This window comes from Rana temporaria, chromosome 4, assembly GCF_905171775.1.
Source record: "Rana temporaria chromosome 4, aRanTem1.1, whole genome shotgun sequence".
NCBI classification, from domain to species: Eukaryota; Metazoa; Chordata; class Amphibia; order Anura; family Ranidae; genus Rana; species Rana temporaria.
In genome coordinates, this window is record NC_053492.1 from 13659101 (window position 1) to 13728465 (window position 69365).

Sequence of the window (69365 nt, forward strand, 5' to 3'; positions counted from 1 at the left end):
GAATGGCAGTTGCGGAGATTCTTCCCCTGAAGCCACCATAGAAGAGATCCTCTCATAGATTGAGTGATCGTGATGCGCTGACTCTTCCTGGAGGAGACCCATTGTTGGAGAAATCCTTTCTGGAATGGACGAGTATGCCACTGGGCCCATTTCACCATTGGAATTGTGGCTGACATGGTACCGATTAACTTCAGACAATGAAGGGCAGATAGCTGAGGAGCAGCGAATGCTCTGCGGATCCTGCCTCTGATCGTGGTAACTTTTTCCTCTGGTAATGAGATGGTGCCTATTGATGTGTTGAAGAGGGCACCCAAAAACACTAGGGTCTGTGATGGGACTAGATGACTTTTCTCCACATTTATTAGCCATCCAAACTCTTGCAGAGTGGTAATTACTAGATCTCTCTGTTCTATCAGTTGATTTCTGTCTTGGGCTAGTAGCAATAGATCGTCTAAATAATGATGAAGACGAACTCCTTTCACCCGCAGAAGGGCTACGACAGCTAGCAGGACCTTGGAGAACACCCGGGGTGAGGTCGTGAGGCCAAAGGGTAGGCAGGTGAACTGTAGGTGCTGGTCGCCTACCGATAAGCGGAGGTATTTTTGAAAACCTATTGCCACCGGAACATGAAAATAAGCATCTTTCAAATCTATTGACACTAACCAATCCCCTGGATGGATCGACTGTTGGATGGTTAACAGAGATTCCATCTTGAATTTTTCTTTCCGAATAAACCGGTTGAGATGAGTTAGGTCTATTACTGGTCTCCAAGTACCGTTCTTTTTCTGCACTAGAAATAAAGGGGAATACATGCCTTCGCCTCGTTCTGTTCTTGGTACACTGACAGCTGCGCCTTGAATTAATAAAGAGTTCACGTAGGCCAAAAGGATTTGTCTTTTCTCTTCTGTGCCTGGAAGGTTCGTGGGAACAAACCTGAGCCTGGGGACGCTGTTGAAGATCCAAGTGTGGCCCGACGAGACCGTCTTGATGGTCCAGAAGTCCTGAATAGAGGCCGCCCAAACATGCCGAAAGTGGGAAAGGCGAGCCCCCACCTGAAATGCTTGGGCGGGCCCAACCTCAAAAAGACTTCGTAGATTCCTGGCTGTTAGAAGTAGTGCCTTTAGTTTGCTTCTTAAAGGGAGGTTGTCTGGACCTCCATGGTCTAGAGAATTCACGACCGGGTCTATAGTTGCGTGCATCCCTCCAGCGATCTGTATTCTGTGGTCTGAAGAAGGTGCGTTTTTGATTCTGTAAACGCCTGTCTTGAGGGAGAAACCCTGACTTACCTCCCGTGGCCCGAGAGATGGCACTATCGAGTTTATTGCCAAAGAGGGACCCGCCCTCAAAGGGAATACGGCACCAAGCCTGCTTTGAGGCTGCATCCGCAGACCATGGACGGAGCCACAAAGCACGGCGGGCAGTGACTGCCGACAACATCACCCTGGCCACTAGGCGAGTAATATCAATAGAGGCCTCCCCCAAGAAAGCGGACGCTAGCCTAATTTCCTGGATAGGAGAGTTCTTAGCTGTGTCCTCAGAAATGCTTCTCAAGGAATCATTAACACTGTCAGACCAGGCTTCTAAGGCTTTTGAGGCAGCTGCTATAGCCAGAATGGGTTTACAAGCGGACCCTGCTGTCAAGTAGATTCTCTTTAGGTCCGAATCGATCCGTCTTTCCAAAGGATCTTTAAAAGAAACTGTATCTTCCAAGGGAAGGGTCACATACTTCACCAAACGCATCAACGCTGCGTCCACTGACGGGGCAGCTTCAAGATGGGTCACGTCTTCTTGTTTGAAGGGATATAATTTTGTTATCTTCGACTGCATAGAGCCTTTTTTATCAGGTTTACTCCACTCATTGGAAATAATGGCGCCTATCTCCGTAATAAACGGGAAATAATGTCGCTCCTTGTTGAGCTGTTTAAAGAGTTTTCTCTGTTTAGGGGGGGAAGTAGCTGGATCCTCCAAATTCAGGGTTTCCTTAATAGCTTTCACTAAGGCAGGGACTAAGGCATAATCAAAGCCTATTACTGTATCCTCCAATTCTGAACCACTTTCTGAAGGAGAAGCAGCCGACTGGCTGGCCTGAGTGGCTGCGAAGACCTCATGTAAATGTCCCTGATCCAATAAGGGAATCATTGGGTCTATAGGAGAGTCCTGCTGTATTATAGTATCTCTCTCCTGCAGGGATTTATCCACGACCCTTTTGACAAGAGCTTCCAGGTGCTTATCTACACCTCCCCTTTCATTGGCTACTTTAGAGAAACAATGATCACAAAGGGATTTGTTAATAGATAACGAAGCCTTGCACCCCCAGCAAGAATTTTCCAATCTTTCATCATGGGGGGAGAGATGAGGAGTACTCCTACTAGCATGACCCGTTCTGGATGAACTATGGTGTCTGGAGGATGAGTGCCGGTGATGTGACCTAGAAGACCTGCTGTGACCGTGGGACTCATTATGCTGCTGGTCAGACCTAGAAGGGCTGAGATAAAGAGAAGAAGAAACACAAATAGTCACACTATGTCCCTATACTCCACTCTCTTCCCCCCCAGCAGGTGCAGAAAAACATAGTTTTCCCCTTAGCCATACCTGTTGAGGGAGGGCTGGCCACTGAGAGGCAAAGAGATGTCCATGTAGCCTTGGATAGACACTGTAACAGGAAAGTGACAAGTTGTCAAGTAGAAACATGAGGAAGGTTTTTAGCCCAAAACCGCACCAGAACACTTACCTAGATGTGGACAGGACAGTACACCGGGAACCGCCGTACGAACGCACGCCCCCGGTGTACACATGTCTCTCGCTCTGTTTTAAAGGCTGGGCGTATGACGCCATGACCGCGTCAGCCGTAACCAGTGCGCATGCGCGAGTCGAGTCTCGCGCATGCGCTAGCCAGGCCTCGCTCGCGTGTGAGCCAGGCCTCGCTTTCAGTCCTGGTCTGTCTGTGTAGAACGCAGACAGAACCCGGAAGTCAGAGGGAGCGGCGGCTGGAACGCAAGGGAACCAGACGCTCACAGGGCAAGTAAGACTTTAACAAACAAGGAAAAACAAACCACAAACATAAACACTGCTGCCATGAAAAAAAAAAGAAACGATACTGCTCACCATCACCACCATGATCCGTTCGGCCAGGGACACACACCGGTCTTTAGATAAAAGAAGGCTACCTGCACCGCTAGGCATACCACTCTTGCGCAATAGACTCCATAACTTCAGCGCTATTCCATGCATTCCATACCCTGCTTAACAGACAAGGCTTATTGGAGAATTCATTGGCCGAGCTTGATCAAGGGATGAGTTGTGTATATGTTATATATATTTTTTTTTTTTTTTTTTTTGGGTAGAAGAACCAAACACATGGTCCTACGGAGGAGGACAAAAAAGGAACAAGGCTGAGAGCCCACAGCTAAGATTTATAGGGGAGGGGTCCTATTGGGTAGTTATGGAGGCGGGGCTAACCCACACGTATGCTGCCATGGAGCCAGTCAGGAAAGTTTTTTTCTAAATTCCAGCTCCCCTATGTTCCAATAGAGCTTCCATCTACTTTTTTTGCAAAAACATCAAAGCTTTCCATAAAATTTACAGACACGTACCTTACTGTTAGGGTTGTCCCGATACCACTTTTTTAGGTCCAAGTACAAGTACCAATACTTTTTTTCATGTACTCGCCGATACCGATTACCGATACCTTTTTTTTAAATGTGTCCCCAAATGCAGCCATGTGTCCCCAAATGCAGCCTTGTGTAGGTCTTCAGTGGCAAAGAGAAATCCCCCCTCCGCCGCCGTCTAGTTGATCAGCGCGGGGAACACAACAGCTTTCATTTGAATAGCTGTGTGTTCCCCGCCGCGCGTCGTCATATATAGCCCCACCCCCTTGTCCGGGCACTTTGATAGACAGATCACCCGGACGGGTGATCTGTCTATCAAAGTGCCCGGACAAGGGGGAGGGGCTATATATGATGACGCGCGGCGGGGCACACAGCTGTTCAAATGAAAGCTGTTGTGTTCCCCACGCGCTGATCAATTAGACGGCGGCAGCAGCTCTCCTCTCCTCCATTGACATGTTTTACATACCCGAGGACTGCTCTGCTCTACGCCCCCTCTCAGTCCACTCTCAGCCTGCTCTCGGGTGAAAAAAAAGTATCGGGTGAAGCATCGGGAGCATTTGCGTGAGTACAAGTACTCGCGCAAATGCTCAGTATCGGTACAACCCTACTTACTGTCCTCCATCCAATTTTCCAAATGTATCCATTAGTAATGTCTTACTTCCTTATGTTATGACACAGGAAGGAGTTGACCAGCTCACCTCATTAGCAAACACTCTGCACCATCCACCCACCCACTCCCAGCTGCACGTTTTTTAAATGAAATGCAATCAGTGATCACCCTTCTCACTAAATACACAAAGCTTCGATATTTTTGCAAAAAAAGTACATGAATGCTATATTGGTAAATAGGGGAGCTGGAATTTAGGAAAAAAAGGTGAACTTATCCTTTTATCAATGCTAAAACTATTATGTAACTCTATCAGCCAAATGATTAGGCCAACAGCAATGATGCCTTGGTGTTTACTGAGTGAACTCAGGGTAAACTGACGATTGCAGACAGAATGATAGGAAGGTATGCAATAGTGCTGAACACAGAATAACAGTCAATGGAGCTATAGAGGTAACAGGGATGCCTAGGAATAGTCTCCTCCCCTTCACCACTAGGTGGCAGCCCAATACAGTATAAGAAACGTTCACACACAAAATAGACATTTCGGCAAAGATCAGAACAAATATAGTTACTAGCAGCTACCTATAAATGGGTTGTATAACACCTTTCTCACTAGGAAGCAGATTTAAGCTGTTAGTTCATGTAGTGGTTTGCAGGGATCCCCATGCAGGCCCCCCCCTTTTTTCCCACAATGGTAAAGCTGGAGGAGTCTTTGGTCTGGAGGCTCAGGTGGCTGACGGTAATGCCACAACATTGAAAGGCAGTATTCTAAAGCCAGTCGACACAGCCTGTTGGCAGGTGCGCTAAACAAGTCTGCCACTAGGTGGCTCTGTTCCTGAATAGTGTCTGGTCACAGATGACAGTGTCATCAGGTGCTAGGCACCTTTTAGTAAGAGCCCTCCTGTGGTGATGTCATTGAGGAGTCAGGCTGGATTTACACCTATGCATTTTTAGTGCTTTTTACATTTTGCACTACAGAACGTGTTCCATAAGAAACCATGTTAAATGGAGTGTAGTGCAAATATGCAAAAAGCACTAAAACTGCAATGGTGTGAATCCAGCCCAAGTGCCCAGATCTAAGCCAGGTTTGGGAGGAGGCCTAGTGGGCCATGGTAGACAAACACCCCACACCAATACAGATGTAGCCAGCATTTGGAGGCCCTGAACAGGGCTGTTGGCCGAGGAGGAGTAGACCTAAGTGCTGTTGACTTCTTGCCCTTACAAAAGGCCTTTTAGGCTTGGCCAATAACTCCCTAAAGTAAGGCTATTGCCCTATTGATCCTAAGAGAGGGTGCAGAGATATTGCTAGGACAGGGTTCGACGAAATCCAGGCGCCAGGTCGCAAATGGCAACTAGAATTAGCGACCTGGCGCCTGGGGAAGGAAGCATAGGCCTGCAGAAGGCCGCGGCCTCAATTACCGGCCAGCATGGCCCGACGCGATCGCCGGCAATTGAGGCCGCGGCTTTGCAGCCTTCTGCTTCCTTCTGTGATCTGGCACCATCTTGTGGTGGCCGTTGACATGACAAGAAAACCAGCAATGCTAATGTTTTCACTGCCATCTCCTTCCCCCTAATTGGAACCCCCAAACATATATATTTTTTATTCTAACACCCTATAGAATAAAATGGCGGTCGTTGCAATACTTTCTGTCACACTGTATTTGCGCTGCGGTTTTACAAGCACACTTTTTTGGGAAAAAATACACTTTTTTTAATAAAAAAAATAAGACAACAGTAAAGTTAGTCCAATTTTTTTTATATTGTGAAAGATGAAGTTACGCCGAGTAAATTGATACCCAACATGTCACGCTTCAAAATTGCGCCCACTCGTGGAATGGCGACAAATTTTTACCCTTTAAAATCTCCATAGGCGACGTTTAAAAAATTCTACAGGTTGCATGTTTTGAGTTACAGAGGAGGTCTAGGGCTAGAATTATTGCTCTCGCTCTACCAATCGCGGCAATACCTCACATGTGTGGTTTGAACACCGTTTTGATATGCGGGCGCTTCTCACGTATGCGTTCGCTTCTGCGCTCGAGCTCAGCGGGACGGAGTGCGTTTCTGGCTCTTAATTTTTTTAGCTGGTTCCTAGATTCCAAGCAAATTTGTCAAACCCTGTGCTAGGAGATGGCTGCTTACAATGCTGCATGATGCTTTCACGTGCGACTGCTGCAGATTGTCCATTAAATGTGATTGACTGTCAAGTGACCTTGGAACGTATGTCCATTAAGGATGAGCTCTGGCGTGTTCGCATAGTACACGTGCAGAGCCCGCCTTTAAGTGTGCACAGCGCTGCGCTAATCACAGCCAGGGAGACATTGTCCCGATGCTCGGCTGCAGAGATCGGGAAATGCTCCGGCGTGTTCGCACACCCAAGTGCAGAGCCCGCCAGGAAGTCGGCACTGTGCTGCGCTAATCACAGCCGCACATCGGGACGTCTCACTGCCTGTGATTAGCGCAGCGCCGTGCCGACTTAACGCAGGCTCTGCACGTGGGCTGTGCGAACACGCCGGAGCTCATCCTTAGTCAACAGCCATGAATGACATGTGGATAGGGATGAGATCCGGCGTGTTCGCATTGAACACGTGCGGAGCCCGCCAGGAAGTCGGCACCCGCGCTGCGCTAATCACAGCCAGGCAGACATTTCCCGATCTCTGCAGCCGAGCATCGGGAAATGTCTGCCTGGCTGTGATTAGCGCAGCGCGGGTGCCGACTTCCTGGCGGGCTCCGCACGTGTTCAATGCGAACACGCCGGAGCTCATCCTTACATGTGGAGGTATGGAGTGGGGCACAAGATGGTGGAGGGTTGGGCCTCAGCAGTGGGACAGTGTCCTATCAAAGACAGGAGTGGGGCAGGGACTTGTGCTTTTGGTGCCAACATCCAGCCAATCGCAAAGCTCCTGTCTTACAATTGTCCACCGTGACTGGAACTTATAGAGAAGCCGCAAGCGGTATAAAATTCATTTTTGGTATTTATTTAATGGTGCCCTTGCAATCATTTTGAGGTTGGGTGCCGTATAAGGCTGCATTCACACTACATCGCGCTCAGTTACAAAATGTGGAATAAAACCCGTGCCACGCACCCAATTGCGCCTTTCTTCGCAAAGGTTTGTAATTCAGATTAAAATGAGGGACAATTGAGGAGAGTAGAAAAGGACAGTCCTCCCGCTTCCCTCTCTCTGAATTCGGTGGTACTTACCTCTGTACATGTAGAAGAGGACATAAGGGGTATAATGCAGAAGGTGCATAAAATATCTTATTACCTCCTCTGCTGCCAGTTTCAACAATGTCTCCTCTTCACTTCCTCCCAACTCACCTCTCACCCGGAACTTCCTCTCTATACCTGACATTACTTCCTGTTTTCCATAGAGACTTCCTGTCTGGGTATAACTGAGATCACCACCTTGTGGAGCTCAAACTGCACCCCCTAAAAATGTCTCATAGCGTGAATTCTTCTTATGATAATTATTACCATTTTAAAGGCTTTAAATAGCGCCAACAGGTTGTGCATCGCTTTACAATATAAAAGGGAGACAGTACAGTTACAATAAAATTCAATACAGAAAGAATTGAATTGAGGGTCCTGCTTGTGGAGCTTACAATTAAGGATGGGCTCAGGCGTGTTCGCAACAGCACGTGCAAAGCTCGCCAGGAAGTCGGCACTGCACAGCGCTAATCGGAGGCAGTGAGAAATTTCCCGATCTCTACAGCCACGGATCGGGAAAACGTCTCACTGCTTGTGATAAACGCTCCGCAGTACCGACTTTCTGGCGGGCTCTGCAGGCTGCACGTGCGGTTGCGAACACGCCTAAGCTCATCCTTTCAATCTAAGCCAGTGTTTCCCAACTCCAGTCCTCAAGGCACACCAACAGGTCATGTTTTCAGGCTTTCCATTATTTTGCACAGGTGATTTGATCAGTTTCACTGCCTTAGTAATTACCACAGCCGTTTCATCTGAGGGAAATCCTGAAAACATGACCTGTTGGGGGGCCCTGAGGACTGGAGTTGAAAAACACTGATCTAAGCTACACGAGGCAGGACAGAAGGTAAAAGCTGTGGGTGGGGTTGTCACCTCATCCCTTTAAACCCAAACACCTTTGAATTACACAGGTTTTGAGGCTAATTAAATGCAGATAAGGCACCAAGTGAGTTTAATTATGACCTTAATCAGCCACAGAACCTGTGTAATTAATATGTGTTTGGGTTTAAAGGGGGGGGGGGTCACCTGTTGGAGGTGGTCGATGTACTGTTTTTGGTTGGAGGTGGCATTGGCTTCCCTCAATAAATGAGTTTTCAGGGATCACCTAAATGTGGAAAGATTGGGGTAGTAAGTGCCAGAGGATGGGAGAGGTTCTGGAGAAGTCCAGATGATTAGCATGGGAGGAGATGAGGGAGCCAGAGAACAGGATGTCTCGGGAGGAATGGTGTGGGCAATATGCTAAGATGAGGTCGGTGATGTAACCGTGGGCAGTGTCATGGTGGAGGCAGCCTTATCATTATTGCCAAGTGTCCCAGATGCTGCAAGACAGTCCCAGGATTAAGTATAGTGTCCTCAAAACCACAGGTTCCAGGCAGGCCCGAGCATTCCAGACCGAGCAACCAATTCCTCCAGGGATTGAGGGGGTGGGGGGGGGGGGGGCCGGACGCAAACCCACAGAGTGGATCCCCTGCACTGCAAGGAAATGGGACACTGTGACACAAAGGAGACCGCACTGCAAAGAGGAACAGCAATGATTACAGTAACACCCCACAGTGCAGCCCCCCCACACCTGTTTCCCCCCCGCAATCACAGCCCCCCACCAAAGTGCCCACGCCCCCACAACACAGCCCCCCCAGCAATCACAACCCCCACCACAGTACCCCCCCACAGCCGTGCACCCCCTTTCTTCAACCACAGTGCCACCCTCCACCTCCCTTTCACAGTTCCATCTCCAGCAGGGCAGGCAGGGCTCAGCCTGCGTTCTCCGCTCTCCATTCTGATCTCCAGCTGCTCCTGCCCCCCGATGACAGAATGACACCGCTGGCAGGGAGGTAGATCCGGGAGAGGAGACACAGGCATGGCTGCACAGTGGGAGGTAAGCAGTAACCACGGTCCGTGTCAGCCCTGACTAGGGTGACCACATTTCCAAACTACCATTCAGGGACACCCTCCCTTCCCAAAAACCAGCTTGTACTGTAACGAATCACAGCACAGTGATTGGACACAAGAGGCGGGATTTATGATTTCCCCAATCACAAGAAGAGGGCAGGATTGTGCTCCTCCAGGCATTCCTGCCCAGGACAAGTACTGTCAGTGAGAAAAGCGGTGATGTGGCGGCCTTTTTTGGGGGCATCCGATTGGCCTGGGGGTGTCTGTGTCAGTTTCATTCCGGGACACTGTATTGTCCTGGAATGAATGTGCCCGGGACAGACCTGCAAAATGCGGGACTGTCCCGGGCAATCCGGGACACGTGGTCACCCTAGCCCTGACCACCCTCCTGCCACCTCATCCCTTTAAACCCAAACACATCTTAATTACACATGTTCTGCGGCTGATTAAGGTGATAATTAAACTCACTTGGTGCCTTATCTGCATTAAATTAGCCTCAGAACCTGTGTAATCAATAAGTGTTCGGGTTTAAAGGGATAAGGGGGCAACCATACCTGCCACCCAGCCCGGTAACCAACAGGCCACTCCTGCCAGGACATGTGGCCAGGCGGCCCCAGCCCACTGGACAAATGCCCCGTGTGCCCTATGGCCAGTCTGGTCCTGGTTCCACTGTACAAAGTGTCAGTGAGGTGATGACTGGTGGAACACTCTCTGGGTTCCATCACCGGGCACTGCATTTATATCAGACTGCCAGAAGCAGTGATCTCCTTTCTGACAGTGAAAGAATAACTCCGACAACAGAGAGGCATTGCTAGGATTGCAAAAGACTTGGGCACTCCAAGGAGTGTAATAATGCAGCACGCCATGACAGACAGGGGGTGTGGCCAAACTGCAATAACAGTGGGAAGTAGGGTTGCCACCTCATCCCTTTAAAACAGAACACATATTAATTACACAGGTTCTGTGGCTGATTAAGGAGGTAATTAAACTCACTTGGTGCCTTATTTGCATTAAATTAGCCTCAGAACCTGTGTAATTAATATGTGTTCTGTTTTAAAGGGATGAGGTGGCAACCCTAGGAAGGGCACTCAAACAACTGAGCTTCCTTGTACCTATAAAATATGCTTTTGGTTGCTGCGCCACAAGCAAAAGTCTTGCAGACACAGCCTGCAATACCGCTGGCCACCACTGGAGGGAGACTCAGCCACATTTAGCTGGCTGGACACACACAGACAGATGAAAATCTTGCATACAGTCTGATGCAATCTAAAGGCAGTGGATGGATCTGCCCAGTGATTCCCACAGGCCACATGGTGTGTCGTTTAACCCCTTCTATGCTAAGGACTCCCTCTTGTTAATGGTTTCATTGCTGCCATGCCCTGGTGAGTCCGGGGCCAGAGACCATGGGATACTATAGAAAAAAGTCAGAGGACATTAAGGAATTCTACAGTTTATGAGGTTGAAAAAAAGACACAGGTCCATCCAATATAACGTGTGTGTGTGTGTGTCTATATTTTTATTGTCTCACACAGTTTCCGCTATTACCACTTCCACATTTGTACTGCTCTAACAGTAAAGAACCCTTTCCTAAATCTAAGGTTGAACCTCCATTGGTCTAATCTCAAATCAGGTCCCATAGCTGATCTCTTCCATCTCCCATAGCTGATCTCCCCCATCCCCCATAGCCAGGCTCCCCCATCCCCCATAGCCAGGCTCCCCCATCCCCCCATAGCTAGGCTCCTCCCCCCCCCCCCCATAGCTGATCTCCTCCATCCCCCCATAGCTAGGCTCCTCCATCCCCCCCATAGCTAGGCTCCTCCATCCCCCCCATAGCTAGGCTCCTCCATCCCCCCCATAGCTAGGCTCCTTCATCCCCCCCCCCCATAGCTGATCTCCTCCATTCCCCCATAGCTGATCTCCTCCATCCCCCCCCATAGCTAGGCTCCTCCATCCCCCCCATAGCTAGGCTCCTCCATCCCCCCATAGCTAGGCTCCTCCATCCCCCCATAGCTAGGCTCCTTCACCCCCCCCCCCCCATAGCTGATCTCCTCCATTCCCCCATAGCTGATCTCCTCCATCCCCCCATAGCTAGGCTCCTCCATCCCCCCATAGCTGATCTCCTCCATCCCCCCATAGCTGATCTCCTCCATCCCCCCATAGCCGATCTCCTCCTTCCCCCCATAGCTAATCTCCTCCATCCCCATAGCTAGGTTCCTCCATCCCCCAAAGCCAGGCTCCTCCATACCCCATAGCTAGGCTCCTCCACCCCTCATAGCTGATCTCCTCCATCCCCCGTAGCTGATCTCCTCCATCCCCCGTAGCTGATCTCCTCCATCCCCCATAGCTGATCTCCTCCATCCCCCATAGCTGATCTCCTCCATCCCCCATAGCTGATCTACTCCATCTCCCATAGCTAGGCTCCTCCATCCCCCCATAGCTAGGCTCCTCCATCCCCCATAGCTGATCACCTCCATCCCCCATAGCTGATCTCCTCCATCCCCCATAGCTGATCTCCTCCATCCCCCATAGCTGATCTCCTCCATCCCCCATAGCTGATCTCCTCCATCCCCCATAGCTGATCTCCTCCATAGGTAGGCTCCTCCATCCCCCCATACCTAGCCCCCTCATCCCCCAGAGCTGATCTCCTCCATCCCCCCATAGCTGATCTCCTCCATCCCCCCCCATAGTCAGGCTCCTCCATCCCCCCCCCCATAGCCAGGCTCCTCCATCCCCCCATAGCTGATCTCCTCCATCCCCCATAGCTGATCTCCTCCATCCCCCATAGCTGATCTCCTCCATCCCCCATAGCTAGGCTCCCCCATCCCCCATAGCTAGGCTCCTCCATCCCCCATAGCTAGGCTCCACCATCCCCCATAGCTAGGCTCCTCCATCCCCCATAGCTAGGCTCCTCCATCCCCCATAGCTAGGCTCCCCCATCCCCCAAAGCCAGGCCTCTCCATCCCCCCAAAGCTAGGCTCCTCCATCCCCCCATAGCTGATCTCCTCCATCCCCCATAGCTAGGCTCCCCCATCCCCCATAGCCAGGCTCCTCCATCCCCCATAGCCAGGCTCCTCCATCCCCCCATAGCCGGGCTCCTCCATCCCCCCATAGCTGGGCTCCTCCACCCCCCCATAGCTGGGCTCCTCCATCCCCCCATAGCTGGGCTCCTTCATTCCCCATAGCTGGGCTCCCCCATTCCGCCAAAGCTGGGCTCCTCCATTCCCTCATAGCTGATCTACTCCATCCCCCATAGCTAGGCTCCTCCATCCCCCCATAGCTAGGCTCCCCCATCCCCCCATAGCTGATCTCCTCCATCTTCCATAACAGATCTCCTCAATTTCCCCCCATAGCCAATCTCCCCCTCCCCATACCCAAGCTCCTCTATCCCCGATCTCCACTCTATCCAATTCAAAAACATATTTTCTGAGGTTTGGTGACCAAAACTGAAGGTCATATTCCAGATGATGGTGAACCCGTGTTCTGTAATAGGGTAGAATTATTGATCAATCTCTGGAATATATGAGCGTCCCCCAGGGATGGGCTGGCCATTAGGCTCCCCCATAGCTAGGCTCCTCCATCCCCCATAGCTAGGCTCCTCCATCCCCCATAGCTAGGCTCCTCCATCCCCCATAGCTAGGCTCCCCCATCCCCCATAGCTAGGCTCCTCCATCCCCCATAGCTAGGCTCCCCCATCCCCCATAGCCAGGCTCCTCCATCCCCCATAGCCAGGCTCCTCCATCCCCCATAGCCAGGCTCCTCCATCCCCCATAGCTAGGCTCCTCCATCCCCCATAGCTAGGCTCCCCCATCCCCCAAAGCCAGGCTCCTCCATCCCCCCATAGCTAGGCTCCTCCATACCCCCATAGCTGATCTCCTCCATCCCCCCATAGCTGATCTCCTCCATCCCCCCATAGCTAGGCTCCCCCATCCTCCATAGCCAGGCTCCTCCATCCCCCATAGCTAGGCTCCTCCATCCCCCCATAGCTGGGCTCCTCCATCCCCCCATAGCTGGGCTCCTCCATCCCCCCATAGCTGGGCTCCTCCATCCCCCCATAGCTGGGCTCCTCCATCCCCCCATAGCTGGGCTCCTTCATTCCCCCATAGCTGGGCTCCTCCATTTCCCCATAGCTGGGCTCCTCCATTCCGCCAAAGCTGGGCTCCTCCATTCCCTCATAGCTGATCTACTCCATCCCCCATAGCTAGGCTCCTCCATCCCCCCATAGCTAGGCTCCCCCATCCCCCCATAGCTGATCTCCTCCATCTTCCATAACAGATCTCCTCCATTTCCCCCCATAGCCGATCTCCCCCCTCCCCATACCCAAGCTCCTCTATCCCCGATCTCCACTCTTTCCAATTCAAAAACATATTTTCTGAGGTTTGGTGACCAAATATTCCAGATGATGGTGAACCCGTGTTCTGTAATAGGGTAGAATTATTGATCAATCTCTGGAATATATGAGCGTCCCCCAGGGATGGACTGGCCATTAGGCTCCCCCATCCCTAGGCTCCTCCATCCCCCATAGCTAGGCTCCTCCATCCCCCATAGCTAGACTCCCCCATCCCCCAAAGCCAGGCTCCTCCATCCCCCCATAGCTAGGCTCCTCCATACCCCCATAGCTGATCTCCTCCATCCCCCCATAGCCGATCTCCTTAATCCCCCCATAGCTAGGCTCCTCCATCCCCCCATAGCTAGGCTCCTCCATCCCCCCATAGCTAGACTCCCCCATCCCCCAAAGCCAGGCTCCTCCATCCCCCCATAGCTAGGCTCCTCCATCCCCCCATAGCTGATCTCCTCCATCCCCCCATAGCTGATCTCCTCCATCCCCCCATAGCCGATCTCCTCCATCCCCCCATAGCTGGGCTCCTCCATCCCCCCATAGCTGGGCTCCTCCATCCCCCCATAGCTGGGCTCCTCCATCCCCCCATAGCTGGGCTCCTCCATCCCCCCATAGCTGATCTCCTCCATCCCCCATAGCTGATCTCCTCCATCCCCCATAGCTAGGCTCCTCCATCCCCCAAAGCCAGGCTCCTCCATCCCCCAAAGCCGATCTCCTCCATCCCCCATAGCTGATCTCCTCCATCCCCCCATAGCTAGGCTCCTCCATCCCCCATAGCCGATCTCCTCCATCCCCCATAGCCGATCTCCTCCATCCCCCATAGCCGATCTCCTCCATCCCCCATAGCCGATCTCCTCCATCCCCCATAGCCGATCTCCTCAACCCCCCCATAGCTGATCTCCTTCACCCCCCCCCCCATAGCCGATCTCCTTCCCCCCCCCCCCCCCATAGCCGATCCCCCCCTATACCTGAGCTCCTCTATCCACCATCTCCACTCTATCCAATTCAAAAACATATTTTCTGAGGTTTGGTGACCAAAACTGAAGGTCATATTCCAGATGATGGTGAACCCGTGTTCTGTAATAGGGTAGAATTATTGATCAATCTCTGGAATATATGAGTGTCCCCTAATAATAATAATGTCCTCCCTCTCTTTCATTGTCCGGACTGATGCTGGGAGGTATCCTGAGAGAGATCCGGATGGAGAGAAAAATACTTTGTAGTTGGATTTTTTATTTTTTTTGTATCAATCATGGTGTGATCTCTGGTACACTCTGTATGTCTCTTCCTTCACACTGAGGATACAATGTAACACTTCACCACCCACCCACCACTGACCGCCAATACCATGTGACCTGACACACCCCCACACAACAAGGGGCGGGTCACTACCGGGATCATGTGACACAACAGGAAGAGATTCAGAGACACACATGAAGTGAGTGCAGAGAGAGGAAAGGGTGAGAGAGTGAGAGAGGAGAATGGGGGAGAAGGAGAAGAAAGAGAGAGAAGGAGAGAAAAGAGACGTGAGAGGAGAATGGGGGAGAAGGAGAAGAAAGAGAGAGAAGGAGAGAAAAGCGACGTGAGAGGAGAATGGGGGAGAAGGAGAAGAAAGAGAGAGAAGGAGAGAAAAGAGACGTGAGAGGAGAATGGGGGAGAGGAAAGAAAATGGAGAAGCGAGAGAAGGAGAGATGAGAGAAGAGATGGGGGTGAAGAAGGAGAGGAAAGAGAATGGAGAAGTGGGGGGGAGAGAGAGAGATGAGAGGGGAGAGAGTGAGAGAAGGAGAGATGAGAGAGAGAGTACAATGGGGGTGAAGAAGGAGAGGAAAGAGAATGGAGAAGAGAGAAGAAGAGAAGGGAGAGAGAAGAATGGGGGGGAGGAAAGAAAATAGAGACGGGAATAAGATAGAGCAGAGAGACATGAGAGGAAAATGGGGGAGAGAAAGAGAGGAGAGATGTGAGAGAGAGAGAGAGAGAGAGAGAGAGAGAGAGATGAGAGAGAGGGAGAAGGGGGGGATAGAGAGAGGAGAGAAGAGAAGGAGAGAATGAGAGAAGAAAGCAATAGAGTACAATGGGGGTGAAGAAGGAGAGGAAAGAGAATGGAGAAGAGCAAGAGACAGAGAGAAAATGGAGAAGGAGATAAGAGAGGAGAGAAGAGAGACGGGGGAGGAGAATGGGGGAGAGGAAAGAAAATGGAGAAGAGAGAGAAGGAGAGATTAGAGAAGAGAGAGGGGGGAGAGATGAGGGGGGGAGAGATGGGGGGGGTGGAAAAGGAGATGAGAGAGCGAAGAGAGATGTGAGAGGAAGGAGAGGGAAAAAAATGGAGAGAATGAAAGATGGAGAGAGAGATAGAGAATGAGAGAGAGAGAGGGGGGGGAGAGAGAGAAGGAAAGATGAGAGAAAGAGGAGAGAAGAAGGAGAGATGAGAGAAGAGAGAGCAAGAGAAGGAGAGATGAGAGAGAGTACAATGGGGGTGAAGGAGAGGAAAGAGTATGGAGAAGAGAGAGAGAGGAAATGAGAGAAGGGAGAGATGAGAATGGGGGAGAAGAGGAAAGAAAATGGAGAAGGACATAAGAGAGAGATAAGAGAGACACGAGAGAAGAATGGGGGAGAGGAAAGAAAATGGAGAAGAGAGAGAAGGAGAGATGAGACAGAGAGAAAGAGATGAGGGAGATTGAGAGAGGGGAGAGATGGGGGGGGAGATGAGAGAAGGGAGAGATGAGAATGGGGGAGGACAGGAAAGAAAATGGAGAAGGAGATAAGAGAGACGCGAGAGAAGAATGGGGGAGAGGAAAGAAAATGGAGAAGAGAGAGAAGGTGAAATGAGAGAGACATGGGGGAGATTGAGAGAGGGGAGAGATGGGGGGGGGAGCAGAATTGGGGTGAAAGAGAATGGAGAAGAGCGAGAAAAGGAGAGGCCAGAGAAAAAGGGATAAAATGGAGAGAGAGAGAGAGAGGAAAATAGAGGAGAGAGATGAGACAGAGAGGAGAGATAAGATAGAGAAGGAAGGGAGAGAGAAGAGAATGGAGGAAAAGAGAGAGAGAGGAAAGAGGATGGAGGAAATAGAAAGAGAGGAGATAAGAGGGAGAAGGAGAGAGAGGAGAGAGTGGGAGATGAGACAGAGAATGGTGGGAGAGAGAGAGGAGAATGGAGGAGGAGAGAGAGGAGAGAGAGTGAGTGAATGGAGAGAGTAAGAAAGAGAGGGGAAGAGGAAAGATAATGGAGGAGAGGAGAGAAGAGAGAGAAGAGATGAGAGGGAGAAGGAGAGAGGGGAAAGAGGCAGGGGAGAGATAGAGAAAAATAGAGGAGAGAGAGAAAAGAGGGAGATTGAGGGAGAGAGAAAGTGGAGAACAGAGGAGAGAGACAGAGAGATGAGGTGAAGAGAGAGAGGAGAGGGGATAGAGTGATGGGATAAGAAAAGGGGGAGAGAGTGACAGAGTGAGAGGAAAGAAAAAGAGAGACATGAGAAGAAAAGCTGTGGACTTGACACTTCTCACCCCCTGTCCCTCTAATAGAACCCTTCCCCCCCCCCAATAGTGTCCTGGATTGTATTCCTTACACCACCCCTCCCCCTTTCCTTCTATCCAACCCATACTAACTCAATTGCTTTGCGAATGCTAAAATGTATTTGGTGCTGTCAATAAAGCTAATATGAATTTGAGAGAGAGAAAAAGGCAAGGGGAATAGAAGAGTAAGTGAGAGAGTGGTAAACATCTAAAGTGCAGCGAGTGGTGTCAGTTGTGTAGCCTGCAGCGAGTGGTGGCAGTTGTGTAGAGTGCAGCGAGTGGTGGCAGTTGTGTAGAGTGCAGCGAGTGGTGGCAGTTGTGTAGAGTGCAGCGAGTGGTGTCAGTTGTGTAGAGTGCAGCGAGTGGTGTCAGTTGTGTAGAGTGCAGCGAGTGTGCGTCAGTTGTGTAGAGTGCAGCGAGTGGTGTCAGTTGTGTAGAGTGCAGCGAGTGTGCGTCAGTTGTGTAGAGTGCAGCGAGTGGTGTCAGTTGTGTAGAGTGCAGCGAGTGGTGTCAGTTGTGTAGAGTGCAGCGAGTGGTGTCAGTTGTGTAGAGTGCAGCGAGTGTGCGTCAGTTGTGTAGAGTGCAGCGAGTGGTGGCAGTTGTGTAGAGTGCAGCGAGTGGTGTCAGTTGTGTAGAGTGCAGCGAGTGGTGGCAGTTGTGTAGAGTGCAGCGAGTGGTGTCAGTTGTGTAGAGTGCAGCGAGTGGTGTCAGTTGTGTAGAGTGCAGTGAGGGGTGTCAGTTGTGTAGAGTGCAGCAAATGGTGTCAGTTGTGTAGAGTGTAGTGAGGGGTGTCAGTTGTGTAGAGTGCAGCGAGTGGTGTCAGTTGTGTAGCCTGCAGCGAGTGTGCGTCAGTTGTGTAGAGTGCAGCGAGTGGTGGCAGTTGTGTAGCCTGCAGCGAGTGGTGGCAGTTGTGTAGAGTGCAGCGAGTGGTGTCAGTTGTGTAGAGTGCAGCGAGTGGTGTCAGTTGTGTAGAGTGCAGCGAGTGTGCGTCAGTTGTGTAGAGTGCAGCGAGTGGTGTCAGTTGTGTAGAGTGCAGCGAGTGTGCGTCAGTTGTGTAGAGTGCAGCGAGTGGTGTCAGTTGTGTAGAGTGCAGCGAGTGGTGTCAGTTGTGTAGAGTGCAGCGAGTGGTGTCAGTTGTGTAGAGTGCAGCGAGTGTGCGTCAGTTGTGTAGAGTGCAGCGAGTGGTGGCAGTTGTGTAGAGTGCAGCGAGTGGTGTCAGTTGTGTAGAGTGCAGCGAGTGGTGTCAGTTGTGTAGAGTGCAGTGAGGGGTGTCAGTTGTGTAGAGTGCAGCAAATGGTGTCAGTTGTGTAGAGTGTAGTGAGGGGTGTCAGTTGTGTAGAGTGCAGCGAGTGGTGTCAGTTGTGTAGAGTGCAGTGAGTGGTGTCAGTTGTGTAGAGTGCACTGAGGGGTGTCGGTATGTAGAGTGCAGCGAGTGGTGTCAGTTGTGTAGAGTGCAGCGAGTGGTGGCAGTTGTGTAGAGTGCAGCGAGTGGTGTCAGTTGTGTAGAGTGCAGCGAGTGGTGGCAGTTGTGTAGAGTGCAGCGAGTGGTGGCAGTTGTGTAGAGTGCAGCGAGTGGTGGCAGTTGTGTAGCCTGCAGCGAGTGGTGGCAGTTGTGTAGAGTGCAGCGAGTGGTGTCAGTTGTGTAGAGTGCAGTGAGGGGTGTCAGTTGTGTAGAGTGCAGCGAGTGTGCGTCAGTTGTGTAGAGTGCAGCGAGTGTGCGTCAGTTGTGTAGAGTGCAGCGAGTGGTGGCAGTTGTGTAGAGTGCAGCGAGTGGTGTCAGTTGTGTAGAGTGCAGCGAGTGGTGTCAGTTGTGTAGAGTGCAGTGAGGGGTGTCAGTTGTGTAGAGTGCAGCAAATGGTGTCAGTTGTGTAGAGTGTAGTGAGGGGTGTCAGTTGTGTAGAGTGCAGTGAGTGGTGTCAGTTGTGTAGAGTGCACTGAGGGGTGTCGGTATGTAGAGTGCAGCGAGTGGTGTCAGTTGTGTAGAGTGCAGCGAGTGGTGTCAGTTGTGTAGAGTGCAGCGAGTGGTGGCAGTTGTGTAGAGTGCAGCGAGTGGTGGCAGTTGTGTAGCCTGCAGCGAGTGGTGGCAGTTGTGTAGAGTGCAGCGAGTGGTGTCAGTTGTGTAGAGTGCAGTGAGGGGTGTCAGTTGTGTAGAGTGCAGCGAGTGTGCGTCAGTTGTGTAGAGTGCAGCGAGTGTGCGTCAGTTGTGTAGAGTGCAGCGAGTGTGCGTCAGTTGTGTAGAGTGCAGCGAGTGGTGTCAGTTGTGTAGAGTGCAGCGAGTGGTGTCAGTTGTGTAGAGTGCAGTGAGGGGTGTCAGTTGTGTAGAGTGCAGCAAATGGTATCAGTTGTGTAGAGTGTAGTGAGGGGTGTCAGTTGTGTAGAGTGCAGCGAGGGGTGTCAGTTGTGTAGAGTGCAGCGAGTGGTGTCAGTTGTGTAGAGTGCAGCGAGTGGTGTCAGTTGTGTAGAGTGCAGCGAGTGGTGTCAGTTGTGTAGAGTGCAGCGAGTGGTGGCAGTTGTGTAGCCTGCAGCGAGTGGTGGCAGTTGTGTAGAGTGCAGCGAGTGGTGTCAGTTGTGTAGATTGCAGCGAGTGGTGTCAGTTGTGTAGAGTGCAGCGAGTGTGCGTCAGTTGTGTAGAGTGCAGCAAGTGTGCGTCAGTTGTGTAGAGTGCAGCGAGTGGTGGCAGTTGTGTAGAGTGCAGTGAGGGGTGTCAGTTGTGTAGAGTGCAGCGAGTGTGCGTCAGTTGTGTAGAGTGCAGCGAGTGGTGGCAGTTGTGTAGCCTGCAGCGAGTGGTGTCAGTTGTGTAGAGTGCAGCGAGTGGTGTCAGTTGTGTAGAGTGCAGCGAGTGGTGTCAGTTGTGTAGAGTGCAGCGAGTGGTGTCAGTTGTGTAGAGTGCAGTGAGGGGTGTCAGTTGTGTAGAGTGCAGCAAATGGTGTCAGTTGTGTAGAGTGTAGTGAGGGGTGTCAGTTGTGTAGAGTGCAGCGAGTGGTGTCAGTTGTGTAGAGTGCAGCGAGTGGTGTCAGTTGTGTAGAGTGCAGTGAGGGGTGTCAGTTGTGTAGAGTGCAGCAAATGGTGTCAGTTGTGTAGAGTGTAGTGAGGGGTGTCAGTTGTGTAGAGTGCAGCGAGTGGTGTCAGTTGTGTAGAGTGCAGTGAGTGGTGTCAGTTGTGTAGAGTGCACTGAGGGGTGTCGGTATGTAGAGTGCAGCGAGTGGTGTCAGTTGTGTAGAGTGCAGCGAGTGGTGTCAGTTGTGTAGAGTGCAGCGAGTGGTGTCAGTTGTGTAGAGTGCAGCGAGTGGTGTCAGTTGTGTAGAGTGCAGCGAGTGGTGGCAGTTGTGTAGAGTGCAGCGAGTGGTGGCAGTTGTGTAGCCTGCAGCGAGTGGTGGCAGTTGTGTAGAGTGCAGCGAGTGGTGTCAGTTGTGTAGAGTGCAGTGAGGGGTGTCAGTTGTGTAGAGTGCAGCGAGTGTGCGTCAGTTGTGTAGAGTGCAGCGAGTGTGCGTCAGTTGTGTAGAGTGCAGCGAGTGGTGGCAGTTGTGTAGAGTGCAGCGAGTGGTGTCAGTTGTGTAGAGTGCAGCGAGTGGTGTCAGTTGTGTAGAGTGCAGTGAGGGGTGTCAGTTGTGTAGAGTGCAGCAAATGGTGTCAGTTGTGTAGAGTGTAGTGAGGGGTGTCAGTTGTGTAGAGTGCAGCGAGGGGTGTCAGTTGTGTAGAGTGCAGCGAGTGGTGTCAGTTGTGTAGAGTGCAGCGAGTGGTGTCAGTTGTGTAGAGTGCAGCGAGTGGTGTCAGTTGTGTAGAGTGCAGCGAGTGGTGGCAGTTGTGTAGCCTGCAGCGAGTGGTGGCAGTTGTGTAGAGTGCAGCGAGTGGTGTCAGTTGTGTAGATTGCAGCGAGTGGTGTCAGTTGTGTAGAGTGCAGCGAGTGTGCGTCAGTTGTGTAGAGTGCAGCAAGTGTGCGTCAGTTGTGTAGAGTGCAGCGAGTGGTGGCAGTTGTGTAGAGTGCAGTGAGGGGTGTCAGTTGTGTAGAGTGCAGCGAGTGTGCGTCAGTTGTGTAGATTGCAGCGAGTGGTGGCAGTTGTGTAGAGTGCAGTGAGGGGTGTCAGTTGTGTAGAGTGCAGCGAGTGTGCGTCAGTTGTGTAGAGTGCAGCGAGTGGTGGCAGTTGTGTAGAGTGCAGCGAGGGGTGTCAGTTGTGTAGAGTGCAGCGAGTGGTCTCAGTTGTGTAGAGTGCAGCGAGGGGTGTCAGTTGTGTAGAGTGCAGCGAGTGTGCGTCAGTTGTGTAGAGTGCAGCGAGTGGTGTCAGTTGTGTAGAGTGCAGCGAGTGGTGTCAGTTGTGTAGAGTGCAGCGAGTGGTGTCAGTTGTGTAGAGTGCAGCGAGTGTGCGTCAGTTGTGTAGAGTGCAGCGAGTGGTGGCAGTTGTGTAGAGTGCAGTGAGGGGTGTCAGTTGTGTAGAGTGCAGCGAGTGTGCGTCAGTTGTGTAGATTGCAGCGAGTGGTGGCAGTTGTGTAGCCTGCAGCGAGTGGTGGCAGTTGTGTAGAGTGCAGCGAGTGGTGTCAGTTGTGTAGAGTGCAGCGAGTGGTGTCAGTTGTGTAGAGTGCAGTGAGTGGTGTCAGTTGTGTAGATTGCAGCGAGTGGTGTCAGTTGTGTAGAGTGCAGCGAGTGTGCGTCAGTTGTGTAGAGTGCAGCGAGTGGTGTCAGTTGTGTAGAGTGCAGCGAGTGTGCGTCAGTTGTGTAGAGTGCAGCGAGTGGTGGCAGTTGTGTAGAGTGCAGCGAGGGGTGTCAGTTGTGTAGAGTGCAGCGAGTGTGCGTCAGTTGTGTAGAGTGCAGCGAGTGGTGGCAGTTGTGTAGAGTGCAGCGAGGGGTGTCAGTTGTGTAGAGTGCAGCGAGTGTGTGTCAGTTGTGTAGATTGCAGCGAGTGGTGGCAGTTGTGTAGAGTGCAGCGAGTGGTGGCAGTTGTGTAGAGTGCAGCGAGGGGTGTCAGTTGTGTAGAGTGCAGTGAGGGGTGTCAGTTGCATAGAGTGCAGTGAGGGGTGTCAGTTGTGTAGAGTGCAGCGAGTGGTGGCAGTTGTGTAGAGTGCAGTGAGGGGTGTCAGTTGTGTAGAGTGCAGCGAGTGTGCGTCAGTTGTGTAGATTGCAGCGAGTGGTGGCAGTTGTGTAGAGTGCAGCGAGTGGTGGCAGTTGTGTAGAGTGCAGCGAGTGGTGGCAGTTGTGTAGAGTGCAGCGAGGGGTGTCAGTTGTGTAGAGTGCAGTGAGGGGTGTCAGTTGCATAGAGTGCAGTGAGGGGTGTCAGTTGTGTAGAGTGCAGCCAGGGGTGTCAGTTGCATAGAGTGCAGTGAGGGGTGTCAGTTGCATAGAGTGCAGTGAGGGGTGTCAGTTGTGTAGAGTGCAGTGAGGGGTGTCAGTTGTGTAGAGTGTAGTGAGGGGTGTCAGTTGTGTAGAGTGCAGCGAGGGGTGTCAGTTGTGTAGAGTGCAGCGAGTGGTGTCAGTTGTGTAGAGTGCAGCGAGTGGTGTCAGTTGTGTAGAGCTGTGTGTACTGTCCCGTGTCATAGTGTGGGAGTGCTGACTCTGCGGTATTTCAGGTCAGAGTTCAGTCTGTACTTTGTTTTCCTGCAGACTGTCCCGATCTCACAGACAGACGGACGGACGGTGATGGAGGAGAAGAGGATTCTGTGTATTGGACTCGTCTGTCTGGACATCATCAGTGTGGTGGACAGATACCCCGAGGAGGACTCCGACACCAGGTCAGCTCACATGTCTGGATACCTCCCTACCCCCCAATAGTCACCCCCTATCTAAACCCCCCACCTTCTAGATGCCCTTTCTCTGACCACCCTTAAGGTGTCCCCTCTCTGACCAACTATTGGGAGCCCCTTTTCCAACCACCCCCCCCCCCCAGATGCCCCCACTCTGACCACCCACTAGGTTCACTCTGTCTAAACCCTCACCCCTAGACGCCTTCTCTCTGACCACACACAGGTGTCCCCACTCTGACCCCCCCCCCCCCCGTGCCTCACTCTGTCAACCCCTCAGGTATCCCCTCACTGCCCACCATCCAGGCTTTCCCTTTCTGCCCACCATCCAGGTGTCCCCTCTAGGCCCATACCCCAGGTTACCCCTCTCTCACAACCACCAAATGTCCCCTCTCTACCCACCCCTACATGTCCTCTCTCTCTGCCCACCCCCAAGTGTCCCCTCTCTGCCCATACCCCAGGTTTCCCCTCTCTCACAACCACCAAATGTCGCCTCTCAACCCACCCCTACATGTCCTCTTTCTCTGCCCACCCCCAAGTCTCCCCTCTCTGCCCATACCCCAGTTATTCCCTCTCTGACCACACACGCAGGTGTCCCCCATACCTCCCAACCGTCCCGGATTTCGCAGGAATGTCCCGCGATTCGCGGTAAATGGTGCGGTCCCCATTGAGCATGGCTATTTCGTCGCCCCCCCCGCGCGATTCGCACTAAATCCCGCGGTCCCACGATTCGCACTAAATCCCGCCCCCCCCCCGCCCAACAACTCAGATCTGCGGACCCCCCCCCCGCTCAACAACTTTGATCTGTGAACCCTCCCCGCTCAACAACTCTGATCCGGCCCCCCCCGCTCAACAACTCCGATCCACGGATTCCCCATCCCCCCTCCCCCGCTCAACAACTTTGATCGATCCGCGAACATCCCCCCCCCCCCCCCCCGGCTCAACAACTTCGTTTGGGGGGTATGCCCATTTGTCCCTCATTCTGAAGTTGAAAAGTTGGGAGGTATGGTCCCCTTTCTGCCCATACCCCAAGTATTCCCTCTCTGACCACCCCCAGGTGCCCCCTGTTAGCCCAGGGTCAGGTGTCCCCTATTCGCCCACTGCCCAGATGACCTCTCTTTGCCCACCTCAAGTGGCCCCTCTCTGACAACTCCATGTATCCCTTTCTCTCCCCACCACAAGTGTCCCCTCTCTAACCACCTCCAGCTGTATAGGGATGAGCCGGCCAATCGGAGATCAGAAAATGACACGGGACATGCCCGCCTACTGTATAGCCTACAGCCAGACAAAGCTGACCAAGTTCTGTTTTACCGCTGCCAGAAACCAGTTGAGCCAGTCCCACCTTACCAGTGGTTGTTGGGATCCTAAAAGGACAGACACCCAGGGCTAGATTCAGAGAGAATTTACGCCGGCGTATCTATGGATACGCCGCGTAAATTAAAATCTGCGCCGGCGTATCTTCTTTCTGTATTCAGAAAGCAAGATACGCCAACATTAGCCTAAGATACGACTGGCATAAGTCTCTTACGCCGTCGTATCTTAGGGTGCATTCTCACGCTGGCCGCTAGGTGGCGCTCCCGTCGTTTTCAGCGTAGAGTATGCAAATTACCTAGTTACGCCGATTCACAAACGTACGTGCGCCCGGCGGTAGTTTTTTTACGTCGTTTGCGTAAGGCTTTTTCGGCGTAACGTTGCTCCTGCTATTAGGTGGCGCAGCCAATGTTAAGTATGGACGTCGTTCCCGCTTTGAAATTCAAATTTTTTACGTAGTTTGCGTAAGTCGTTCGTGAATAGGGCTGGACGTAATTTACGTTCACGTCGAAACCAATGACGTCCTTGCGATGTCATTTGAAGCAATGCACTCTGGGATATGTACACGGAAAATGTTTAAGCCCACCTCGACATCTGTGAGATAGCTCTGGAAAGTGAAAAGGTTCCAGAGGAGCAATGGGTAGATGTTCTCTGTCTGGTGTGAGGGACAACGCAGAGTGGGTCTTTGACACCCATATGCCGCGTACACACGATCGGTTTTACATTGGATGGATTTTCCGACGGAATTCCTGATCAAGCTTGGCTTGCATACACGCGGTCACGCAAAAGTTCTCTAAACTTTCGAGCCTTAATGCCGCGTACACACGATCATTTTTCGGCATGAAAAAAAAACGACGTTTTTCGGCATGTAGAAAAAAACAAAGGTCCAGATTCTCAAAGGGCTTACGACGGCGCAACGCAATGTGCGCCGTCGTAAGTCCTAATCTGGGCCGTCGTATCTATGCGACTGATTCTTAGAATCAGTTACGCATAGATAACCATTAGATCCGACAGGCGTAAGGCTCTTACGCTGTCGGATCTTAAATGCAATTATTTTTTTCCCCGCTAGGTGTCGCCTCCGTCGTTTTCCCGGTCGAGTATGCAAATTAGCAAAATACGTGAATTCCCGAACGTACGCGCGGTCGACGCAGTGAAGTTACGACGTTTACGTTAGGTTTGCGACTCGTAAAGTTGCTCCTGCTATATGAGGGGCAACCAATGTTAAGTATGGCTGTCGTTCCCGCGTCGAAATAAAAAAATTTACGTTGTTTGCGTAAGTCGTCCGTGAATGGGGCTGGACGCCATTTACGTTCCCGTCGAAACCAATGACGTCCTTGCGACGTCATTTAGCGCAATGCACGTCGGGAAATTTTAGGGACGGCGCATGCGCAGTACGTTCGGCACGGGAACGCGCCTAATTTAAATGATCCACGCCCCCTACCCGGCTAATTTGAATTAGGCTGGCTTGCGCCGGGGGATTTACGCTACGCCGCTGCAACTTTACACGCAAGTTCTTTGTGAATAAAGCACTTGCCTGTAAAACTTGCGGCGGCGTAACGTAAATGACATACGTTACACCGCCGCAGTTTTATGCCCAGATACGAGAATCTGGGCCAACATTTTTCCAACTTCATCATTAAAACGACGTTGCCTACACACCATCGTTTTTAAAAACTGCGCGGTGACGTACAACACGTACGACGGCACTATAAAGGGGAAGTTCCATGCGGATGGCGCCACCCTTGGGGCTGCTTTAGCTGATTCCGTGTTCGTAAAAGACGATTCGCGCTTTTCTGTCTGTTACAGCGTGATGAATGCGCTTACTCCATTACGAACGCGAGTTTTACCAGAACGAGCGCTCCCATCTCATAACTTGCTTCTGAGCATGCGCAGGTTTTTAACGTCGTTTTAGCCCTCACACGATCGTTTTTTACAACCCGAAAAACGACATTGTTTAAAACGTCGTTAAAAAAATGCAGCATGTTCAGAAAAAAAAAATTGGCGTTTTTCAGAAGCCGAAAAATTATGTGAAGCCCACACACGATCATTTTTAAATGAATTTTTTTTAAAACAACGTTTTTTTCATGCCGAAAAATTATCGTGCGTACGCGGCATTAGAACGCGGTGACGTACAACACTACATGGAGAATACACACAGACGGAATTTCCGTTCAAAAGCTCACATCAGACTTTTTCCGATGGGAAATCCAGTCGTGTGTATGCGGCATTATGCTTTATTCACGCTTTCCCACTTGGCCTGTCATTTTCCTTTCTGCGGCACAGTTGCCCACAATGGAATGTATTAGCACTGCATTTTTTTCCCTAAGAGCCCTTTCACACTGAAGTGTTTTTACAGCGTTTTAGCGTTAAAAATAGCGCTATTTAACCACTTAAGTCCCGGACCTTTATGCAGGTAAAGGACCCGGCCAGTTTTTGCGATTCGGCACTGCGTCTCTTTAACTGACAATTGCGCGGTCGTGGAATGTGGCTCCCAAACAAAATTGGCGTCCTTTTTTTCCCCACAAATAGAGCTTTCTTTTGGTGGTATTTGATCGCCTCTGCGGTTTTTATTTTTTGCGCTATAAACAAAAATATAGTGACAATTTTGAAAAAAAATCAATATTTTTTACTTTTTGCTATAATAAATATCCCCCAAAAATATATAAAAAAACATTTTCTTTCCTCAGTTTAGGCCGATACGTATTCTTCTACCTATTTTCGGTAAAAAAAATCACAATAATCGTTTATCGATTGGTTTGCGCAAAATGTATAGCGTTTTCAAAATAGGGGATAGTTTTATTGCATTTTTATTAATATTTTTTTTTTTTACTACTAATGGCGGTGATCAGCAATTTTTTTCGTGACTGCGACATTATGGCGGACACATTTTTGGGATCATTGTAATTTTCACAGCAAAAAATGCTATAAAAATGCATTGTTTACTGTGAAAATTACAATTGCAGTTTGGGAGTTAACCACAAGGGGGCGCTGAAGGGGTTAAGTGTGACCTCATATATGTTCCTAACTGTAGGGGGGCGGGGCTGGATGTGTGACATCATTGATCGTGTTTCCCAATATCAGGGAACACACGATCAATGACACTGCCACAACGAAGAACATGGAAGGTATGTTTACACACAGCTCTCCCCGTTCTTCAGGTCCGGAGGACCGATCGCGGGACACCGGCGGCGATCAGGTCCGCGGGTCCCGTGGTCACGGAGCTTCGGACCGGGTCGCGTGCACGGCTGGGCTTAAAGGGCCACGTACAGGTACGTGGATGTGCCCAGCCGTGCCATTCTGCCGACGTATATCGGCGTGAAGGGGTCCTTAAGTGGTTAAACGCTCATAAAACGCTCTCCATGCATCTCAATGGACCCTTTCACACTGAGTTCTGCAAGCAGCATCTTTGGAGCAGCTTTTGGGCGCTGAAAAAAAAACGCTCAAAAAACGCCCCTCTCCATTGAAATGATTTGAAAAGCGCTGTAAAAACGCCTTACCCTTTCACACTGAGGCACTGCAAAAACGCCCTAAAACGTTTCGGGCGCTGGCAGTGTGAAAGGGCTCTGAAAGCACTCAGGCTTTCCCATTGGGATTGCAGATGAGGCTTTGCTCGAAAAACGCTCCAATAACGCTCGAAAAACACCCCAGTGTGAAAGGGGCCTTAGGGATCACTACTCTCCTAGGAAGATATTAACGACCTAATGAATCCACACGAGATGCTACACTGTATATATCTCCAAATTCGTCACTTTCTGACTTCTCAGGGCCCTATCACATCTTGGACGAAACCATTGTCAATGCCGGAGGCCATCCGTGATGTGCTGAACCCGAGTACCCGGGGAGACAACATACAGTTGAAAGTAGAAAGTTGCAGCAAACTTGTCTGAAGTCTCCCTGGGGGGGTTATATCACTTTTGATGTTTCAGACGATGGAAGAGCAGGAGGTACTAAGGTTGTACACAGCTGATATGACCCGCGAGCAGGCCCGTCGCTACAAGGCAGGCAAACCAAGCAATTGCTTGGGGCCCCGAATTGGCCTGGGGCCCCAAGCAGGGCCCTTGCCGCGCTTCCTATATGCTGCAGCCGCCTGAGCGCTCTATAGAGAGCCTGCAGCACTGCTGCCTTGAGTCGTCACATCCCCTTCTCTGTAGCGTGGCCGAGCTCCTCTTCCTTCCTCCTATCAGTCCGGACTCCGGTCGGGTACCACGCGGTACAGGAGATTCAGTTTCCTGTTCCCGGCCGGACTGACAGGAAGTGCACACTGAGTGCTCACTTCCTTTCAGTCCGGCTGGGAACAGGAAACTGAATCTCCTGCCGCGTGGTACGGACCCGGTAGAGAGGGGGGGCCAGGAGGGGGCGTAAAAAGAACATAGGTAGGGAGGGGGCCCGGGAGGGAGTAAAAAGAACATGGGGGGGGGGGTTTGCATGCATGCTTTGGGGGGCCTCTATGTCCATTTTGCTTGGGGCCCCCAAATTCCTTCAAACGGCCCTGCCCACGAGCAATAGTTGTAGTCTTGTAAAATGAGAGTTTTCTTCTTTAGGGTACAGGGAGCACATAGTATGGGGAGGGGGGCTAAGAGAAGAATGGACAGCTGCCCTAAAACCAGCTTGAAAGTGGCTTTATATTGTACAAGTGTTAAGTATTTTATTGTATCATGTTGCAGTGTATTATATTATATTATTATGTTACAGTACTCTATAGTATGTTATTAGGTTATGGTCAGGGCCGATCCTAGGCAGGGTGCATTGCACCCAGGCGCCTGCAGAGGTGGGGGCGCCGAAGTGCCAGAGTTCTCCCCTCCCTCCTTCTCTCCTTGTTTGTGTCCGTCCAGAACTAGTGTTCTGAGCATAGGCATGTGTCCGTCCAGAACTAATGTGTGAGCATAGGGCAGCCCGTCCAGCCTGGCAGTGCTCGGGGGAGGGGCCGCTTCTCTTCCTGACATGAGAGTTCTAGTTTTCAGTGGTTGCTGAGTGCTGATGTGCAGGAATGAATTCCTAACACTGGGAGTCTTGGATCCCGCACTGTCTCCACCAACTCCAGTTGGAATGCCTCCCACTCCCATCTCTATCTAAGGCTGCACAGAGAGAGAATCGAGGTGAGTCACAGTGTTCAGTGTGCTGTGTGCTGTGTGCTGGGGGATGGCATCCCCAGCATCCCTTTACACGTGCTCTGGGCTGCCCCTGCTCTAGATGTTTTATGGCATGATAGATTGCATAGGATACACAGCCCCTGCCCATTCCTGCGCCTAGTCAATCTACAGATGTGATGTATAATGAGATGTAAAGGGGAGGAGTTAGTAAAATGACAACGCCCATGTGGGGGCGCCAGAAATATTTTTGCACCCAGGCGTCTATGACCCTAGGATCGGCCCTGGTTATGGTACATTATATTTTGTTGTAATAGGTTATAGTCTGTGGAAGTTTAATGTAAAGTCTTGTATTTCAGGTGTCTTTCTCAGCGATGGCAGCGAGGGGGCAACGCCTCCAATTCCTGCACTGTACTCTCTCTTCTTGGGGCTCCTTGTGCCTTCATGGGGTCACTGGCTCCAGGGCACATAGCAGAGTAAGTAAGTAGGGCCTTTAACTAAAATGGGCACATAGATGGAGAAATAAGCAGTAAGGATAGTTTATGGGCAAGCAGGATTCACTTTAGCAGTTGGATGGGTGGGGAGGCTTGGAGTGAGGATTTTAGCTAGATTTGTATATAAGGATTGTGTTAGGGGGTCAATGGATGAAAGGGGTTGCCTTTATGGGATGAATGTGATTGGAGTAAATTTCATGATGGAAGGGGAGGAGTATATGGAAAAGGGGGTATGGTCTGTGTGGGGTTGGGAGCAAATAGAGAAAGGGGAGGAGTCTCTAGGCAGCAGTGGCATTTGTAGGAGGCAGGCTTGGTTGGGAGGTACTTGAAGAAGGTAGAGGGGTCTCTAAGGCACGGATGGGGATTGTAGGATGTAGGGTTGGTTGGGAGGAACTGAAGGGAAGTAGAGGTGTCTCTAAGGCAGGGATGTGTTTTGTAGGAGGTAGGGTTAGCTAGGAAGTACTGGGGGAAAGTAGAAGGGTGTTTAAGGCAGGGGTGGGGTTTGTAGGAGGTAGGGGTGGTTGGGAGGTACTTGAGGAAAGTAAAGGGGTCTCTAAGGCAGGAATGTGGTTTGTGAGAGGTAGTGTTGATTGAGTGATACTGAAGGAAAGTAGAGGGTTTTCCAAGGCAGAAATGGGGTTTGTGGAAGGGAGGGTTTATTGTGAGGTACTGATGGGAATTAGAGAGGTCTCTAAGGCAGGGATTGGGTTTGTAGGAGGTAGAGCTGGTTGTGAGGTACTGAAAGACATTTGAAGAATCTCTAAGGCAGTGAAACGTCTGTAGGAGGCAGGGTTGGTTAGGAGGTACTGGAGGAAAATAGAGCAGTCTCTAAGACTGGGGTGGGGTTTGTAGTTTGTAGGAGTGGTTGGGCGGTACTTGAGGAAGGTAGAAGGGTCTCTAAGGCAGGGATGTAGTTTGTAGGAGGTAGGGTTGATTGGGAGGCACTGGAGGAAAGTCAAGGCGTCTGTAATGCCGCATACACACCATCACTTTATGTGATGAAAAAAAATGACGTTTTTAAAAACGTCACTTTAATTGACCGTGTGTGGGGGAAAACGTCGTTTTATGTCTTGTAAAAAACGACAAAAAAAAATTGAAGCATGCTTCAATTTTATGTGTCGTTTTTCAAAAGTGCACTTTTTACTTCACAGAAATTGACCGTGTGTAGCAAAAAACGTCGTTTTCTAAGACGTTTTTTCATCCACGCATGCCCAGAAGCTACTTATGAAGCGAGCTTCAATGGTAAAACGTGGTGGAACGTAACCTCACTTTGCAAGATCATTGTGAGAAAACGATGGTGTGTAGGCAACTTCGTCTTTGAAAATTGAAGTTTCAAAAACGTCATTTTTTACTTCACAGAAAGTGTCGTTTTTTTTTCATCACATAAAGTGATGGTGTGTACGCGGCATAAGGCAGGAATGGGGATTTGTAGGAGGTAGAGTTGGTTGTGAGGTACCGGAGGAAAGTATAGGGGTCTCTAAGGCAGGGATAGGGTTTGTAGAAGGCAGGGTTAGTTGGGAAGTACTGGAGGAAAGTAGAGGGGTCTCCAAAGCAGGGGTGGGATTTGTAGGAGGTAGGGTTGGTTGGGAGGTAGTGGAGGAAACTAGAGGGGTCTCTAAGGCAGGGATGGGGTTTGTAGAAGGTAGGGTTGGTTGGGAGATACTGGAGGAAAGTAGAGGTGACTCTAAGGCAGGGATGGAGTTTGTAGAAGGTAGATTTGGTTGGGAGATACTGGAGGAAGGTAGGGGGGTCTCTAAGGCAGGGATGGGGTTTGTAGATGGTAGGGATGATTGGGAGGCACTGGAGAAAAGTAGAGGGGTCTCCAAAGCAGGGGTGGGATTTGTAGAAGGTAGGGTTGGTTGGGAGGTAGTGGAGGAAAGTAGAGGGGTCTCTAAGGCAGGGATGGGGTTTGTAGAAGGCAGGGTTAGTTGGGAAGTACTGGAGGAAAGTAGAGGGGTCTCCAAAGCAGGGGTGGGATTTGTAGGAGGTAGGGTTGGTTGGGAAGTAGTGGAGGAAAGTAGAGGGGTCTCTAAGGCAGTCATGGGGTTTGTAGAAGGTAGGGTTGGTTGGGAGATACTGGAGGAAAGTAGAGGTGACTCTAAGGCAGGGATAGAGTTTGTAGAAGCTAGATTTGGTTGGGAGATACTGGAGAAACGTAGGGGGGTCGCTAAGGCAGGGATAGGGTTTGTAGGAGGTAGGGTTGATTGGGAGGCACTGGAGAAAAGTAGAGGGGACTCTAAGGCAGAGGTTGGGATTGTAGGAGGTAGGGTTTGTTTGAGAGGTACTGGTGGAAAGTAAAGGGGTCTCTAAGGCAGGGTTGGGTTTTGTAGAAGGTAGTATTGATTTGGAAGTACCAGAGGAAATTAGAAGGGTCTCTAAAGAAGAGGTGGGGTTTGTGTGATGTGAGGTTAGTGTGTGGCAATAAAGGAAATGGGAGGGGTCATCATTACAGCAGGGGAGGGGTTTAAAAGGGAGGTGTCATGTCCATGTTCTAAAATATTGTCTTCCTATGAATTGTTGTGCCGTCTGTCTCACTATACATTCAAAAACTCATTCTACAGTGTGCAACGCTCTACTGTCCTTTGAGAACATTGTATAGGGAGCATCTTAACTGACCCACTGCCGAGCCAATCACTATGCTACTCATCAATCACATGACCTCATTATGGCACCAATTCCTAATAATATGGGAGGAGGAAATAGACGTTACTTATTAGTAGCATGCGTATTACTATTCCTCATTGCTAAATAATCTGGAGAAAATATGAAATACAGTGCCTTTCAAAAGTATTCACCCCCCGTGGCATTTTTTGTGTTTTGTTGCCTCACAACCTGGAATTAACATGAATTGGTTGAGGATTTGCATCACTTAATTTACAGAACACGCCCACGACTTTATAGATGTGTTTTTTTTTATTGTGAAGCAAACAACAAATAGGACATAACAACTGAAAAAGTCAATGTGCATAACTATTCACCCCCCTAAAGTCAAAACTTTGTGGAGCCACCTTTTGCGGCTATCACAGCTCCAAGTTGCTTTGGATAAGTCTCCTATGAGCTTGTCACATCTTACCACTGGGAGTTTTGCCCATTCCTCTTTGCAGCTCCTTCAAATTGGATGTTTTGCGCTTGTGAACAGCAATCTTTAAGTCTGACCACAGATTTTCTATTGGATTGAGGTCTGGGTTTTGACTAGGCTATTCCAACACATTTACATGTTTCCTCTTAAACCACTCAAGTGTTGCTTTAGCAGTGTGTTTGGGGTCATTGTCCTGCTGGAAGGTGAACCTCTGTCCTAGCCTCAAATCACACACAAAGTGGTACAGGTTTTGCTCAAGAATATTCCTGTATTTAGCACCATCCATCTTTCCCTCAACTCTGACCAGTTTCCCAGTCCCAGTAATGGCTTTCTTCTGGCCACTCTGCCACAAAGCCCAACTCTTTGGAGCCTACGGCTTATTGTCATCCTATGTATAGATACTCCAGTCTCTGCTGTGGAACTCTGCAGCTCCTCCAGGGTTACCTTAGGTCTCTGTGCTACCTCTCTGATTAATGCCCTCCTTGCCCGGGCCGTGAGTTTTGGTGTGTGGCCGTCTCTTGGCAGGTTTGCTGTTGTGCCATGTTCTTTCCATTTGGTTATGATAGATTTGATGGCGCTCCTAGGGATCATCAAAGATTTGAATATTTTTTTTATAACCTAACCCTGACTTGTACTTCTCAACAACATTGTCCCTTACTTGTTTGGAGAGTTCCTTGGTCTTCATGGCAGTGTTTGGTTAGTGGTGCCTCTTGCTTAGGTGTTGCAGCCTCTGGGGACTTTCACAAAGGTGTGTATATGTAATGACAGCTCATGTGACACTTAGATTGCACACAGGTGGAGATCATTTCACTAATTATGTGACTTCTGAAGGTAATTGGTTGCACCAGAGCTTTTTATGGGCTTCATAACAAAGGAGGTGAAAACATACACACATGCCAATTATCATTTTTTTATTTCTGAAAAATAGTTTTATGTATATTGTAACAGGAGTCACTTTTGGGCGCAGGTTGAGCCAGGAAATAAAGATCCATATATTGGATTGTTTTAACATGGACAGTAATCTACCATATATTCTTTAAATGTCTGTAAAGGATATTGTGACCCAACCAGTCAATAGTGACTCATTTCTATGATTAGCCCTGGCTAGTGAGTTGCTAATTGAGTCAGGCTCCTGGATGACCTTTCATTGTGTGATAATACTGCTTTAAGCCTATTGATGCTCAGAGGTGTGAATACCTTTCTGTCAAGCTGTATGCGGAGACAGAACGTCTGTCTAGGGATGTGGATTGAGAAGAGATCATTGTGTGATGGTGTTTTGTTTGAGTTCTGTTAATGAAGGAATGTGCAGTGATTAGATCATAATAATTATAGGCCGGCGCCGACATGTCTAGAATGTTTAGCAATTAGCCATCTGAAGGTGTATTGAAGCCCTCCCAGGGTGTGGGTGGAGAGTTTGATTGTTCCTTTCATGCTTAAACTGTATATAAGACTGAAAGCTGACCATTAAAGATGTCTTCATTTTGAAACCAGAGAACACAAAGCAAGTCTCGTTATTCTGGGAAATGGGATGCCTGCTGGTTTGTCTGTGTGTCAGATGAGCTGTCGTGAGTTGATGGAAGGTCGTAAACGGTGGTGACCGTTACATATATATTTTTCTAATTTTACTTCACCAACTTAGACTATTGTTTTCTGATCCATCACATATAATTCAGATTAAATAAAACATTGAACTAAAGGCTGTAATGTAACACAATAGGTAAAAAGCCGAGGGGGGTGAATACTTTTGCAAAGCACTGTACATATAAAGGAAAGGTCAGGCCACTCGGAAGTCATGCTCATGTACAGGAGGCGTGGATAGGTTTGCTTCCTATACTTTCTGGGGTCTCAAGCAGTGAGATTATCCTCCTCTTTCTCCTCCTCAAGTATTGTAGAAATCCCGGGTCGGTGTGAAGGATGAGTAGATCACAAATAATTTCCCCACTTTTCATTCCTCCTGCTGGGTGAGGTTGCCAGAAGTAATCTAGATACTGTATAGCACAATATTGGCTCAGCACTGGCCAAAACGATCCAATTTGAAATATTCATTTCTGTTATCTCTGTGTTCCTTCCATTCCTCCTCCTCCTCTTCACCCCTGAACCTATGTCATCTTTTTCTACGTCAGATCCGCTCTTCTTCTTTATATTCCTCACTGAGACTTCCATCATCTGCTATGTCCCTTCCCATCATTCCTGAACTCTCTCCTTCAGCTCCTTCACATACAGTCTTCTCTTTTCTCTTAACCGCCGCACGAACTTATACGTCGACAGAATGGCGCGGCTGGGCAAATGGGCGTACAGGTCCGTCCCCTTTAATTTGCCGCCGTGTGGTCGCGAGCTCTGTGCCCACGGGACCCGCAAACTCGATGTCCGGCGGTTTCCTGTGATCGGGTCACGGAGCTGAAGAACGACGAGATGTCAAAGTAAACACAACGGCCCGGATTCACATACATCGGCGCAGTATTCACAAAGCACTTGCCTCCCAAACTGCGCTGGGATTCCTCGGCGTAGGTGGAAGTGGGCGTGAGACATGCTAATGAGGCGTGACCCCATGCTACTGATGGGCCGAGTGCCAGACAAGTACTTAAAACGAACGGCGCATGCGCCGTCCCGTGGACGTATCCCAGTGCGCATGCTCGCAATCACGTCGAAACAACTGGCTAAGATACGTCGAATCACTGCCTACGTTGTGAACGTAACCTACGCCCAGCCCTATTCACGTACTACATAAACGACGTACAATACGACGGCTGTGTTCCCTGGTCCATACTTTTGCATGAGTTGCGCCTTATATGGGGAATAACTTTACGCCGGACGTATGACTTACGAAAACCGCGTATATAATGCGCCGGGCGCACGTACGTTCGTGAATCGCTGTATCTCCCTCATTTGCATATTTGAATACAAAATCAATGGGAGTGCCAGATGCGTCCAGCGTAACTATGCGCCCACGATAAGCCGGCGTAGGCAAGTTACGTCGGTGGACTGAAGACTGTTATTAGGCGTATCTAGTTCTGTGGGCACGGCGCATAGATACGACGGCGCATATTTACACTTACGCGGCGTATCTCGAGATACGTCGGCGTAAGTGCTTTGTAAATCCGGGCCAACGGCTTATGAGGTGCCGCGGGGGGTGGTTGTTTGCCGCCCACCGATAATAAAAAAACACCAACCGCCACTGATTCAACCTTCTCTTTTTCATTCTTGAATTTCCATCATCTCCATAGCACATTCATTTTTCTCCTCTTTATTCCTGAACTTCCAGCTTCTTCCTCTGGGTCACATCCGGTCATCTTCTTTCCATTCCTAAACCTTCACTTTTTTCTTCTGGGTCACATCCAATCTTCTCATACTCATTCCTGAACTTCCATCTTCCTCTCTTCAGTCACAATTGGTCTTCTCCTTTTCATTCCTGTACTTCCACCTTCGTATTCTGGGTCCCATCCAGTCTTTTCTTCTTTATTATATAACTTCTACCTTCTGCATATCCAGTCTTCTTCTTTTTCATTCCTGCGCTTCCATGTTATTCTCCTCAATCACGTTTAGTCTTCTTTCCTTCATTCCTGAACTCCCACCTTCTTCTACTGGGTCACATCTATTTTATCACTCATCATTCCTGAACTTTCACCTTCGTATTCTGGGTCACATTGTGTATTTTCTTCTTTATTTTTTAATTTCCACCTTCTGCTCCTGGGTCATGTCAAGTCTTCTTTTTTCATTCCTGCACTTATTCTCCTCAACCGTGTTTCCTCTTCATTCCTAAACTTCCACCTTCTTCTCCTGAGTCACATCTGTTTCCGGAACTTCCAATTTTGCTCCCGAGTCATATCCATTCTATCCTCCCTCGTCTTTCCCAAACATCCATCATCTACTATGTCCTATTCATTCTTTCTCCTCATCATCAATACTGAACTTCAGCTTTCTTCCCCACTTCCTCCTTGGTCATATCCAATCTTCTCCATATTATTAACTTCTGCCTTCTGCCCTTGTCATATCTTCCGCTTCCTTTCCGTATCCCAATGTCCCGAGCTTCCACCTTTTATTCTTCGCATCTAATCTTTCATGTCCTCTTCATCTGGTTCCTCTGCTTGGCTTTTCCTAGAAATCATCTCACCCAACCCGTGTTATTCTGATCTTATGCCGCGTATACACGATCGGAAATCTCCGACAAGAAAAGTTCTACGTGAGCTTTTGGTCGGAAATTCCGACCTTGTGTAGGCTCCATCTGACTTTTTCTGTTGGAATTTTTGACAGCAAAAAATTGAGAGCTGGTTCTCGAATTTTCCGACGGGAAAAGTTATTTTCGGAAATTCTGATCGTCTGTATGCAATTCCGGCGCACAAAAAAAACACGCATGCTCGGAATCAATTCGACGCATGCTCGGAATCATTGAACTTCATTTTCTCGTTGTAGTGTTGTACGTCACCGCATTCTTGGCGGTCGGAATTTTAGACAAGATTTGTGTGACCGTGTGTACGCAACATAGTTTGAGCCAAAATTCAGTCGGAAAAAAAAACAACGTTTTTCTTGTTGGAATTTCTGATCGTGTGTACGCGGCATTACAGTTTATTTTATGCCCATTTCACTTTTCCCGCCAATTACATCTCCTTTTAACTCTTTTAATTTCCAAACCTTGTCCTGTATGACCTCTTTGGGACAGATCCACATACAATTAGATGGGCGCAGCGTATGTGAGATACGCTACGCCGCTGTAACTTACTTTTGGCAGCTTTGAATCCACAAAGAATTTGTGGCGTAAGTTACGGTGGCGTAGTGTATCTCTTGCGGCGTAAGGGCGCCTAATTCAAATCGGCGAGTAGGGGGGCGTGTTTCATTTAAATGAAGCGCGTCCCCGCGTCGAACGAACTGCGCATGCGCCGTCCCTAAATTACCCGCCGTGCATTGCGCATTGGTTTTGACCTGGACGTAAATTACGTCCATCCCGATTCACGAACGACTTACGCAAAAAAGAAAAAAATCAAATTTTGACGCGGGAACGACGGCCATACTTAACATGGCAAGTCTAACTATACGCCGAAAAATAGCAGCTTTAACTATACGCCGGAAAAAGCCGACTAGAGACGATGTAAAAGAATGCGACGGCCACGCGTACGTTTGTGGATCGTCGGAAATAGCTAATTTGCATACCCGACGCGGAAAACGACGCAAACTCCACCCAGCGGACGCCGAAGTATTGCATCTAAGATCCGAAGGCGTACGAAGCCGTACGCCTGTCGGATCTAACCCAGATGCCGTCGTATCTTGGTTTGAGGATTCAAACTAAAGATACGACGCGGGAAATTTGAAAGTACGCCGGCGTATCAGTAGATACGCTGGCATACTCTCTCTGTGGATCTGCCCCTTTGTTTGTATCAGTCTTTTAATTTCTCTACCGTTAGGCAATTTTCTTACGAATGCACGCAATTTTATGGCAATTTCTTTTTTCGCTTTATTTTACATAATCTCTTTTTTTCCAGTTTTTCACACATAATCTGTTATACATTTTATTTGTTCACTTTTATTTTGTTCTTATCTTCTTCCGCTCTGTTCTTGTTTTTTAATTAACAATTAATTGCCCCGACTCTATGCCCTTCTTTCCCTTCCTCGGCAGTTTTGTCCTGAACAGTCTTTCAAGTTACGGTATAGACGTAAGACACGTTATCAATCACCCTGGCTCTACATTCCCGGCTTCCATTGTCATCAGCAACGTTACCAATGGGAGCCGAACCATCCTGCACATGAACAGGTGTGTTTCAATGTGAGGTGCAAAGTGTGTGTATAGGTGTGATGTACAGGAGTGGGCAACTGTGAGGTATGGGTCAGGTGTGTGCAAGTATGAGGTACAGGTCACCTGTGTACAGGTGAGGTATGTACAGGAGTAAAATATGGGTGAGGTGCGTACATGTATGAGATATAGGTCATGTGTGTACAGGTGTGAAGTACAGGTTAATAGCCAGATTCAGGTAGAGTTACGCCGTCGTAACTCCGAATCTGCGCCGTCGTATATTTAAGCGTATTCTCAAATTGAGATACGCTTAAATGTTGCTAAGATACGACCGCCTGCGCCGTCGTATCTTAGCTGTCTACTTACGCTGGCCGCTAGGGGCGTGTACGCTGATTTACGCCTAGAATGCGTAAATCAGCAAGATACGCCTATTCACAAACGTACGCTTGTAAAGATACGCCGTTTACGTAAGGCGTTTTCAGGCGTAAAGATAAACCACCAAAAAGATGGCGCAGCCAATGTTAAGTATGGACGTCGGAACCGCGTCGAATTTTAAAATGTTTACGTCGTTTGCGTAAGTCGTCCGTGAATGGGGCTGGCCGTAATTTACGTACACGTCGAAAGCAATGAGTCTTTGCGGCGTAATTTGGAGCATGCGCACTGGGTTACGTCCACGGACGGCGCATGCGCCGCTCGTTAAAGACGTCATTTACGTGGGGTCATGCTTTATTTACATAAAACACGCCCACCTCTCCGGCTAATTTACGCTACGCCGCCATAACTTAGGACGCAAGTGCTTTGTGAATACAGCACTTGCCTCTCTACGGCAGCGTAGCGTATATGAGATACGCTATGCCTGCCTAACGTTAGGCACGGCTACCTGAATCTGGCTACAAGTGTGCAAAGCTGTGAGGTATGTACAGTACATGCTTGAGGTACAGGTCATCTGTGTTCCGGTGAGGTATGCACAAGAATAAAATATGGGTGAGGTGCGTACATGTATGAGATATAGGTCATGTGTGTACAGATGTAAAGTACAGGTTAAGTGTGCACCGCTGTGAGGTATGGGTGAGGTATGTACATGTGTGAGGTAGAGGTCATCTGTGTTCAGGTGAGGTATGTACAAGAGTAAAGTATGGGTGAGGTGCGTACATGTATAAAGTATAGGTCATGTGTGTGTATAGGTGTGAAGTACATGTTAAGGCCCGGATTCACGTACAGCTGCGTATCTTTGAGCGGGCGTAACGTATCCTATTTACGTTACGCCTCCGCAACTTAGACGGGCAAGTGCAGTATTCTCAAAGCACTTGCTCCGTAAGTTGCGGCGGCGTAGCATAAATAGGCCGGCGTAAGCCCGCCTAATTCAAATGTGGAAGATGTGGGCGTGTGTTATGTGACCCCACGTAAATTACGATTTTTACGAACGGCGCATGCGCCCTCCGTGGACATATCCCAGTGTGCATTGCTCCAAAGTACGCCACAAGGACGTATTGGTTTCGACGTGAACGTAAACTACGTCCAGCCCCATTCACGGACGACTTACGCAAACGACGGAAAATTTTCAAAATTTGACGCAGGAACGACGTCCATACTTAACATTGCTACGCCACATGTACGCCTCATATAGCAGGGGTAACTTTACGCCGGGAAAAGCCTAACGTAAACGGCATATCTGTACTGTGTCGGCCGGGCGTACGTTCGTAAATTCGCGTATCTAGCTGATTTACATGTTTCTAGGCGTAAATCAGCGTACACGCCCCTAGCGGCCAGCGTAACTATGCAGTTAAGATCCGACGGCGTAAGAGACTTACGCTGGTCGTATCTTATACAAATCTATACGTAACTGATTCTAAGAATCAGGCGCATAGATACGATGGCTCAGACTCAGAGATACGACGGCGTATCTCCTTTGAGAATCTGGGCCTAAGTGTGCAAAGCTGTGAGGTATGTAAATGCGTGAGGTACAGGTCATCTGTGTTCAGGTGAGGTATATACAAGAGTAAAGTATGGGTGAGGTGCGTACATGTATAAGGTATAGGTCATGTGTGTAAATGTGTGAAGTACGGGTTAAGTGAACACAACTGTGAGGTATGGGTGAGGTATGTACATGCGTGAGGTACAGGTCAGGTGTGTACATGTGTGATGTATGGGTGAGGTGTGGGAGGTACAGTTGTGGTGTGTACCTGTGTGAGGTATGGATAAGGTGTGTAAAGGTTTAAGGTACTAGTAAGGTGGGTGCTAGTGTCAGGTATAGGTATGTGGTCCTTTGTGAGATACAGATAAGGGCCCGGATTCACAAAGCACTTACGCATCTCGAGATACGCCACGTAAGTGTATCTATGCGCTGTCGTATCTGTGCGCCGTGCCCTTAAACTGAAATACGCCTGAAAATAGGCTTCCTACGACTGACGTAACTTGCCTACGCCGTCGTATCGTGGGCGCATTTTTACGCTGGGCGCATTTGCCGCTCCCATTGATTTTCTATGCACATATGAAAATGAGGGAGATACACCGATTCACAAACGTACTTGCGCCCGGCGCATAATATACGCGGTTTGCTTAAGTCGTACGTCCGGCGTAAAGTTATTCCCCATATATGAGGCGCAACTCATGCTAAGGTATGGACCAGGGAACACAGCCATCGTATTTTACGTCGTTTACGTAGCACGTGAATATGGCTGGGCGTAGGTTACGTTCACGTCGTAGACAGTGATCCGTCGTATCTTAGGGAGTAGTTCCAACGTGATTCTGAGCATGCGCCCACGGGACGGCGCATGCGCCGTTCGTTTTAAGTACTTCTATGGCGCTTGGCCCATCATTTGCATGGGGTCACGCCTCATTAGCATGGCTCACGCCCATTTCCACCTACGACGGCTTACGCCGAGGAAACTTTAAGAGCGAGTGGGAGCGAGTGCTTTGTGAATCCAGTGCTCGCCTCTGTGCGCTGGGTCGGCGTAGCGTATATTAGATACGATACGCCCGCATAAATAAGCGCCGATGTATGTGAATCCGGGCCCAGGTGTGCAAAGTTTTGAGGTATAGGTGTGATGTACAGGACTGGTATATACATGGGAAAGACGTGGTGTATCTGGATTTTGCAAAAGCATTTGATAGTTCCCCATAAACATTTACTGGATAAAATAAGGTCCGTTGGCATGGACCATAGGGTGAGTACATGGATTGAAAACTGGCTACAAGGGTGAGTTCAGAGGGTGGGGATAAATGGGGAGTGCTCGGAATGGTCTGGGGTGGGTAGTGGGGTCCCCCAGGGTTCTGTGCTGGGACCAATTCTATTTAATTTTTTCATAAATGACCTGGAGGATGGGGTAAGCAGTGCAATCTCTGTATTTGTGGACAATACTAAGCTAAGCAGGGCAATAACTTCTCTGCAGTATGTGGAAACCTTGCAAGAAGATCTGAACAAATTAATAGGGTGGACAACTACATGGCAAATAAGGTTCAATGTGGAAAAATTTAAAATAATGCATTTGGGTGGCAAAAATAGGAATGCAATCTATACACGGGGGAGAACCTCTGGGGGATGGAAATGGACCTGGGGGTCCTAGTAGATGATAGCAGCAGTTTGGCATTGAATGCCATTGCTGAGCCTAACAAAGCAAACAGAATATTGGCATTAAAAAGAGGATTAACTCCAGAGATAAAACGATAATTTTTCCTCTCTACAAGACTCTGGTCCGGCCGCACCTGGAGTATGCTGTCCAGTTCTGGGCACCAGTCCTCGGGAAGGATGTACTGGAAATGGAGCGAGTACAAAGAAGGGCAATAAAGCTAATAAAGGCCCAGATTCAAGAAGCAATTGCGCCTGTGTAACCATAGGTTACACAGCGCAATTGCTTACTTGCTCCGGCGTTACAAATGCTCCTGATTCAGGAACATCGTAACGCCGACTGCAGCCTAAAATCTGCGTGGCATAAGTCTCTTATGCCACGCATATCTTAGGCTGCATTCTTGCGATGACCGCTAGGGGGCGCTCCCATTGTGCTCAGTGTATAGTATGCAAATTGCATACTAACACCGATTCACAATGTTGCGCGAGCCCTGCGTACGTAAGGCTGCCCCTTCTAATAGTAGGGGCAGCCAATGCTAAAGGATACCCGTCGTTCCCGCGTCGCAAAATTTGAAATCTACGTAGTGTGCCTCCGCAAATAAGGGGCAAATCTACCTGAATCCGGGCCACAGTGTCTGGAGGATATTAGTTATGAAAAAAGGATGCGAGCACTGAACTTATTGGCCCAGATTCTTAAACGAGATACGACGGCGTATCTCCAGATACGCCGTCGTATCTCTAAGTTGCGCGATCGTATCTATGCGCCTGATTCTTAGAATCAGTTACGCATAGATTTCCCGTAGATCCGATTGGCGTAACTGTGTTACACCGGCGTATCGTAACTGCATATTTACGATGGCCGCTAGGTGGCGCTTCTGTCGAATTCCCCGTCGAGTATGCAAATTAGCTAGATACGCGAATTCCCGAACGTACGCACGGCCGACGCAGTAAAGTTACGACGTTTACGTTAGGCTTTTCCCGGCGTATAGTTACCCCTGCTATATGGTGGCGTAAGTGCGGCGTACCCGCGGCGTACCCGCATCGAAATTTGAAAAAGTTACATCGTTTGCGTAAGTCGTCCGTGAATGGGGCTGGACGTCATTTACGTTCACGTCGAAACCAATGACGTCCTTGCGACGTCATTTAGAGCAATGCACGCCGGGAAATTTTAGGAACGGCGCATGCGCAGTTTGTTCGGCACGGGGACGCGCTTCATTTAAATGAAATACGCCCCCTACCCACCGAATTTGAATTCCGCCGGGTGTTTTACGCTACGCCGCCGCAACTTTACAGGCAAGTGCTTTGTGAATAAAGCACTTGCCTGAAAAACTTGCGGAGGCGTAACGTAAATGAGATACGTTACGCCGCCGCAGAGATACGCCGATCTCTGTGAATCTGCCCCTATGTGTGTACAAGTGATGTTGCATATAGATATGAGGTAAATGTGAAGGGTGTACTTCTGTTAGGTGAGGTACAGTATGTACAGCTGTGAGGTATGTACAGGTGTGAGGTGTTTGAAGGTTTGCAGTACAGGCAAGTTGTGTCCAGGTGTAAAGTTGAGGTGAGGTGTGTACAGGGCAAAGTCCAGGCGTGGTATCTACAGGTGAGATATAGATGTGACAAAACAAAGATTGAAAGAGTTTCAGATTTAAAGCGCGAGTCCAACAAGTTAGCCTTTTGAGCTCGTCGTAGCTCTGGATAGGAACAACACAGACCACTGTGTCAGGGAAAACCTTGTATGGGAAGTTGAAGCGACCTCCAATGCATGCAAAACAAAAAAGAAAACAGGCGCCTCTGAGCGTAGACTGTTATTTATTGTAGAACAATGAACATTAAAAACTCACATAGAGGTAATGGATGATAGGCCCATCTGAACCAGTACTAGACGCTCATCGGGCATTGGGCTGAATGCTGTGCCCATGGATCGTTTTGCGTACCTCGTGTAGATTTGTCTAGGCCAGCAAATGCTGTAGATGGTGGAGTGAAGCCAAACTTAGGGTTGGCTCTAGCTCAGTGGTTCTCATCCTTCTAGTGCCGTGACCCCTTGATAACATTTGCCAAGTTGTGGGGACCCCTACAACTTGGGTTGTCAGCACCCACCCAAGGCAAGACAAGTCATTTTCAACCCTAACCCATGGACATTTAGCGCTCCCTGGGTCCTTTTAAAGTTTACAACTTTGTGGTGTCTCGTAGCAGTGACACCTATGCCAAAATCAGGAGATAGGGTCTCCTCTATCTCCTCCCACTTAACATTTCTCACCAGTCAGCTGACCTCTAGCCTTTGCCCCCCAGCCATGCCGTGAACTGAAAGGGCACCTGCGAAGAGGCTGAGTGGGCGGCCACGTGCTCTAGGGATAGCCCTGCTGGGTGGCTGCAAAAAGGCTGGGAGAGCGGTGCAGGCTTCAGAAACAGCCCAGGATTCGGTGACCCCTGGCAAATCATCATTTGACCCCCGAGGGGGTCCCGACCCCCAGTTTGAGAACCAATGCTCTAGCTGAAAGCGATCACTGGAACGCAGCCTAGGCTGGATGGTACTATGCTGAGACGCAGCACTGGCCGTGATGGCATCACTGGCGTGCTCGCAACGCATTTCAGAGCAAGGCTTGACAAAGGAGCTGGCACTGTGTACAGCGTTGCAGTGCGCATGCTCCGAAATGCGTCGCGAGCAAGCCAGTGACGCCATCACGGCCAGTGCTGCATCTCAGCATCTTACCATCCAGCCATCGCTTTCAGCTACAGCTGCCCTCCAACCCTTGGTTTGCCCGATGAGCGTCTAGTACTGGTTCAGAGGTGCCTATCATCCATTACCTCTATGTGAGTTTTTAATGTTCATTGTTCTACAATAAATCATACAGTCTACGTTCAGAGGCGCCTGTTTTTCTTTTTTGAGATATAGATGTGGGCCATTTTGAAACCAAGGTCAGATGTGTACAGGTGTGTGGGAGGTTTTAGGGGTGTATAGTTCTGAAGTAGAGGTGAGGTGAATACAGGTGAAGTTTGTACAGGTGTGAGGTACAGAAGAAGTGTGTACAGGTGTGGGGTATGAGTGACTTGTGTACAGGTGTGGGGTATGAGTGACATGTGTACAGGTGTGGGGTATGAGTGACATGTGTACAGGTGTGGGGTATGAGTGACATGTGTACAGGTGTGGGGTATGGGTGACATGTGTACAGGTGTTGGTGACATGTGTACAGGTGTGGGTGACATGTGTACAGGTGTGGGGTATGAGTGACTTGTGCACAGGTGTGGGGTATGAGTGACTTGTGCACAGGTGTGGGGTATGAGTGACTTGTGTACAGGTGTGGCGTATGGGTAACATGTGTACAGGTGTTGGGTATGAGTAACGTGTACAGGTGTGGGGTATGGGTGACTTGTGTACAGGTGTGGGGTATGGGTGACTTGTGTACAGGTGTGGGGTATGGGTGACTTGTGTACAGGTGTGGGGTATGAGTGACATGTGTACAGGTGTGGGGTATGAGTGAAATGTGTACAGGTGTGGGGTATGAGTGACATGTGTACAGGTGTGGGGTATGAGTGAAATGTGTACAGGTGTGGGGTATGAGTGACATGTGTACAGGTGTGAAATATGGTTAATGTGGGCTCAGGTGGGAAGCACAGGTGAGGTGTTTACAGGAGTTAGGTGTGTACAGGTGAGAGGTATGGGTCAGCTGTATACTGGTGCGAGGTACAAGTGCAGGCCTTTAAAGTAAAAGTGTAGGGCAATTTAAGAAGTGTGTACAGGTGTGAGATACAGGTGTGTTGTGTACAGGTGTGAGTGAGGTATGTAAAGGTAAGTGTTAAAGGTGAATTGTGTACAGGTGTGAGATACAGAAGTGTTGTGTACAGGGTTGAGATACAGGTGTGTTGTGTACAGGTGTGAGTGAGGTATGTAAAGGTAAGTGTTAAAGGTGAATTTTGTAACAGGTGTGAGATACAGGAGTGTTGTGTACAGGTGTGAGATACAGGTGTGTTGTGTACAGGTGTGAGTGAGGTATGTAAAGGTAAGTGTTAAAGGTGAATTGTGTACAGGTGTGAGTGAGGTATGTAAAGGTAAGTGTTAAAGGTGAATTTTGTACAGGTGTGAGATACAGGAGTGTTGTGTACAGGTGTGAGATACAGGTGTGTTGTGTACAGGTGTGAGATACAGGTGTGTTGTGTACAGGTGTGAGTGAGGTATGTAAAGGTAAGTGTTAAAGGTGAGTTGTGTACAGGTGTGAGTGAGGTATGTAAAGGTAAGTGTTAAAGGTGAATTGTGTACAGGTGTGAGTGAGGTAGGTAAAGGTAAGTGTTAAAGGTGAATTGTGTACAGGTGTGAGATACAGGAGTGTTGTGTACAGGTGTGAGATACAGGTTTATTGTGTACAGGTGTGAGATACAGGTTTATTGTGTACAGGTGTGAGATACAGGTGTGTTGTGTACAGGTGTGAGATACAGGTGTGTTGTGTACAGGTGTGAGATACAGGTGAATTGTGTACAGGTATGAGTGAGGTATGTAAAGGTAAGTGTTAAAGGTGAATTTTGTACAGGTGTGAGATACAGGAGTGTTGTGTACAGGTGTGAGATACAGGAGTGTTGTGTACAGGTGTGAGGTACAGTTGTGTTGTGTACAGGTGTGAATGAGGTATGTAAAGGTAAGTGTTAATGGTGAATTGTGTACAGGTATGAGATACAGGTGTGTTGTGTACAGGTGTGAATGAGGTATGTAAAGGTAAGTGTTAATGGTGAATTGTGTACAGGTATGAGATACAGGTGTGTTGTGTACAGGTGTGAGTGAGGTATGTAAAGGTAAGTGTTAAAGGTGAATTGTGTACAGGTGTGAGGTTACAGGTGAGGTGTGATATCAGTGTGTGATCTCCATTGCTCAGTGCAGTAGATTTGGATGGCATTCGTTGGTATCCAATGGGGGAGTACTGTGACTCCTCTCCTCGGGGATACAATACCCAACCAGGGACATGGCTTACGCCAGATAAATCTCAGGACAGTAAAGCTTGCTCCACTTCTTCTTTTTCGAACAATCACCTATCTTCTGTAGGTTCAGCATGTGACCATCTTCCCATCTAACCCATCTTCCCCCCCGCTGCCCCCATAGCTTCATCATTTCAGATTTCCGCAAGAGGAACATTGATGCCTCCAATGTGAGCTGGCAGAAATGGGGCGACACCCCGTGTGCCTGCTGCTTGGTTAATGTCACCACCGGTTCTCGCACCGTCACGCTGTATGACACGTAAGGAACAAGGATCTTATTTCTGTATTCCATCCAATATTATAGATATATAAAATATCTATCTATTTGTCTCCTGTGTGTGGTCCTAGGGTGGTGAATTTAATTTGGAACGCGTGGTGGTGAGTATGGTGAGAATAATGGAAAGTAGTGGTGATGGTACCTTTAAATTTTCAGGTCTCGTGTGACTGTGGTGCTCAGTAACATGTTTTGTGGTTGTGTCTCCTCTGTGTGGCCCTAGGGTAATAGATTTGATGTGGAGTGAGTATTGCTGAGAATGGTGAAGATAGTGGGTGGTGGGTGGTGACGGTGGTGGCCAAATTACTTCTTCTTGGTGTTCTATGATTGTAAAAATGTTTTATTAAATTGTAAAGGACCGTGTATGACTCTCCTTCTGCCGATCGATATGCTTTCTGCTTTATAATCATCACATGGCTTTTGTTGGTTTGTGAATGGTTTTGTGTTTTTGTCTCTCTTAAAAGGCCAAACCCCTCAAAATGTAAACTTTAATTAAAGATTGAGTCAGCTCTTGGCTTCTTATATGACCGAAGACTCAAACAGTGAGCTTTCCATTTCAGAATTCTGGACTCTGTTACTGCATACCTGGGAGTTCTGGGTCCCCACAAGCTTTATGTGTTCCAACGCCTCCTGTTAAAGTTCCCATAATATCAATTAGAAAAACTTTCATAATGGGTAAAGCAGGTGTGCAGACCTGGGAAGTCAGTCCAGGAATGATGGGAACCCCCTCATAATGGGTACAGCAGGTGTACAGACCCTGGAACTCAGCACTGGGATGGTGAGAACCCTTCATAATGGGCACATCAGGTGTACAGACCTGGCAACTCAGTACTGGGATGGTGGGAACCCTTCATAATGGGCACATCAGGTGTACAGACCTGGCAACTCAGTACTGGGATGGTGGGAACCCTTCATAATGGGCACATCAGGTGTACAGACCTGGGAACTCAGCACAGGGATGGTGGGAACCCCTCATAATGGGTACAACAGGTGTACAGACCTGGGAACTCAGCACTGGGATGGTGGGAACACTTCATAATGGGCACATCAGGTGTACAGACCTGGCAACTCAGTACTGGGATGGTGGGAACCCTTCATAATGGGCACATCAGGTGTACAGACCTGGGAACTCAGCACAGGGATGGTGGGAACCCCTCATAATGGGTACAACAGGTGTACAGACCTGGGAACTCAGCACTGGGATGGTGGGAACACTTCATAATGGGTACAACAGGTGTACCGACCTGGGAACTTGGCACTGGGATGATGGGAACCCCTCATAATGGGTACAACAGGTGTACCGACCTGGGAACTCAGCACTGGGATGATGGGAACCCTTCATAATGGGTACAGCAGGTGTACCAACCTGGGAACTCAGCACTGGGATGGTGGGAACCCTTCATAAAAGGTACAACAGGTGTACAGACCCGGGAACTCAGCACTGGGATGGTGGGAACCCCTCATAATGGGTACAACAGGTGTACCGACCTGGGAACTCAGCACTGGGATGGTGGGAACTCCTCATAATGGGCACAGCAGGTGTACAGACCTGGGAACTCAGCACTGGGATGGTGGGAACCCTTCATAATGGGCACATCAGGTGTACAGACCTGGGAACTCCGCACTGGGATGGTGGGAACCCTTAATGGGCACAGCAGGTGTACAGACCCAGGAACTCAGCACTGGGATGGTGGGAACCCTTCATAATGGGCACATTAGGTGTACAGACCTGGGAACTCAGCACTTCCGTACAAAACGTCAATCACGTCAGGTCATCATAGATTTACATAAAACACGCCCCCCCCCTTCCACATTTGAATTACGCGTGCTTACGCCAGCCTCATTTACGCTACGCTACCGCAACTTACGGAGCAAGTGCTTTGTGAATACTGCACTTGCTCCTGTAAGTTACGGCGGCGTATTGTAAATACGATACGCTGCGCCGCCGTAAGAACACGCGCAGGTACCTGAATCTAGTCCCCTGAGTGTAGGAGGACCTAAGGATCGGTTATATTTATCCCTCCAGCTACCTTCTGTGGCCTGTATGAATGGGAACATTGAGTGAGGCCTAGGTCGGGTAACCCAGATGGCTCTGGTCTTCTGGACCATGAGTGTTAGTGGACATGGAGATCAGTTATATTTAACCCTCCACCACTTTCAATGTTCAATGTGAATGGAAACATTTATTGGTCTCTCTAGGTTGTGGCTCAGCTACCGATGTGTATAAAAAGAACATGGTACTGTTTTTATGATTCCCCTATTTATACCCAGCTCCTTCTCTCGCAAACCTGCAGGAATCTGCCAGATGTTACGGTAGAAGACTTCCAGAAAGTGGACCTGTCCCAATACAAGTGGATTCACTGGGAGGTGAGAGAAACCAATGGAGGCTATTTAGTGGCATACATAGAGGTTCCAGCCACTATGGTTATCAGGGAGATGATCGTTATAGGAAATAAAGCAGTACACAGGGGTTATGAGTGGAGTAGTACTGGTCATAGCCCTGGTGACATGGCTGGAGCACACATGGGATTATAGGCATGTATTTGTTTTTATAATATTTATACTGGCCCGGATTCAGATACAATTGCGTATCTATCGGCGGGCGTAACGTATCTCAGATACATTACGCCGCCGTAACTTAGGGTGCAAGTTCTGTATTCAGAAAGAACTTGTGCCCTAAGTTACGGCGGCGTAGTGTAAATGTGTCGGGGTAAGCCCTAATTCAAATGTGGATGATGTGGGCGTGTTTTATTTAAATTACTTGTGACCCCACGAACGTTTCCAAGTGCGCACGCTCCAAATTACGCCGCAAACTGTCAATGCTTTCGACGTGAACATAACTTCCGTACAGCCCTATTCGCGAACGACTTGCGTAAAGGACGTAAAATACGACGCTGTCCGTGTGTTTCCGACGTCCATACCTAACATGACTTACCCCTGCTTTATGAGGGGTAACTTTATGCCGGAAAAAGCCTTACGCAAACAACGTAAAAAAATGCGCCGGGCGGACATACGTTTCTGAATCAGCGTATCTACCTAATTTGCATATTCCTTGCGTAAATCTACGGAAGCGCCACCTAGCGGCCAGCGTAAATATGCAGCCTAAGATACGACTGTGTAAGAGACTTACGCCGGTCGGATCTTAGGGAAATCTATGCGTAACTGATTCTACGAATCAGGCGCATAGATACGACCCCGCACACTCAGAGTTACGACGGCGTATCCGGAGATACGCCGTCGTAACTCGTCTCTGAATCCGGGCCACTGTTTCTATAATTAAATTTAATCTCTCAGGGCAGGAATGCTGATGAGCAGGTCAAGATGATCCAAAGAGTAGAAGATCACAACAAGAAGTGCCACCCTGACCAGAGGATCAAAATCTCTGTGGAGATCGAGAAGGAAAGGGAAGAACTATTCCAGCTTTTCCAACATGGTGATCTGGTGAGGAGATCTCTATAATGAGAGAGATATAATTTTGCCCCTGTACAAGTCATTAGTAAGACCTCATCTGGAATATGCAGTTCAGTTTTGGGCCCCAGTTCTCATAAAGGATATCGGGGAATTGGAGAAAGTGCAGAGAAGGGCAACCAAACTGATAAGAGGCATGGAGGAGCTCAGCTATGAGGAAAGATTAGAGGAACTGAATTTATTCTCTCTTGAGAAGAGGAAAATAAGGGGAGATAAGATCAAAATGTAGAAATATATAAGGGGTCCATATAGGGAACTTGGTGTTGAGTTATTCACTTTACGGTCAACACAAAGGACATCTAGAGGAAAAGAGATTTCACCTTCAAATACGGAAAGGTTTCTTCACAGTAATGCCCTGTACACACGATCGGTTCGTCTGATGAAAACGGACCAATGGACCGTTTTCATCGGAATAGAACCTGTTTTAATTTTTTTGTATGGTTAAAACACCGATAGAAAAAAACGATCGTCTGTGGGGAAATCCATCGGTCAAAAATCCATGCATGCGCAGAATCAAGTCGGAGCATGCTCGGAAGCATTGAACTTAATTTTTCTCTGCACGTCGTTGTGTTTTACGTCACCGCGTTGGACACGATCATATTTTTAACCAATGGTGTGTAGGCAAGACTGATGAAAGTCAGCTTCATCGGATATCTGATGAAAAAATCCATCGGTTCGTTTTCATCAGACGAACCGATCGTGTGTACAGGGCATTGGAGCTGTGAAAATGTGGAATAGACTCCCTCCAGAGGTGGTTCTGGCCAGCTTAGTAGATTGCTTGCGTGAGTTCACCCAAAATATAAATTTTTAACATTAAATTGAGGCTAATTAAGTGGAGCAGAAACTGGTATTTTTTTTAAAATCAATGCCGTACTTACCGTTGTAGAGATAGATGTTCTCCCGCCGCTTCCGGGTATGATCTTCGGGACTGGGCATTCCTATTTGATTGACAGCCTTCCGACGGTCGCATACAGCGTGTCACCAGTTGCCGAAAGAAGCCGAACATCAGTGCGGCTCTATACGGCGCCTGCGCACCGACGTTCGGCTACTTTCGGAAACTCGTGACGCGCTGTATGCTGTCAATCAAATAGGAACGCCCAGTCCCGCAGCCCATACCCGGAAGCGGCGGGAGAACATCTATCTCTACAACAGTAAGTACGGCATTGATTTAAAAAAAAATACCTGTTTCTGCTCCCCTTAATTAGCCTAAATCTAATGTTAAAAAATTATATTTTGGGTGAACCTCCACTTTAAGAAAGACTTATAGGTAAAGTTGATCCAGGGAAAATCAGATTGGGGATCAGGAAGGAATTTTTTCCCCTGCCGTAGCAAATTGGATCATGCTTTGCTGGGGTTTTTCGCCTTCCTCTGGATCAACTGTGGGTATGGAATTGGGTATATGGGATCTTACCATTCTACTCAGGTAAGGGTAAGGAGTCCTTATCATCCAGGACACATCTTACCATTGTATACAGTTACGGGAAGCAGCAATGGCGGCTGGTGTTTTTTTTGGGGGGGCGGCAAACCCACCCCCCGGGCCGTCGTTGGAGCAGCACTAACATAAATGGGGAGGAGTCTGTATCATGCAGGACATACCTTACCATTATATAAAGGTAAGGGGGAAGAGTCTGCATCATCTAGGACATACATTATCAATTTATACAGGAAGGGGGAGGGGTCTGAATCACCCAGGACATGCATTTGTCATTGTATTCAGGTAAGGGGGAGGAGTCTAGATTATCCAGGACACACCTTACCATTCTACAGAGGTAAGGAGGAGGATTGTGCATCATCCAGGACATACCTTACCATTGTATACAGGTAAGGAGGAGGAGTGTGCATCATCCAGGACATACCTTACCATTGTATACAGGTAAGGGGAAGAAGTCCAAGTCATCCAAGATATACCTTACTATTCTACACAGGTAAGAGGAGGAGTTTGTATCACCATTGACATATCTTACCTTTATATATGGTCTGGATGGCAGAGTCTGTATCGCCTTTGACATATTTTACCATTTGTTAATACAGGTAAGGGATAGTAGTCTTTATTATAGAGGTAAGTGGGAGGAGTCTGTATCATACAGGTAAGGGGGAGGAGTCTGTATTATATAGAAGATATGTCTGTTTTCCCACCTGTAATTAATCATCAGTGTTTGGTGACAGGTTCTCTTGTTTGCTCTCTGTGTCTTGGCAGGTATTTGTCAGTAAAGATATGGCCAAGTATCTGGGCTTTCATTCTGCAACTGAGGCGGTTTTGGGTCTATACCCGCGGGTGCAGCAGGGGTGAGTGTTTCCTAATTATCTTTAGCTTATAGACTGGGGGTTTATTCTCTGATTAACTCTCTTCATTCTGATTTGCCAATATACTTGTTCACTCCTCATTCCTGTTATGCCTCTCTCCCCACAGGGCGTACTTGGTATGTGCCTGGGCTGACCAAGGAGCGACTGCTTTGGGCCCAGACGGTCAGGTGATCCATTCCCCGGCCTTCCCACCTGATGCCATTGTGGACACATTAGGGGCTGGCGACACGTTCAATGCCTCCGTCATGTTTGCTTTGTCTAAAGGTATGTACATCGACCAGCTTGTTAGTGCTGGTTCTCATTCATGGCGCAGTGGGCATCCAACAAAAATGCCCTACTGCTTCTATGCAGGTGGCAATGCCACTGGGTGATTGCTGGTGATGCTCAGCACTGAAATGAACCCACATGCACACAGGGCTGGACTGGGACAGAAATGGCCCTAGACTTCATCCAGACTGGCCCACTTTAATTTTGCAAACACGCACATAAACTGTATATAAACTATACGCAATTGCACAGAAAAAACATAACATTTCTTCTAACCGCCTCAGGTGGAGATACAGCACTGAGTGTGAGTTCCTGTCCCAGCCAGTCGTGTTGCTTTGGGGGTGCTGAGCTCACCTTCTGTGAGGTGAAGAAATGAGCCAGGAGCCTCTCATGGGGCCCCCAACTGGCCCCGGGCCCTCAGGCAGTGCCCGAGGCCTGAATGGTCAGTCTGCCCCTGATTCAGAGTAATAATAAACATGTACACTCGGTGTGGAGTACCTTGTATGTGGTGCTTCATGACACTCTCCAGGTCATCCACCCTCTTGATAATCCTCAGGATATCCCCCTTGTCCTCGGGCTCCAGTTTGGTGCTGTCAGGGTGGGCCACATATAGGCCAGCCATGTAGTTGGTTACCCAGCACACATGGCACAGGCACAGAATGTAACACATCTCGGTCAGGATGATACAGGTGAACACCAGCGGTTTAATTCTCCTGGTACCGTCCTCAGTGACCTCAATAGACCCGGGCACTGCCACAACCTGCTCCACTCCCACTGTTACTTCTCATCACACTAAGTGGTCAGACACAGGGCACAGTGTTCTGCGCTGAGCACACAATAGGGAGAGGTGAGGGAGGCGTAGCGTACCAAATGACTTGGGGGTACTTTAGGTGGGCTTCGCTGAGTGGAGAAAACTCATCACATCCACGCTTCCTTCCCAACAATTCCCTGAGAACATCATCATCCAAATGGTCAGTCCGTCCCTGGGTAGTACAGAGGTGCTCAAAGAAATGGCTGCGCAAGCCGCGCAGCCATAACTTTGACAGGCTGTCACTCAAACCGGCCCACTAAGCTATCGGCCCACCGGGAAACTCCCGGTAGTCCTGATGGCCAGTACATGCCTGCATGCACATGACCAACATCTACCCCTCGTTATCTGGCCACACATGACCGGTGTTAGTCTTTTCACTAACTGGTCAGATATGACCAGAGATGCCCTTTACTATCCAGTCACTCATGACCAACATCTACGGTACCTTTCCAGTATCCGGTCACATATGTCTAGTGTCTGCCCCTTCACTATCCATTTTTGCTTGACCAGTGTCTTCCCATTCACAGTGCTGTACTGGGAATATAGTTTTATGGTACAATTGAGAAGCTGCCCCTCTCCCTGTCATCTTAGAGGAGGGACAAATGAGATTCAAACCCCATGGACTTAAACAGACAAAATTAATGGTGAGGACAAACTCCACAGAGGGTAGTAAAAGAGCTGAAAAAAGTTTCAAAGCTTTGTTTTCACTCTTCTATAAGAGATAGCTGGTGAGAAGATTGTGTTTGGTGGAGGTGTCACTCTGACCTTTCTCTCCACAGGTCAGTCTATGCAGGAGGCACTCACGTTCGGCTGTCGTATAGCTGGTAAGAAGTGCGGTATACAAGGCTATGATGGCATTGTCTCATGATCAGGACTCCATCCAGAACAGGGAGCCAGTGACACAGACAGCTGAGAATGTCGGCCAATTGGTGGAGAAGAGCCTGAAATACCCAAACATTGTCTGTGTGCCGCCTAGTTGGCTCCCACATAGAGCTCGAGGATGTTAATCTCAGATCATGCAGTGCAGATGGTTTCTATTTGGTTTTCAGAAAGTCTCAGCACTGTGATGAAAGTCTACTGTGGTCTGCTAACAACTTGATATCAGCTCTCCCATTATGATACATGTTTACCTTCCCCAACCTGGAACTGAGTGGTCCTCGAAGAGCTTCAAGATGGAGCTGGGGGACTGTCAAGTTGACACCCATGTATACAAGTCTTATATACCCATAGACATGATTTCATAATCAAACATTAGCTGAAGATCTAATGGAAGGTCCACAAGGAGAACAGATCAGTTAGAATGCACACATTTTTGAGGACCAAAGTTTTCTGTCTGGAGGGCCATCAGATGTCTCCAGAGAAGGCCAGCAAAGAATTCCTCTGATCTTCCTTTTTTGGAGGGCTGGTCAGAAAATGACCAATAATGGGTTTACCAGTCCACTGTCCTCAAATCTCTTAAATTTTTCCAATAAGAGGACAAAGTTTTCCATCACCGGCTGTTGGTTTGAGCCAAAAACATATTTCAGATTTTCTTTCCACCTCCTAGGTTATGTGTCAGTCTTCACCCTGATCCTTCCATTAGATCTTCACTAACTCTGTTACACCAAGTTGAAGCTTATGTGTACAAGTCCTGTAGACAGGACTTCAAAATTAAACATTGGGTGAAGATCTGGTGAAAGGATCAGAAGGGTGACGCTTGCCTTATGCCGCATACACACCATCACTATGTGATGAAAAAAAACGACATTTGCTGTGAAGTAAAAAACGACGTTTTTGAAACTTCAATTTTCAAAGACGAAGTTGCCTACACACCATCGTTTTTCCACAATGCTCTAGCAAAGCGAGGTTACGTTCACCAAGTTTTTCCATTGAAGCTCGCTTCATAACTAGCTTCTGGGCATGCGCGGGTGTAAAAACGTTGTTTTAAACGTCGTTTTTTGCTACACACGGTCAATTTCTGTGAAGTAAAAAACGACGTTTTGAAAAACGACACATAAAATTGAAGCATGCTTCAATTTTTTTTTGTCGTTTTTCACAAGACATAAAACTACTTTTTCCCCACACACGGTCATTTAAAGTGACGTTTTTAAAAACGTCGTTTTTTTTCATCACATAAAGTGATGGTGTGTACGCGGCGTTAGAATGCAGAAATTTATGAAGACAAATTGTTCTGTCTGGAGGTCCAACAGAGAAGGTCGGTGAAGGGTTCCTCTGATCTTCTTGGAGAGCTGGTCACAAAATGGCCAATTATGGGTTTAATAGACCACCCTGTCCTCAAATATATTCAATCTTTCCAATCGAAGGACAGAGTTTTCCACCATCGACTGTTGGCTTGAACCAAAAACCTCCTTCAAAATTTATTTCCACCTCTCCTATCTTGTATGTCAGTCTTCACTTCGATCCTTCTATAAGATCTTCACCACCCCCATTACACCAAGTTGAAGCCTATGTGTATAGACAGGACTTCATAAGTCAACATTAGATGAAGATCTTGTGGAAGGATCACAAGGAAAACGCTTTAGTTAGAATAGACAAATTGTTCAGCATGGAGGTCCATCAGATGTCTTCAGAGAAGGCTAGTGAAGAGTTCCTCTGATCTTGCTTTTGAAGCACTGGTCAGAAAATAGCTAATTATGAGTTTATTGGACCACTGTCCTCAAATCTCTTCCTTCTGCCCAATTCGGGGACAGAGTTTTCCATCATAAATTGCCGACTTGAGCCAAAAATCTCCTGCAGAAATTCTTCTTGCCTCTCCTAGGCTGTGTCTTCTCTCCAATCCTTCCATTAGATCTTCGCCATCCCCGTTATACCATTGAACATTCCCTGATCATTCCCCTTTGATAACATGTGTCAGGCTCTGCTGGGACCACACTGATCATTGTATGATAATGTAAGATGTAATAAATTTTCTTTGCACAGCCATCCCGTTATCTTTTCCCTGGCAATGTCATGCTACACCAAGGCAGAAGAGACAGTCGAGCGCTAATGGCTCTCCTATGTGTCAGTAGGTGAACTGGGCTTTGACCTTGGACAGTAGGCCTCCCTGCCAGGAGACTGACTGCTCTAAGGTGTCATTTATACAATCATAATTATTTTTATATCACTGGTAATCCATAGAAGCAGCAAAGAACAAGGAGAAGCATACCGCTCCAGGCAGAATCAGGTGCAAGGTAGATCACAGGTGCAGACCTCGGCTCACCAACATTGGGGCAGATCCACAAAGAAATTACGCCGGCGTATCTATTGATACGCCGGCATAATTTCAAAATTCCTGCGTCGTATCTTTGTTTTGAATCCTCAAAACAAGATACGACGGAATCTGGGTTAGATCCGACAGGCGTACATCTCCGTACGCCGTCGGATCTTAGATGCAATTTTTCGGCGTCCGCTAGGTGGCTTTCCCGTCGTAATCCGCATCGAGTATACAAATGAACTATTTCTGACGATCCACGAATGTACGACCGGCCGTCGCATTTTTTTACGTCGTTTTCGTTCAGCTTTTTCCAGCGTATAGTTAAAGCTGCTATATGGTGGCGTACTCAATGTTAAGTATGTCCGTCGTTCCCGCGTATAATTTTGAAAATTTTACGTCGTTTGCGTAACTCGTCCGTGAATGGGGCTGGACTCCATTTACGTTCACAACTAAAACAATGACGTCCTTGCGACGTCATTTGAAGCAATGCACCCTGGGAGTTTTTACGGACGGCGCATGCGCAGTTCGTTCGGCGCGGGGACGCGCTTCATTTAAATGAAACACGCCCCCTACCCGGCGATTTTGAATTCCACTCCCTTACGCCGCGAGAGATACGCTACGCCGCCGCAACTTATGACGCGGATTCGATGAGGATTCAAAGCAACTAAAAGTAAGTTACAGCGGCGTAGCGTATCTTTTTTTTTTTTTTGACCCAACAAAATTTTATTTAGTTTGCAGAGGTACAAGGTATGCAAGGTCCCCTTGACATTGCGGGGACAGAGTAAGAACAAAGATTAAGATAACCAAAACTCATAAAGTATCCATAAGCAGGAGGTAGACCCCCCTCCCCCAAAACATTTCAAACATCACCATCCCGACAAGTAGCACAGTCGCGGCGTAGCGTATCTTAGATACGCTGCGCGCAGCGCAGATGTATGTGGATCTGCCCCATTGTTGTGAACAAGCAAGCTATCGCTTGTGAAACGCATCTACCATTGCCTGTATCTGTCTGATCCCTTTTGACAATGAAGATGACATCAAGATAATTTGGAGTTCCAGTGTGCGACCAATTTCTTGTTTTAATCCATAGAAGCAGCTGATTGGTTGGTGTGGTATAAATTTGTCAGCCCTTGGGGAAGCTTCATTGAGTAGTGCAGATATGTGCTGCTTTATTATTATCAAGATGGCGCCAAAGTGCGATAGCATGTCTTTTTTTATAAATACAAGGGGCTAGATTCAGAGAGAGATACGACGGTGTATCTCCAGATACTCCGTCGTATCTCTGACTTAGGCCGGTCGTATCTATGCGACTGATTCATAGAATCAGTTACGCATAGATATGCCTAAGATCCGACAGGTGTAACTGATTTACGCTGAATAATATGTAAATCAGCGAGATACGCCAATTCACGAACGTACGCGGGCCCGACGCAGTGTTGTTACGACGTTTACGTAGCGGATTTTCCGGCGTATACTTACCCCTGCTTCTATGAGGCGCAGCCAATGTTAAGTATAGCCGTCGTTCCCGCGTCGATTTTTTTTTTGTTTACGTCGTTTGCGTACGCCGATTCAGAAACCCGCGCGTTGCAAGTTACTCTCACGCCGAAACCACTGACGTCCTAGCGACGTCAGTGGGAGCAATGCACGCCGGGAAATTTCACGGACGGCGCATGCTCGTTTAAATCGGCGCGGGGACGCGCCTGATTTAAATAGTACACTCCCCCTAACCCCCAGTGCCAAAAACATGTTGGACTGACAGAGCTGAGCATTGCAGGGGGGTCTAAAAAGCTCACAGGACATACATTCCCATTTTCCAATTTCTCTATACACTCCCATTGTCAGACTCATTCTGGGGGAGTATAAAGATCAAGCATTTAGAGTATCTTTTACTCTTTGTTTGTTATGTTTTTAAAGGAATTCAATTTACATTAACCACTTAAGACCCGGACCTTTAGGCAGCTAAAGGACCTGGCCAGTTTTGCGATTCGGCACTGCCTCACTTTAACTGACAATTGCGCGGTCGTGCGACGTGGCTCCCAAACAAAATTCACACAAATAGAGCTTTCTTTTGGTGGTATTTGATCACCTCTGCGGTTTTTATTTTTTTTCGCTATAAACAAAAATAAAGCGACAATTTTGAAAAAAATGCAATATTTTTTACTTTTTGCTATAATAAATATCCCCAAAAAATATATAAAAAAAATATTTTTTTCCTCAGTTTAGGCCGATACGTATTCTTCTACCTATTTTTGGTAAAAAAAAATTGCAAAAAGCATTTATCGATTGGTTTGCGCAAAATTTATAGTGTTTACAAAATAGGGGGTAGTTTTATTGCATTTATATTAATTTTTTTTTTTTACTACTAGTGGCGGCGATCAGCGTTTTTTTTTTGTGACTGCGACATTATGGCGGACACTTCGGACAATTTTGACGCATTTTTGGGACCATTGTCATTTTCACAGCAAAAAATACATTAAAAATGCATTGGGCTAGATTCAGGTAGCTGCGCCCCTTCTTACGGCGGCGCAGCAAGGACGTCATTGGTTTTGACGTGAACGTAAATTACGTCCAGCCCTATTCGCGAACGACTTACGCAAACGACGTAAAAAATTCTAATTTTGAAGCGGGAACGACGTCCATACTTAACATTGGCTGCGCCACCTAATAGCAGGAGCAACGTTACGCCGAAAAAGCCTTACGCAAACCACGTAAAAAACTACCGCCGGGCGCACGTACGTTTGTGAATCGACGTAGCTAGGTAATTTGCATACTCTACGCCGAAAACAACGGAAGCGCCCCTAGCGGCCAGCGTAAAAATAAACACAATTTTACGCCGCCGCATTCAAGTTACGTTGGCGGAGGAAGCCTATTTTTTAGACGTATCTGCCTTGGAGAATCGGCGTAATGATACGCCAACGCAGATTTGAAATTACGGCGGCGTATCTCGAGATGCTTGCTGAATCTAGCCCATTGTTTACTGTGAAAATGACAATTGCCGTTTGGGAGTTAACCACAAGGGGGCGCTGAAGGGGTTAAGTGTGACCTCATCTCTGTTTCTAACTGTAGGGGTGTGTGGCCGTAGGTGTGACGTCATTGATTGTGTTTCCCTATAAAAGGGATCACACAATCAATGACGCCGCCACAGTGAAGAACGGGGAAGCCGTGTTTACACACAGCTGTCCCCGTTCTTCAGCTCTGAGGACCGATCGCGGGACTCCAGCGGCGATTGGGTCCGCGAGTCCCGCGGCCGAGGTCACGGAGCTTCGGACTGGGTCGCGTGCATGCGCAGGCGGCGCGCGCGACCCTACGGCTGGGCTTAAAGGGCAACGTACAGGTACGTTCAGGGCCGGATTAACAATGGGGCTGATGGAGCTGCAGCTCCAGGCCCCTTTCTCAAGATAGGCCCATTTGCCCAAAAAAAAAAAAAGATCGACTTTGGTGGGTTGTAGCTCGACGACCAGAGGTCACAGAAGCCCCACATTTGGGGGGTAGGCAGGGAAAGACCTACCCCACAACTGGTCAAAATATGGGACGGCTATCATTTATGGTTCCGGAGATACGGGCCTGCTTGCACAGCCTGTCAGAAGCTACATTCAGAGCGGCCAATATAAATACAAGCTGACACACTACAGCAGACTGATAGGATCACAGTGCTTATAATAATTATTTGTATATTACTCATGGTAATTAACCCCTTGCCACCCAGGCCAATTCTGACACTTCTCTACTACATGTAAAAATCATCATTTGTTTTTTGCTAGAAAATTACTCTATGGTGGTCTTTGCACTTTTTATGTTGCACGGTACAGAGCTGCACGATTCTGGCTAAAATGAGAATTGCAATTTTTTTGCTTAGAAGATAGATCACGATTCTCTCACGATTGTTGCGGCGTAACATCATCTTTCACATTAAAACAAAAAAACAAGCAAAAACTTCACTGTTTTGTTTTTATGGTTTTTATTATTCATTGAAGTGGGAAAATGCAGTGTGACATAACATATTGCAGCAATAGCCATTGTATTCCCTAGAGTCTCTGCTAAAATATATATCATGTTTGGCGGTTCCAATTAATTTTCTAGCAGATAATATTACTTTTTAATTTAAGAAACAAGTGTTGGACTTTAAGTGGTTACATTTAGTTACAATGTTAGTTAGTTACAATGTTTCATTTTGTTTACAAACTTCGCAGACTGCCCAGATTTTTTTCTTTACACACAGAAGTGTATCCCTTTGATCTAAGAAGGAAGCGTTAGTTACAATGGCCCAGATTCAGGTAGCCTTGCGTTTTTTTTACGTAGGCGCAGGGCACCGTTTTTGCCCTGCGCCCCCGCAAATTGTCTGCGCTACCCGCGATTCACGGAGCAGTAGCTCCGTAAATTGCGTGTGCGCTCCGGCAAAATGCCCGGCGTAAGCGCGCGCAATTTAAATGATCCCGTAGGGGGCGGGAATCATTTAAATTTGGCGCGTTCCCGCGCCGAGCGTAGGGCGCATGCTCCGTCGGGAAACTTTCCCGACGTGCATTGCGGTAAATGACGTCGCAAGGACGTCATTTGCTTCAAAGTGAACGTGAATGGCGTCCAGCGCCATTCACGATTCACTTACGCAAACGACGTAAATTTCAAATTTCGTGACGCAAGAACGACGGGTATACTTTAGCATTGGCTGCCCCTGCTATTAGAAGGGGCAGTCTTACGCGAAAACCGCCGTACGCAAACAACGTAAACTGCGTACGCAGGGCTCGCGTAACGTTGTGAATCGGCGTTAGTATGCAATTTGCATACTACACGCTGAGCACAACGGGAACGCCACCTAGCGGCCATCGCAAGAATGCAGCCTAAGATATGCGGGCATAAGAGCCTTATGCCGCGCATATCTTAGGCTGCAGTCGGCGTAACGAGGTTCCTGAATCAGGAGCATTCGTTACGCCGGCGCAAGTAAGCAATTGCGCTGCGTAACTATGGTTACGCAGGAGCTAATGGCTTCTTGAATCTGGGCCAATGTTTCCTGTTAAAAACTTGGCAGACTGCCCGGATATTTTCTTTTGATAGCTGAAAGTCTCTCCACTTGTTATATGAAAGAATCAGCAAACTCTGCATTGGAGATCGTCAGGGGGGTTGAATCGAGATCACAATTTTTTTAACGATTAATTGTGCAGCTCTAGCACGGTGTTTGCGCAGCAATTCTTCAAACATGTTTTTTTTACTTTTTTTTTTATTTATTAAAAAAAACACTAGTTAGTTAAGTAAGCACAATTTTTTTTTTGTATCCTAAGCGATGCTTTAAATTTTTTTTAGGTTACATGTTTAGAGTTACAGAGGAGGTCTAGTACTAGAATTATTGTTCTCGCTCTAACGATCGTGGCGTATGTAACCTGTGTGTATCTGGCTCTGATACTACCAGTGCCTACCCAGCCACTGACTAGTATCTCTCCCCAGCCTGTCCCCACACACCCTCTCACCTGCTGACCTGTGGATGGGGGAATCACTCCTGCAGTGTTATTGTGTTCTGCCAGTGAGTACAATGATCAGTGTTGCCAACTTTAGCTGGCAGCACTGATTGTTTTGGGAAAAACCTAACAGGCTGGTTGTACTCAAGTTGATTAATAGATTGACTTGTGTAAAACCAGATAGCCCATACATAGATTGACTATGGCTGGTCTCTGCATAATTGGCGTAATTTCAATCCATGTATGACCCGCTTAACCACTACGCAGTCCCTAAATATCCTTCCACTTCTGTACATAGTGCTCACTGTCATACTCTCCACACTCCTCTCCTGTACATAGTGCCCACTGTCATACTCTCCACACTCCTCTCCTGTACATAGTGCCCACTGTCATACCCTTCACACTCCTCTCCTGTACATAGTGCCCACTGTCATTCTCTCCACACTCCTCTCTTGTACATAGTGCCCACTGTCATACTCTCCACACTTCTCTCCTATACATAGTGCCCACTGTCATACCCTACACACTCCTCTCCTGTACATAGTGCCCACTGTCATACCCTCCACACTCATCTCCTATACAGAGCGCCCACTGTCATACCCTTCACACTCCTCTCCTGTACATAGTGCCTGCTGTCATACACTCCTCTCCTATACATAGTGCCCACTGTCATACCCTCCACACTCCTCTCCTATACATAGCGTTCACTGTCATACCCTCCACACTCCTCTCCTATACATAGTGCCCACTGTCATACCCTCCACACTCCTCTCCTATACATAGTGCCCACTGTCATACCCTCCACACTCCTCTCCTATACATAGCGTTCACTGTCATACCCTCCACACTCCTCTCCTATACATAGTGTTCACTGTCATACCCTCCACACTCCTCTCCTATACATAGTGCCCACTCTCATACCGTCTACATTCCTCTCCTGTACATACTGCCCACTGTCATACCCTCCACACTCATCTCCTATACAGAGCGCCCACTGTCATACCCTTCACACTCCTCTCCTGTACATAGTGCCTGCTGTCATACACTCCTCTCCTATACATAGTGCCCACTGTCATACCCTCCACACTCCTCTCCTATACATAGCGTTCACTGTCATACCCTCCACACTCCTCTCCTATACATAGCGTTCACTGTCATACCCTCCACACTCCTCTCCTATACATAGTGTTCACTGTCATACCCTCCACACTGCTCTCCTATACATAGTGCCCACTCTCATACCGTCTACATTCCTCTCCTGTACATACTGCCCACTGTCATACCCTCCACACTCCTCTCCTGTACATACTGCCCCATTATACCCTCCACACTTCTCTCTGGTATGTACTACCCTCTGTCATACCCCCACACTCTTCCTGTACATACTGCCCATTGTCATACCCTTCACACTCCTCTCCTGTACATAGTGCCCACTGTTAGACCCTCCACATTCCTCTCCCTCACCTGCACATACTCCTCCCCTATGTCGCTTACCCACAAAAACAGTTCTTTAAAATTATACTGAATATCCTCAATGTTACCAGCTCTAGAATGGACACACTTTTGTTAGTTCAACTAAAGGAAATATCAGTTCTCATATTTGTTCTGCCCCATTATTAGTACTCATTTAATTTTGTGATTACTACTATGTTGTATAGAGGAACATCGGGGATCTCAGCTACTCTAAATATAGCGCTTATATAAAAAAGTGTCCCTGAAAATATTTTTTAAATGTTGGCAACTGTGCACTTAGGCACTGCCCAAGGGCTACCGTCCACCGGGTCAGTAGGGGGCCCCATGAGAGGCTCCTGGGATAATAAAGCGGTAGTAAACTTTCCTGACATTACTACTTTTTAGAGGCCCTGGGGTAGGTTATGCCACAATGTACAAGTATGCACAGCATATTAGCACATTAGTGTACACTTCAATTTTCAGACTGAGCCCTCCAGTGCTGCGCTGTGATGAATCAGACGGGGCCTGGGCACTTCCATCTTCACCCGGTCTTCCTTTTGGGTTCTGTGCCATTGGTCACTTGCCTTGGCCGGGCTGCGTTCATGTCATTCCCACGCATTTATTTATTATTCATAAAAGGCCCCACCAAAATCCTCAGCACCAGGCCCATGATGGTCTTAATCTGGCCCTGGGTACATTGATGTGCCCAGTCGTCATTAAGGGGTCCTTAAGTGGTTAATGCACATTTTTTTCTTTACTTTCAATCCAATCTGTGAGTCTGCCCATTCAGCAAAGGTTGTCACCCAATTATGTCTTACCAGCCCTCCCCATCTCCATCAGATACCTTTGGAAATACCCGGTCCTTCCAGGTATGGAAGAGCATGTCACCTTCTCCCAGGACCCTGAACAGCCAGTCACAAGGACTGAGCCCTGTCAGCTGCCCAGGATGGGGAAAAAGGTATCCTTATTTAATTTCTGACACCACATGGGCTAGAATATCTGACTTCTTCCACGTATAGGAATATTACATCTGATAATCAGGAAATGTAGATGAAGACAAAGCCATCAAACTAGGATGTGGAGTCATGGCCACCCAAGGCGCTGGAAGAATACACCAATGGGCCTATTTACTAAGGAAAGAACAAGCATGAGGGCCATGGAGCTTGTGACAGGAGTCACTTTGGGTGGAGTGCCCGAGAACTCCATTCTGATCTGTACTAGCCGGACTCTCTTTACAGCCACACTGGAACCTTGTATATATGTATACAGTGGGGATCGGAAGTTTGGGCACCCCAGGTAAAAATTTGTATTAATGTGCATAACGAAGCCAAGGAAAGATGGAAAAATCTCAAAGGCATCAAATTACAGATTAGACATTCTTATAATATGTCAAAAAAAAGTTAGATTTTATTTCCATTATTTACACTTTCAAAATGACAGAAAACAAAAAAATGGCGTGTGCAAAAGTTTGGGCACCCTGCAGAATTTATAGCATGCACTGCCCCCTTTGCAAAGCTGAGACCTGCCAGTGTCATGGATTGTTCTCAATCATTGTCTGGGAAGACCAGGTGATGTCAATCTCAAAGGTTTTAAATGCCCAGACTCATCTGACCTTGCCCCAACAATCAGCACCATGGGTTCTTCTAAGCAGTTGTCTAGAAAACTGAAACTGAAAATAGTTGACGCTCACAAAGCTGGAGAAGGCTATAAGAAGATAGCAAAGCGTTTTCAGATGTCAATATCCTCTGTTGGGAATGTAATTAAGAAATGGCAGTCATCAGGAACAGTGGAAGTTAAAGCAAGATCTGGAAGACCAAGAAAAATATCAGACAGAACAGCTCGCAGGATTGTGAGAAAAGCAATTCAAAACCCACGTTTGACTGCACGATCCCTTCAGAAAGATCTGGCAGACACTGGAGTTGTGGTACACTATTCCACTATAAAGAGATACTTGTACAAATATGTTCTTCATGGAAGAGTCATCAGAAGAAAACCTCTTCTACGTCCTCGCCACAAAAATCTGCGTTTGAACTTTGCAAATGAACATATAGACAAGCCTGATGCATTTTGGAAACAAGTTCTGTGGACCGATGAGGTTAAAATAGAACTTTTTGGCCAGAATGAGCAAAGGTACGTTTGGAGAAGAAAGGGCACAGAATTTAATGAAAATAACCTCTGTCCAACTGTTAAGCATGGGGGTGGATCAATCATGCTTTGGGGTTGCATTGCAGCCAGTGGCACAGGGAACATTTCACGAGTAGAAGGAAAAATGGATTCAATAAAATGTCAGCAAATTTTGGATGGTAACTTGATGCCATCTGTGAAAAAGCTGAAGTTAAAGAGAGGATGGCTTCTACAAATGGATAATGATCCTGAAGACACCTCAAAATACACCGGGGATTACATCAAGAGGCGTAAACTGAAGGTTTTGCCATGGCCTTCACAATCTCCTGACCTCAACATAATTGAAAATCTAGAAAGAGCAGTGCGTGACAGACAGCCCAGAAATCTCACAGAACTGGAAGACTTTTGTAAGGAAGAATGGGCAAGGATACCTCAAACAAGAATTGAAAGACTCTTGGCTGGCTACAAAAAGCGTTTACAAGCTGTGATACTTGCCAAAGGGGGCAGTACAAGATATTAACTCTGCAGGGTGCCCAAACTTTTGCAGACGCCATTTTTTTGTTTTCTGTCATTTTGAACATTTAAATGATGAAAATGAAATCTAACTTTTTTTGACATATTATAAGAATGTCTAATCTGTAATTTGATGCCTTTTGGAGATTTTTCCATCTTTCCTTGGCTTCGTTATGCACATTAATACAAATTTTTACCTGGGGTGCCCAAACTTTCGATCCCCACTGTTTATTGTGTGCTGTCTCATGCTCTTTTGCTGAGATCGTTTGGGGTGTGGTTGTAATCTTGTATTCCATTGTTTTATTGTCTCTGTCTGCCCTGGCTGTGGGGGTGGGGGGGATTCCTCCAACAGCTCTCCTTGCTGATTGGACGGTTTACCCCACCCTGAATTCCAAAGTGGGAAAGGGGGATGATGGTCCCGAGATGGATATCTGTTGTGTCCATATGTGATAATAAATTAGTTTGATGTTGTTGTTCACCCTACACTGTTACGGCTGGTGACTGGGTGAGCTAAAAGATCTTGGATCGTGTGGTTACCGGACAGAGAAAGCATTTACGGTGGACATAGTCCTGTTGAGGACAAAGGTATGTCACAGAGTCCAATCCAGATTTTATAATTGATCACTTTACAGCAATGTGTACAATCATTGATGATTGGTTACCAGGGAAGACGCTAGCTGCACTTTCACTAGTTCAAATTTAGAGTCCTTAAGAAGACAAGGGTAGGAGCAAGCACAGGGATTTAGCTGGCAGGGTAGTCAGCAGTTCCTCAGTAGATATGCTATTATCTTCATATAATCGTAGCGTGAACTGTGACCCCCTGAAATTTCTTCCATCGGTGCTGAAGAAGAGGAGTTTTTACCTCATGCCCATGGACCTTCCCCCTGGTGCCTACAAATCTACCCACTTGGGAAGCTGTTTATTAGGAACAAGGGAAATTGACCTAAAATGCTTAAGGCAGGATGCCCCTTTCACAATGGTGAGATTTCCTCTCCCGGTAATTACTGTTTATTCTAAAGAGAGAAATAAAGAGGATTTAAAGTAGGAGAGTGACACCATAATTTGGATTTGTAATGACTGGGGCAGTGGCGGAACTACCGCCATAGCAACCCACGCGGGCGCTATGGGGCCCGCAGCCGAGTGGGGCCCGGTGAGCAGGGCCAGGAAATGACCGTTTTTTTTTTTTTTTCTCACCGCCGCGCCGCCGCCGAGAGTCTAGTGCGGCTCCGGAGCCGCATGCGGCTCTTTTGTACGGCTTTGCTGAGTGCGGACTGCAGAGGATTTAAAAAAGAGCGCGCCGCGCTGTGATAAATGTCCCGCCCTCCTCCTCCTAGAGAAGACTAGCTCGTGTGATAGAGCCAGTGTGCTGTCTGTCACACAAGCTGGTCATAGAGGAGGAGGAGGGCGGGACATGTATCAGCGCGCCAGAACCCAGTGGGGGAGCATCGTGAGAGATGACCGACGTGAGTCACAGCACAGGCTAAGTGAGGGGGACCTGATGTTTTTTTTATGATAATGGGGGGGGGGGGCTGGCTTGGCTTGCAATGGTGATGCCACCTACTGTCTCCTGTCATCATCATGCTTCTCGTCATCCCCCTGTTTCTGGCATCCCAGTGGGATGCCAGGAACAGGGGGATGACGAGGAGCACGATGATCCTACCTCTGAGGCCTGTAATACATTTTATCACCCCTGTCATCTCCATCCTCCCAGTCACCTCCCTGCCACCCACCCCTGTCATCTCCATCCTCCCAGTCACCTCCCTGCCACCCACCCCTGCCATCTCCATCCTCCCCGTCACCTCCCTGCCACCCACCCCTGTCATCTCCATCCTCCCAGTCACCTCCCTGCCACCCACCCCTGCCATCTCCATCCTCCCCGTCACCTCCCAGCCACCCACCCCTGTCATCTCCATCCTCCCAGTCACCTCCCTGCCACCCACCCCTGTCATCTCCATCCTCCCTACCACCCACCCCTGTCATCTCCATCCTCCAGGTCACCTCCCTACCACCCACCCCTGTCATCTCCATCCTCCCCGTCACCTCCCTGCCACCCACCCCTGTCATCTCCATCCTCCCAGTCACCTCCCTGCCACCCACCCCTGTCATCTCCATCCTCTCCGTCACCTCCCTACCACCCACCCCTGTCATCTCCATCCTTTCCGTCACCTCCCTACCACCCACCCCTGTCATTTCCATCCTCCCCGTCACCTCCCTACCACCCACCCCTGTCATCTCCATCCTCCCCGTCACCTCCCTGCCACCCACCCCTGTCATCTCCATCCTCCCAGTCACCTCCCTGCCACCCACCCCTGTCATCTCCATCCTCCCAGTCACCTCCCTGCCACCCACCCCTGTCATCTCCATCCTCCCCGTCACCTCCCTACCACCCACCCCTGTCATCTCCAT

At 48.4% G+C, this 69365-nt stretch overlaps 1 protein-coding gene across 4 annotated transcripts; it reads left to right on the forward strand.

Annotated features, from left to right (window-relative positions):
* Positions 1-22721: 22721 nt before the first annotated feature.
* On the forward strand, positions 22722-55589 carry KHK (ketohexokinase). 4 transcript variants are annotated; one of them, XM_040347967.1, is made up of 9 exons: positions 22722-22871; positions 29638-29754; positions 38460-38594; positions 47231-47365; positions 49675-49747; positions 50675-50821; positions 53046-53134; positions 53259-53416; positions 55010-55589. In XM_040347967.1, exons 1-9 carry the CDS (start codon positions 22780-22782, stop codon positions 55096-55098), a joined length of 1035 nt encoding a protein of 344 aa, XP_040203901.1. In that variant the 5' UTR covers positions 22722-22779; the 3' UTR covers positions 55099-55589. The 4 variants fall into 4 exon arrangements, with proteins under 4 accessions (XP_040203901.1, XP_040203903.1, XP_040203902.1 ...); XM_040347969.1 differs by lacking the exon at positions 47231-47365; XM_040347968.1 differs by lacking the exon at positions 38460-38594.
* Positions 55590-69365: the final 13776 nt, after the last annotated feature.

Excerpts from the sequence above, each read along its gene's own strand:
- KHK (XM_040347967.1), top strand. The coding sequence starts at position 22,780 with ATGGAGGAGAAGAGGATTCTGTGTATTGGACTCGTCTGTCTGGACATC. Across the intron at positions 29,755-38,459 it reads GCTCCAGGGCACATAGCAGA|TTTTGTCCTGAACAGTCTTT; the intron begins GTAAGTAAGTAG and ends CTTCCTCGGCAG. Across the intron at positions 47,366-49,674 it reads ACCGTCACGCTGTATGACAC|GAATCTGCCAGATGTTACGG; the intron begins GTAAGGAACAAG and ends GCAAACCTGCAG.